Here is a 69,305-nt window from a genome sequence, read left to right as displayed (position 1 = left end):
AAGTAAAGTAAAATTAAACACACACAGAAACACCCTCTTTTGTCTGGGCACAGTGGCTCACGCCTGTAATCCTAGCATTTTGGGAGGCTGAGGCAGGTGAATCACTTGAGGTCAGGAGTTCGAGACCAGCCCGGCCAACATGGTGAAACCCCGTCTCTACTAAAAATACAAAAATTAGCTGAGTATGGTGGCGCACACCTGTAATTCCGGCTACTAGGGAAGCTGAGGCAGGAGAATCGCTTGAACCGAGGAGGCGGAAGTTGCAATGAGCCGAGATTGCGCCAGTATACTCCAGCCTGGGCGACAGAGTGAGATACTCAAAAAAAAAGAAAACACCCTCTTTTTATTGGGAAATACTGAAATCCTTTGGAGTTCTAAAATCCTGTAATTCTGTTAAAAGAGTTACCTAACTAATGTGCAAGGCCCATGTGGTGAAAAGAGTTCCTTGGAATGAAGTTCAAAATGGTAAAAGTCCTGTAGAACAGTGAATTCACTCTGCTGCTCGTTCACTCAGTGCACTCACCTTGTAGCTTTCCTGCCATCATGGCAAAATGCCAGGTGCTGAGGATTCTTTCAGTTGGCAAATATTAGTTGTGCTGTGATTGCCAGGTACTGGAGATGATTGAAACAGGACTTCTGCCACCAAAAAGTTCACAGCGTCATGATGTCACCCAGTAGGTGTTGAGTTGCCACTTGTTATTATCCTTGGAATTGGCTGCTTCAGAGCAGTCAGCTTTTTGTTGGAAGGCTAAGGCAGTGCCATGTTCACACCCTGAATCCTGAGATGCTGTTCTTCTGTCAGGTTCCAAACTTCCCTCATCTTTTTATACCATGAAGCCTGCGTGTGAGGAAGTGTTGCCCAGCCTTACTAGCTTTGGATTTGGGTTGCGAGGGAAATGTACGCTTATTATACAGCACTTGGTTTGGTTGGAGGAAATGTACACTGGTTATATGTATAATGGCTAGAGACTGCCTCCTTACTTTCACACTGTGTTGGACTTAGCAGCTGAACACGAGGACTGTCCTCTTTGCAGCTCTTTAGTTTTAGAATTGCTGGGTCAAGAGTTGTTAGGTGGTTCTTTATGTGAGTCTCAATATACCTTTCTAAGCAGCTTAGTGCTCCCACAACTTTATAGGCGTTAGGGTTTTTTTCAGTGGTCTGTTGTTCCCACATTCATGATTTTATTTGATCCTTGGAAGGGAATATCCTCATTTTGTAGCTGTGGACTTTGAAGTTCAGAGCAGTTCCCAGTGATGCACAGTGGCCTTGGCCTCCTTACGTCTTTGCTCTCCTTCCCACCCTGCTGTATTGTCTCCTGGGCAGTCTGTGCTCCCTTCTCTTAGGGTCATTGTGACTTGCAGGAAACATAATGTTTGGAACTAAACTAGGGATGATTCCCTGCCAAATGTTGTATCTTGAGTCATATCATCCTCTTCAGGAGAAGCTGACATGTGCCCTCTAGGCCTTTTGTGTCATCCCAGAATGTTTTGCTTCTGGTCTGGCTTCTCAGGCATTCCTGCAATAACGTGCCTTTTCCTTCAATAGGGAAGAACCTACGGCAGATGAGCAAGGACTACCAACAAGTGTTGCTGGACGTCCGACGGTCGCTGCGGCGGTTCCCTCCTGGTGAGAAGCTCTCCCGGTCCTGCCACATTTGGAAAGACTGTATCTGTTCCAGGTCCTACCATGTGACCTCATATGCTGGACCCTGCCTCCTCAGGGACCTTCAGAGCTCTCCTTTTGCTGAGTCATCCTTTTCTTGACTGGTCACTTTCAGACCCCCACTGTGAAAGCCTGAACCAAAAATAATTTCTCCCGGCCTAGAGGTGGTGAATGAGAGAAGAGGTTTTTGTTTTTCCTTGAAGCCACAAAAAGGAGTTAATAAGGATTGTTAGAGCCATCAGTCTGGCATTAAAGAGCAGATTGGTGTGGAATTGGGCACCAACAAGAATGAGTAATATCTTAATTAGGTTTAAAAACGATGATACCTTGCGCATACATATGTAAGATTCCTTAGAGGGAAGAGAGGCCATTCCCTGTTTGTGTAAGAGTATATTCCTTAATTTGTTCAGCAGCTGTAGATAAAAAATAAATAAAAACAAAACAAAACAAAAGAAAAGAATGTATTCCTAAAATTACCTCTTCGTTTCAGGAAGAGAGAAAAGAAGGACCGTTGTCTCAGTTTTCACAGTGAAGGGAACTGGGCAACAAACCTCACAGGGATGACCTAGTTTTCTTCCTCTGGCAACTCCACCTTGAGGTCATGAAGAGAGGAGAATTGCTAAAGGGAACAGGAGCCTCTAAGCTGGCTGCCTCCCTCTTCTGCACTGTGCTCTGGCCTGGCTTTTGTTGTTGAAGGGGCTGCTTTCCTGCTGGCATTCTTGCTCCCTGGACAGATTCTTGCAATCCCCAGGTAGCAGTAGCCTGCCAGCGTGGTTTTGATAAAAGCACATGCCCACGGTCCATTCCCTTTTCCTAGCCTGCTGGTTTGGATGAGATCATATAGGACAGATGCCTCCCTTTTTTTTTTTTTTTTTTTTTTTTTTTTAAAAGACAGAGTTTCACTCTTGTTGCCTAGGCTGGAGTGCAATGGCACTGTCTCAGCTCACTACAACCTCCGCCTCCCAGGTTCAGGCAGTTTTCCTGCCTCAGCCTCCCAAGTAGCTGGGATTACAGGTGCCCGCCACCACGCCCGGCTAATTTTGTGTGTGTGTGTTTTTAATAGAGATGGGGTTTCACCATGTTGGCCAGGCTGCTCTCGAACTCCTGACCTCAGGTGATGCACGTACCTCAGCCTCCCAAAGTGCTGGGATTACAGGCAAGAGCCACCGTGCCCAGCCCCCATTTTTTTCCTAGGTAAGCTGTTTTCCCTCTGAACCCTTTATTCCTCTTCCATTGATGTAATATCTGTGATACACTTTCTGTAGGCTGAACTTACAGTGTGGCTTCATATTCTTTTTCCATTCATGGTCTTCTGGGCTTGGCTCACTGCTTTTCTGCTGAAAATTCACACAGGGTTTAATTTTTACTCTCACTCCTTTCACTGCTTCACCTATCAGCAGCCCTGGGTTTGCTTCGTTTCCTTATTTATCTTTTAGGGTATGCTTTTTATTTGAGAAGGGGTGGGGTAAATATGGGCAAGAGGTGAGTTTTGCTCTTACCTGCAATCCTTTGTCCGGTTTAGTTTGGGCCCTTACATTAGCTGCTTTCTCTCTCTCAGTGTGTGTTTGTAACTAAAAGCTAATGGTGTGGAGAAGCTGTGCATGTGCCATTCTTCTAACCTGGCTCATAAGGCCAAGGCTTGGCATTTTTACTGCTGGCAGCACTAGCTCCAGCAGTAAAAGAACTCCCTGAAAGAACTCCTGAGACAGGCTTCCCTATTTCCAGCTATAATACATCTTTGGATCAAGAGGATCAGTTTTTCCTGTAATGTTTGCTTTGGTTTAAAGGGGACCGTGTAACTTTAAAATTTTTTTATTTTTATATAATTTCATACTTACTGAAAAGTTGTAAAAATAGGACAAAGAATTCCCCAGATACCTTTTACCCAGATTTCCTTTTGTTTTCACATTTTACTACATTTGCTTTTTTTTTTTTTTTGGAGACGGAGTCTTGCTCTCTCGCCCGGGCTGGAGTGCAGTGGCACGATCTCAGCTCACTGCAAGCTCTGGTTCCTGGGTTCATGCCATTCTCCTGCCTCAGCCTCCCAAGTAGCTGGGACTACAGGCGCCTGCCACCACGCCCAGCTAATTTTTTGTATTTTTTATTAGAGACGGGGTTTTTCACCATATTAGCCAGGATGGTCTCGATCTCCTGACCTCGTGATCCACCTGCCTCTGCCTCCCAAAGTGCTGGGATTACAGGCGTGAGCCACCGCGCCCGGCCTACATTTGCTTTTTTAGCTGCTTTCTGTCTTTCCTTCACTTTACACATAGACATAGACGTTTTCTCTGAACTATTTAAGAGTAAGTTGCAAACATGACATCTTTTTACCCCAAGTGTTTCAGGATATATTTCCTAAATATAAGGCTCTCATGTAATCACAGTACAGTGAGCAACATCAATAACAACACTGAAAAATAGTTAACTAATTAATCCACAGATTTTATTCACATTTCACCATTTCTTCGAGTAATGTGCTTCACTGGAAAAGGAAATATAGATTTATGCGTTTCTCATGCTGTTGTCATCTACCTTTAGCCATTTTTAATCTGGAACAGTTCCTTTGTATTGTATGAGAGTTAAATTTCTCTTCCTTTGGGGATATTGGGTATTTCTTCATTGTGAGATTGAGGTCTGTGCGCTGTTGATAGAAATCCTGCAGACACGATGCTGAGCTCTGTCAGTGCATCACCTCGGGAGGCAGAGGCCGTCTGTGGCTCCCATAGTTGAAATTCTGCAGTTAAATGCTGTGTCCCAGCAGTATTAACTGCAGCAACTTGGTTAGGGTGGTGTCTGCGGCTTGCCCCACTGGAAAGCTAGCGGCTGCCTTTTCCTGTATGCCAGGTGGTATCAACAGTGGATCTTGATATGCCTTGCCAAATTATTTGTAATTCATTTTCCTTTTTTCTCTGAAAATTCATTGCTGGCCTTCTTCGACCTCCTTGTTAACTAGGCTGCTTGGTATGTTCAAAGGCATCTCTGCTCCCGTCCCCAGGCATGCCAGAGGAACAGAGAGAAGGGCTGCAGGAAGAACTGATTGACATCATCCTCCTCATCTTGGAGCGCAACCCTCAGCTGCACTACTACCAGGGCTACCATGACATTGTGGTCACATTTCTGCTGGTGGTAGGCGAGAGGCTGGCAACATCCCTGGTAGAAAAATTATCTACCCACCACCTCAGGTACCAGTAGAGAGGAACACGAGACGACGGGCATCACTCCTCAGCCGTCCTGGGGATAACTCACTGGCCCGTTTTCCGGTCAGCTTTTTTAGGAGTTTGAGCCCTCGCCACCCTGAGCCCTGATCTAAGTGTTTGGTAACCAGGCTTATTGAATTGTCTCCCTCCAGGGATTTTATGGATCCAACAATGGACAACACCAAGCATATATTAAACTATCTGATGCCCATCATTGACCAGGTGAATCCAGAGCTCCATGACTTCATGCAGAGGTACATATGTGTCTGCATTTCTGTGTGCATGCATACACACGCCCACACCCCCCCACACCTGAAACACTCCTCACAAGCCGAGCGCAGTTTCCTCATTGTCTTGGGTGGATTTGTTAAGTTCTCCCCAGTTGTTCCAGTCACCAGCAATCTGGGTAATTCAGTTCTTGGAGCATTTTTGGGGACTGTGCTCTTTGGGGGACATAGCCCATCCCTTGAGTTTACATCTAGTGGGGAGAGGTGGATAAGGTATGTATGCCAAGGTAAGATGTTGAGGTTATTGCCACAAGAGAAACACAAAGTCCTGTGGGATCCAGCGGCGAGAAGGGGAAGGCCAACAATGGGTTGTTTTATTTCCCAAGTACCAAAGAGAAGACATATTTTTTTTGCAAATCCCATGTGATGTTTTGTTTCTTCTCTGTTTAGTTGGAAATGTGTTCTCGGCCAATGCCTCTTTTTTTTAAATTTTTTAAAAGGTAATGGCTATGCCTTCTTTTTTTTTGAGATGGAGTATTTTCTCTTGTTGCCCAGGCTGGAGTGCAATGGCATGATCTTGGCTCACTGCAACCTCTATCTTCCGGGTTCAAGCGATTCTTCTGCCTCAGCCTCAAGTAGCTGGGATTACAGGCATGCGCCACCACGCTCGGCTAATTTTGTATTTTTAGTAGAGACAGGGTTTCTCCATGTTGGTCAGGCTGGTCTCGAGCTCCCGATGTCAGGTGATCCGCCCGCTTTGGCCTCCCAAAGTGCTGAGATTATAGGCGTGACTCACCGTGTCTGGCAGCTACATCTTAAGATATTTCAGTTGTCTCATGTTAATTGAAAAATTAATGCAGTCATGTTTTCAGGCATGGGAATATGTACCTGTGCCCCCCAGAAGGGTAAGACTTAGTCAGAAGGAGAATCATGGCGTAGTTCTCTGAAAACAACTGCTTCTCGTTCCTGTAGTTGACATTTGTTGGCCATTAGGCGAGCACCCAGTGAGATAAAGCAGCCAGGACCCTGTTGTGGTGTTAGTGTTGTGGTACACCTTAAAGACTTTGTATTAAATATTTTGTAAGGAGAAGATGCTGAATTCCTAGGTAACTGAATTTTCCAGAAATCTTATTCCTAAATGCTTCCTTCTCACCAGCACTATAAGGCCCAGAGAGAGGGAAGGGATGGCCCACAGGACCTGACACCTGCCTTTCCTTTGTTTCTAGTGCTGAGGTAGGGACCATCTTTGCCCTCAGCTGGCTCATCACCTGGTTTGGGCATGTCCTGTCTGACTTCAGGCACGTCGTGCGGTTATATGACTTCTTCCTGGCCTGCCACCCACTGATGCCGATTTACTTTGCAGCCGTGGTAGGTACAGGCCACGAGCCAGCAGCTGGGTTCACCATCACCCATCCCACTGTGGTCATTTTCCCTGAAGGGAAACCTGGGGATTATGGAAAGATGCAAAAGACAGCACTTCCCAGGCTGGTGTCCCTGGACACCATTCTGTGCAATATTAATGGGGGTGTCACACACAAAAAATAGTAAGTTGGGAAATGCTGGGTGTAAACAAAATCAGATTTTTTTTTGCTGCATGACACTTCTGAACCTTTAAAATGCTAATCTGCATTGTGAATTGTCAGGGTTCCTGTTGACATTGTCTGGAATATATGTTCAGCTGATGAACACAATTAGGGAAATAGTAGTATAAGCTGTCAATTCCAGATTTAAGAAAAGAAGAGATCTGGTGTCATGACAGACAAGGGAGGCGGCTTGCGGTGGAGGGTAGGGGCTTCAGTTAGTAGAAGGGTCTTGAGGGATGGGGTGGAGATGGGAATTCAGGGAAGTCCTTCAATGACCACTGGTCCCTTGAGCATCTGTGGATTTGTGGACCAGCAGTCAGAAGGAAGATGCTTAAAGGGAGCAAGACTGTTCTTTCTACTGTTTTGAACCATTTCTTCTATGCTGGAGCTCCAGGAATCTCCCAGTAATTCTCCTTCTTTCTCCTAAAAGAATCTCCTTCATTTCTTTCAAGACTTAAAGGGACACCTGAGCAGCCCAGCATGCCCGAAGGACTTAGATTGTAACTGGTCAGCCTTTCATGTCATGTGGTGGAAGTTTGCAGGAAGGGCCAGAGAGTAGGAGTAGCACTGAGCGTATATATGTTATTACTTCCTTGATGGATACAAGAGTTTGCTGAACATTTGGGCTGAGTCCTGTCTGTTACCTGTTTAAATTCATCTGCAAGGATAATGGAGTGCAGGTGGCCCAGGCCCTGTGTGTCTGGCCTCTGACTGCAAGGCTTTACTACCTCCCCACAGATTGTGTTGTATCGCGAGCAGGAAGTCCTGGACTGTGACTGTGACATGGCCTCGGTCCACCACCTGTTGTCCCAGATCCCTCAGGACTTGCCCTATGAGACACTGATCAGCAGAGCAGGAGACCTTTTTGTTCAGTTTCCCCCATCCGAACTTGCTCGGGAGGCCACCGCCCAACAGCAAGCTGAGAGGTGAGCAAGGCTGGGACACTGGTTGAATGGGGGTGGCTGTAAATGAGCAGAAGCGAGGGAAGGTTTGTGTCTGGTGGGATAGGGTTGGGGCATGTTTCCAGAGATCTGAGCTTAGGCCAGTGGAATCCCCACTGTAGACATATGGGTCTTTATCATAAAGAGCTTTCCCAGCAATGAAAGGCTCTGCCCGCAGCCTGCGTGGTGGAGTTTTGCTTTCCTCCTCTTTCATACCGCTTCCTTCCTTCCGTCTCTTTCCCCTGCAGGACGGCAGCCTCTACTTTCAAAGACTTTGAGCTGGCATCAGCCCAGCAGAGGCCTGATATGGTGCTGCGGCAGCGGTTTCGGGGACTTCTGCGGCCTGAAGATCGAACAGAAGATGTCCTGACCAAGCCAAGGACCAACCGCTTTGTGAAATTGGCAGTGATGGGGCTGACAGTGGCACTTGGAGCGGCTGCACTGGCTGTGGTGAAAAGTGCCCTGGAATGGGCCCCTAAGTTTCAGCTGCAGCTGTTTCCCTGAAAGCCAGAGAAGACCTTCCTCTTACATCACATTAAGGTCTCACCCTTCCATGGAAGGATTGGGAGGGGTGGAATTTCCTTTATTAAAAGGGTTTCTGTCCAGAGTTTTTTATTCCTGCCACCCTGCCCTGCCCGTTTGTGTTTGCCTTTACTTCAGAGGCCAATAGCAGAGCCTACCTGACACAGAGGGGACTTGGGGGCCTGGCACAGAATCTTATGCCTCTCCCAGTGGGCTTTTGGATGGGCTCTCTGCCACCTCCCCGGTGTTGGAGGAAGTGGGTTTCTGAAGCTTGCAGCTGCCTTTGCAACCTGCTGGGCCTGGGCTGCCCTAGTTACCGGGAACCTCCTAGTCACCCCGTAGAAAGTGAACTGGAACATGGGATGCCCTCTTACTGCTCCTGCTTGCCTGCATCAGATGGACACAGAAGGAGGGGGCTGCTGCTGAAGGAGTCAGGCTTGGGATGGAGAGCAAGAGGCCAAAGGACTCGTCTGGGAGCATGATCGGCCCCTCTTACTAGCAGCTCCATCAGCTGATCAGAAATCAGAGACAGAAGGGAACTAGGTTACTCGTTAAATCCTACCTATTTTCAGCCTAGAAATCACTTGGGCATTTCCAGTCAAGTGGGAAGGAAAGCTCGTTTTTAGGGCCTAGACCTAGACTAGTTTTGCCTGCCTTTTTTTTCCTCCCTGTTTTCTTCTACAAGCCACACAACATTGCTTATAAAAGGTACTTTTATTACTATTTTTAGAATATATACACCCCATATGTAAATTACCCTCACTTTTAAAGTAATAATAGTTCCTTCACGGAAAAAAAAATAGTTCTCATCAGAAGGATGAGCTTCTAAGATCCTGAATTTTACTTTCTACTTGATTAACATTTTCGCTTTAGCCAGAGTTGCTATTTGCAAACAGCTTTCCACTTCCAAAGTGCCACTTTCTGACCGGTTTTTCTTCCTGTTTTCCTCAAATCATCCTACTCCCAAATAGGCACCCACTCACTACCTTGGCGTCATTTTTTGGGTCTGACTTGTCTCGTCAACTGCTGGTCTCTCCCACCTGGTTGGAAATGTCATTGGAACTTGCAAAGACTCTCCAGACCTTAGGGAACAAGAGGCATCACTCAGTCCTTCTGGGACAGCTTCCCTGTAAGCAAAGCCAGGTTTGTTTTAGATTCACTCTGGCCTGAGAAAAAAAAAGTGCCTTTTGCTGCTTTAAAGAATTAGGGTATATGGTATGAAGCAGCCATGTACTTGTATTTTCCTGGTCTTTCCTGGGCACTCTTCTCTCTTGGCAGATGTTTTCTTAAAGTGAACACACCAGAAGCACTCCACCCCACCATATCCAGTCCTCTTTGCATGCCTGTTGTGTGCAGGGTGGAGGGTGTCCCACATGCCAGGCAGCTGGGAGCCCTGTCCGCCGAGTTACACTAAGCACTTTATTTTTATTTATTTTATTATTATTTTCTTTTTTCTGAGATGGAGTCTCACTCTGTTGCCCAGGCTGGAGTGCAGTGGTGCAGTCTCAGCTCACTGCAACCTCCTCCTCCCAAGTTCAGGCAATTCTCGCTGCCTCAGCCTCCCGAGTAGCTGGGACTACAGGCACCTGCTACCATGTCTGGCTAATTTTTGTATTTTTAGTAGAGATGGGGTTTCGCCACGTTGGCCAGGCTGGTCTCGAACTCCTGACCTCAGGTGATCTGCCCGTCTCGTCCTCCCAAAGTGCTGGGATTACAGGCGTGAGCCACCATGCCCAGCCACCACTACGCACTTTAAAACCAAAAAAAGCTCAAAGGGATGGATCATTGTCCATGGCTCAGGAGCCCCACCGTGGGGTAAGTGTGATGTCGATGGATTAATTTAGACAGTGGTGTATTCATCAGGGCAAAGGCAATTCTTCCAGAGGTGATGATGTGGCAGATATTCCCAGTGCTCTCCCAAAGCAAGCTGGCCCTCTTGTCATCCTCTCAGTGGGCGGCACCAGCTGCCCCTCCTTCCACAAGTACTCAAGCCTGTTTGTAAATACTGAAGGGATTGATGGGGTTGAGGAAAGGAGGTGCACGTCACCAGGGTCCCAAGGCCACAGCTTTTCAGATCGTAGGAAGCAAGTGGCATTTGCTTGACTTGTGGCCTCGGAAGGAGAATGTTTATCTGTTTTCTAACTTTGCTGACACCAGGATTCTCCCTGTCATTGAGAAGAAAGCATTATCTAATTACCTTCAGGTGGTTTACTTATTCTGTAAAGAATATGTGTAAATATTTTGTACAGAGCCCTGTATCAAATAAACAGCCATATGTGGTTACTAATCACCTCTTCTGTCATTCCGTCCTTGGCCACCGCTCAGTGGGAATGGTCTCTGATCTGGATGCTCCCACCTTCCATGTCAGGCCCAGAACTGTGCCATGGTCTGTGGAGTCCTGGTCAGCCTTGACTGGCTAGGAGACCTAGGGCAGTACCTCCAGTCTTGCTGTTTCTGTTTCATCTGCAAGAATTATGACCCACACACTCCAGCTGCAGCCCAGGGCACTGTGATATTTTATACGTGTGTAGATGTTTTTGTCCACAGTTCCTGGTTCATCACTCCCATAACCCTTTGTTATAATGTTGGGACACTGCAGGCCTCAGAAAACGGAATCTCTGTCTGTGACCTTCTCCTGCCCCATTTCACTTGCTCAACACCAGACTTTAATCTGACTGTAGCTCATAAGACCCTCATTCCAGAGAGGGTGCTGCCCCATACCCGGAAGGAGGAACGCTGCAGAGAGAGGCCAAGAAGCATCTGGACAGACAGGCCTTGCTGGGTTTAGACCTTACGCTTTTTGTCCAGTTTCATCTCAACACAGTTGCCATGCTTCAGCCATGCCTATCCAATGACGTCTCCATAAAAGGCCCAGGAGCACGGGAGCTTCCGAAGAGCTGAACATGTGGAGGGAGAGGAACGAGAACTTGTCCACGTGCCAAGAGGGTGGCGCACCCGCACTCCATGGGGCCAGAAGCTCCAGCATTTGCCCAGGACCCGTCCAGACCTCACCCTGTGTGTATCTTCATCTGGCTGTTTACTTATTTGTATCCTTTTCTAATAACGTTTGTAATAAACTGGTAAACGTAAGTTTCCCTGAGTTCTGTGAGCCACTCTTGGCAAATCATGCCACCCAAAGAGGGTGGTCAGTCCAATGTTGTGGCAGAGGCGGCGGTCTTGTGGGACAGAGCCTTGAACCTGTGGATTCCATTTCCAGATACTATAGGTAGGGTGAGCACTGAATCGAATTGGAGGATACCCAGCTGATGTAGGCTGCAGAATTGCTTGCTTGCTTGGTGTCAGGGGAGAAATCCCCAACACATTTGGCCACAGATGTCTGTTGGTATTGAGAGAGCAGTGGAGGAAAACACAGTTTGAGTTCATGTTTTTTCCACTCTGGGTACTGTCACAGTCGACACAACTGGTGCGGGTCTGGGGTGCTCTTGGCTGCGTTTCACACCCTGGTCTGGGGATCCTAGGAGCTGGCATTTGGTTTTGGATCCTAACCAGAGCTTGATGTGCCGCTGCTCCACAGGCCCTTTCTGTCCACAGAGGAGCTGCTCAGCCTACTCTTGCCAAGCTTTCCAGTATCCTCCAGACACTGCTGGCTGCTGGGGAGCGCACGCGCAGAGCAGTGCCCGGTGCAGGGCCTCCACCCTGGGGATGGGGCCATCGGGGAGACACTGTTGTCTGTGTTGTTTGTTTCCTTGGCTCAGAGGGGAGATGCGCAGGTTCCCAGGGCCAAGCCAGTGGCACTCAGCTCCTGCCACTGTGGGCCAGGGTCACGTTGCCCTTTGATCTGACAGTCGTGGATTACGCAGGGCTGCCCAGGGCACTGCGCTGCCTCTGAAAGCTCACACCAGAGCTGCACTCCAGGAGCAATCTGTATCCTGCAGCAAATTCAGGGCACTTTCATAGAAGGTGAGGGTGGAATGTGAAGGATGAATATATTTATGATAATTGGAGAACTAAAGGAAGGGTATGTGTGGGATACTAAGAAATATTTGGTCTTCCTCCTGGGTTCCTAACACGGGGCTCCTACAACCCTTGGAATTTCGTGAGTGGTGAGTGTCTTTTGTTATTCATAACCCCTTTCCAGCCCATTTGAGTTCATGCTAATGAATTCGTTAGAGCAGGGCCCCTAGATTGCCTCGGGGTCGCTCCTGCACCAGAAAGACCAGGTGATTCGAGGGCGGACACTTTCAATCCCAAGCAGTGACTCCTGGGAGTCGGAGTGACAGAGGTGGAGCACTTTACAAACTTGAGATTCAGGGCTGGGCGCGGTGACTCACGCCTATAATTCCAGCACTTTGGGAGGCCAAGGCAGGTGGATCACCTGAGGTCAGGAGTTCGAGACCAGCCTGGCCAACATGGTGAAATCCCGTCTCTACTAAAATACAAAAATTAGCCGGGCATGATGGCGGGTGCCTGTAATCCCAGCTACTTGGGAGGCCGAGGCAGGAGAATTACTTGAACTTGGGAGGCGGAGGTTGCAGTGAGCCAAGACTGTACCACTGCACTCCAGCCTGGGCAACAGAGCAAAACTCCGTCTCAAAAAAAAAAAAAAAAATACCCAAAACTTGAGATTGCAGTGGCTGCCAGTCGCTCCCATCCCTTACCCTGTTCATCTCAAGCGTGGCTGTTCCTGCCCACACTGCATCCTTGAGGACACCACACCAGGAAGCGTCAGGGCAGGGTGATCTTCAGTTCTGAGTCACTCAGGCAAATTATTGAACCTGAGGGGGTGGAGTCATGGGAACCCCTGAATGTGTAGTTGGCCAGGAAGTGTGGGTAGCCTGGGCACCCCATCTGTGACTCCATCGGAAGTGTGGGACTGAACCCTTTAATCTGTGGAACCTGACACTAGCCCCAGTTGGTGTCAGAGAGCTGGAAAAGTGTCAGAGAGCTGGAAAAGTGGTGTCAGAAAACACCACACAGTACGCAAGGCTGAGGGGAAACGCCAGTGTAAAAATAACACGTAACAAGTGTAGGTGGTTTGGGGCCAACAAAGCCCAGGAGGGCTCGGGTTCAGGGTCTGTGGAGCACTGGGGCCGGGCAGGATGGGCTGTAGTGCTGTGGAGAGTTGAGGCTGCCTTAGGGATGATTTGGGGGTGAAGATAGGCCTTGACCTGAGCTGGGTTTGGAGGGAGAATTATTAGTGGCCTGATGGGGTCTTAGACTGAGGGTCGAGTGTGTCCCTTCCTTCCTGGCTGGGTGAGCATCTAAGTCACTGCCTCTCGGAGGCTCACGTCCATAACAGTAAAGCAGGGATGGTCTTGGCCCTCCTGGAGGGCTTCCTGCAAGGGTGTTGGTGAAATGTGTTTCTGTTTGTGAAGCTGTGCTAGTGCTGTTGCCATTTTCATGAGCAGTTACCAATCAACAAACACCTGTAGCCAGCCCTGCACCGGGCCCACGATCACCCAGGGATGAAGTGGTGACCGAAAGCAGGAACAGGCCGGAGCCTTCACCAGCTAAGAGGTGAGACCCTCAGCTGGGGCTGAGACCCAGCCTGGCTGTATCTTCCTCCCCCTGCCACTGTCCCCTCTGGTGTTCTGGTGGTGGCCCCTGCTGCCAATTCCTGCTCCTCATGAGGGCCCCTGCTCCCTGGTCTTTTCTCCAGACGTCCTCATGGTTGGCACTTGGGATCACCAGGCTGCGGGCTCACCTTCAGCTGCCTGCATTTGAGCAGATTCCATGCCAGCCCCAAGCACTAGAGGAAGACACCAGTGAGCGCCGGCATAGGCCGACGGGCTACCCTCAGTGGCAGCTGCTCTTTATCTGAGCAATGGGCTTCCACTCACCTTCCCCTGCCCCTGTCCTGCCCCGAGGAGAGAATGATCACTGTGTCACTCAAGTACCTTTGGGACCTCCTGCTGCTTCCTCTCGATGGTTTGAGTCCAAAGCCCTGGGGTTTGGTTTTCGTTCGGCCGTGGAGAGTTGGTGCTGGCCTCTCAAGTTCTGGGCCCCTGGCATGGGTGAGCCTCGGGAGGTGGAGGCACCTCCACCTGACCCTGCAGTAGAGGGTGCCCTGGGCCTGCTCGTCTTAAGACCTTTCACTTGCAGGTGCAAGGCGGGTGGAGCTGAGGCAGGAACCGGGGTTGGCTCTACACAGCTCCCTGCTCCTCCGCACCACTGCAGCATGGATGGGGCAGGCCGAGCAAAGCCACAGCCAGCACAGCCCTCTCTGCTGGTCTCGCCCTCACCTGTGATATGCCGTGTGTAGAGCCCCACTTCATCTTCCTCTTATGAGAAAAAGGATGGTGCAAGAGCACTGGAAAGGCCTCGGCGTGAGTCCTGGGGTGGTGAGAACTGTGGCAAACTGGAGCATGTACACCCCATGAAGAGATCTGACATCTCTGTGACTCCATTCCCCCCAGGTGGAAGTGAGGACCTGGCATTACCAAGCTTTGACATTTTCAAGAGAAGCGGGGCATCTAGATTTTAATGTGGTAAAAGAGGTTGCCAATTTAAAAAGATTGGCAACCGATTTAAATTTCTAAAACAACACTGGGTGGACTGGTTACAGCCTGTGGCACCACAAGAGAACAATCTCTGCTTTTGTCTCATGCCCAGGCTCCTGAGAGACACCAGGCCAGGCCCTGGCAAGAGAGGGGAGAGTGGGTATGAGACAGCGTCTGCCTGAGCTGGTCCCATCCACACGCCTGCAGCCTGGCTCTCCTCTGCTTTTTCTGTTTCCTCCCAGTCAGTGGTTCTGCCTGGGCCTTTCTGCCTCCAGGGCCGGGGAGGCTGCCTGAGTGTGCCCCTCATCCTCTGCGACGGTTGACTGCCCTGAGCCAATGCAGGCAGTGCCGAAGGACCCAGTCCACTCACACATTCTCAGACAGCTCTGCGCACAGTGACTGGGGCCAGCTCTTGAGTCCTGGCATCCAACGGCAGGTGGCAGTGCCTTTCCAGTTGCTAGAACAGGCCCTTCCCCACAAAATCACAGGCCTTCAGCAGCAGAGGCGCCCTCTGCCTGCTATGATGATGGTCACGTCACAGCGTGGACAATGTGTTGGGCATCAAATACCAGATCTCAAAAGGGGAAGGGGGGTGGGTCACAGAACGGAGGAAAGTCTTACAGAATGAACATCCCAGGACCCTGTCTTAGTAACCTCCGACCCGCACAGAGTGGGCTCTAGTAAATACTGCTGAATCGATACTTTGCCATCTTGCTTGAGATGAGAAAATTAGGATGGACAACCTCACCCCTTAACTGCAGCAGCTTCGTTCCTTCTTGAACTATCTACCTGCCAACCCTAGATGCCTGCTGAGAGGTCAAAAGGGAGCAGGAGTGGCAAGACTTCCCCTCCCGCCCTTAAGCCCATCCTTCTCTGCAGACTTGACACACTGCACACTCTACCTGTCCTGGCTGACGGTGACCCAAGAGCATCCTTGCCCCTGAGGCTGGGCATGGGGTCCACGTGTAGTAGAAAGGTCCCAGTGCTCAGTCACAGCCTCATTCTACCACAGATGGACTGACAAGTCAACTTTCTGATGCAGTTCCCAGAGACCTCAGGATCCTGCCTGTGCGTAGAGTCCCAGGCCAGGACATTGACTTCCTCTCAAGGACATCACACTCATCCCTTCCCAGAAAACCATTTTAATTATAATAGCTTACACAGGCTGCAGAGAGGGAGACGCAGAGCCGGACCTGACGGGCTGTGCTTTCAAAACTGTGCAGTCTCCTTCCTGGCTCTGAACAGGTTAGCAAGAGTTCTAAGAGGCCCCAGGCCTCCAACCACAAAGGCAGAGAAGTTAGCCCCAGAAAGCTGACAGCTGAAGGCGGGGAGGCTGGGAGTGCTTGGTGTTTGACAGATGAGTGTTGCAGTGGGAGGAGTATGGAGTCACAGAGGCTCCACCCAGCAAGGCCTCCGGCCAGGGGCTATGTTTAAGGCTGGGGTCAGGCAGAGGTGGGAGCTGCAGGGAAGAGAAGTCTGGCCGGCAAGCCCCAAGGGAAGGACAAAGGCACTGGGGCAGATGTGACCGTGGAGAACCGCAGTGCAGGCAGGGCCCCTACGACGCTACAGCAAGCAAGGCCATCCACGAAGCTCCCCGAGCTACATTCTAACTGAATGTGGATGTGGGGCTGGGTCAGCATGTGGCCCCACCATCTTTAGCTCAGTGGCAGTTCTGACAGCTTGGGTGGCAAGGAATCCCATTTACCCTGCAGCGGCAGCCCCCGCTGGTGTCTCCTGGGCCCTAGAGGATGGGAGGAAGGGAAGAGAATGTCAGCGTGGTGCAGAGACTGCCCCCACAGCCCAGCACTCTCCCACCCCAGGCCTCTGCCTCTGCCGGTCCTCCTGCAAGAATGGCCTGGTCAGCCTCAGCTACCTGATGGAGAGTCACTGAGGCCTTTTCTGGGCTCCCACAGCACTCAGTCTACCCACGCCTAGATCCGGGAACAGGCCAGGGAGAGGATCTGACCACTCTGCATATTCTAGACATGTCAGCATGCGAGAGGGCAGTTTCCTCTGCCTCCACCTGTCTGAAAGTCTACCTGAACGTAACAACAGGCCCCCAATTCCAGAGCACACCCCTAATAACGACAGCTACCATCTGCAAGGGTGCTCACCAAGTGACAGGCTCTCTAAGCACTTCTCTTGCAATTTTTCCACTTGATTCTGACAACAAGCCTGAGATAAGCCCAGCTATCATCTCCATTTCACAGAGGAAATGGGGCTGACAGAGGTGAGTGGCAGGCAGCCTAGTCACACAGTCAGTATGTGCCAGAGCCAGGGGCCAATCCACCTCTGACTCCAGATCGAACCTTTACTCGCTGTCCTCTAGGGCAGGGGTGGGCAAACCTTTTCTGCAAAGGGCCAGTCATTTTGGGCCGGGCAACCATACGGCCTCTGCCTCTGTAGTGTAAAAGCAACCACAGCCAACATGTGAATGAATGAACACGGCTGTGCTCCAAAGCACTTTACCTACGGACACCGAAACATGGATTTCATGTAATTTTCACGTCACAAAATAGTCATCTTTTGGTATTTTTTCAACCATTTAAAGATGTAAAGAACATTCTTGCAGCACAGTGGCTCACGCCTGTAATCCTAGCACTTTGGCAGGCCGAGGCAGGTGGATCACCTGCAGTCGGGAATTTGAGACCAGTCTGACCAACATGGAGAAACCCCGTGTCTCCTAAAAATACAAAATTAGCCAGGCGTGGTGGCGCATGCCTGTAATCCCAGCTACTTGGGAGGCTGAGGCAGGAGAATTGCTTGAACCCGGAAGGCAGAGGTTGCAGTGAGCTGAGATTGCGCTATTGCACTCCAGCCTAGGCAACAAGAGTGAAACTCCACTTCAAAAAAAAAAAAAAAAAAAAATTCTTACCTCGGGAGCTGTACAAATTCAGGTGCTGGGTTGGATATGGCCCATGGGCTGTAGTTTTCCCAGCCCTCCCCTAAGGCAAAGCCCACAAGGGCACCCTCTCCACACCACCACGAGCAAAGACTCACCCCAGGGCCCCAGCGTGGGCCCTTGGTGACCCAGCAGATCTCGGTGTGGCAGACGGTGCAGCGGATCCAGTCGCAGCCGTCCTTCTTCTGCACCACGATCTGGCACTGGGGGCAGCGCATGGCCTCGCCCTGCTGCAGCATCACCTGGAGTGGGGCAGGTGCTGGCCTTGGGGCGGGGCTGGGGCAGTCACCCAGCCTGGCCCCTCCCCATGGCAGGGAGAAGGTGGTGACCCTCTAGAGCTGTGGAGTCTCTCCTGTGTGGCTCTGCCAGGCCAGGCTCCATCCAGCAACCCCCTCTTCATTCCTGTGGTCTCCACCCTCCACCCAGACGCTCTTCCTGACATGACCATTCGGCCTAAGTCCCACCTCCGGATGGGAGTGACAGCCAGAAGGGAGGTCAGAGCCTCCAGGGATGTGTGAGCACAGCCCTTACTGAGAAGCTCCCAGCTCCCACCTGGATCCCAGAACTTAAAATCCCTAGGCCTCGGCCCTGTCCCAGCCTCACCTTCAGCATCTCTGTCGTCTGCCGGGCAGCCACATCGTTCTGAGCCCGCAGGGCCAGGTCCTCCTGATACTCCTTGCAGTTCATCTGCTCATGGATGGCCTGTAGCGGGTGAGGGACTCAAGGTAAGAAGCTTCCTCGGGGGGTTAAGAAGCTGGGAGAGGTGAGGTGCAGGGCAGGAGTCCACAAAGGCACTTAATGCCTCTAGCTGTAGTCACTGGCAGGACCTCACTTTGTAATGCATAAGCCATTTTACAGAAGAGGATACTGGCGCCAGGGAGGTGAAGTCAAGGTCATCACATATGCTAACAGCAAAATATACCTCAGCCTCCTGAGTAGCTGGGACCACTGACATGTGCTGCCACACCCAGCTTATTTAAGTTCTGATGGGCACAGAAATCCCTTATACCCCTAGGGTGAGACCCTGCATCCCTGCCAAGGGCCTGCCCGGGGTTACAGGCCCAATGACCCCAGACTGAGTTTGCTCAGGCTGAGTCTGAGACCAGGCTCCAGACCTGTTTACCGGCTCCTCACCTTCAACTTTTGAGATGAAGCGGCGGGGACAGGCCTGGGGGAAGGATCAGGTAGGGCTGTCTAGGTTTGGGGTCAGCACTCAGTTGAGGACACGGGTGGAGACGTGGTATAGGGCCAGGGTCCGGCCTTAGTCTGTCACAGATTCAGTCAGAAGCCAGGGTCAGAGCTCGGCTCAGGGTCTGAGCTGAATATGGGACCACCTTAAGTGACAAGTGCAGGGTCAGGTTTGGTCAGAGGCCAAGTCTATGGACTTGGATGGGATCAGGGCTCAATGTGGGACTGGGATTCAGTCTGTGACTGGGGTCAGACTGGCCCAGGGTCGGGGCTCCATTGTGAACCAGGGCTGCCTAGGTTTGAGGCTCCATCTGGGGCTGGGGCTGGGACTCCGTCTGTGGGGCCAGGGCTCGGTTCAGGCTCAAGCCACACTCTCCCACTGACATGTAGCTCTAAGTCATGACCAGCAGGCCAGTGTCACAGCTCCCTTCCCAGGAGAACAAGCACTGCAGTGTGGTGAGCTCCAGGCAAGATGACAGTGACTAGGTGGGGTGAGTCCCTGCCCCACCTTGCAGAGCAGGCAGTTGACGTGGAAACACACAGGGCAGGTGAACTCATTGACATCATCCTCAAAGAAGCACCATCCCTTGCAATCTGGGGTCTTGCAATGGTAGCTGAAGGCACTGCGGTTTTCAGCAATGGAGATGCCCAGGTCTAGAAATCGCTGGTAATCCTCAGGGGTCAGGAGCTGCCAACACACCATGTCCTTGCTGCTCAGGATTCAGAACACCTGACATATGACCCTTGACCACTAAATACCCTCCAGAAAGCCCCCAGCCCATAAACTCCAACCCAGCCCCAGGCTCTTTTCTTCATGTAATCCTCATAGTGTTGAAAAACTCCACTCAAAGAGTGGATTTTAGGCCAGGTGTGGTGGCTTACACCTGTAATCCCAGCACTTTGGGAGGTCAGTCAAGGCAGGAGGAGTCCTTGAGGCCAAGAGTTTCAGACCAGCCTGAGAAATACAGTGAGACCTCATCTCTACCAAAAAATTTTTTAAAAAATAAAATAACCAGGTGTGGTGCTCACACCTGTAGTCCCAGCTGCTTGGGAGGCTGGGTTGTGAGGATCGCGTGAGCCCAGAAGGTCAAGGCTGCAGTGAGCCATGACTGATGCACTGCACTCCAACCTGAGTGACAGAATGAAATCCTAGCTAAAAAAAAAAAAAAAAAAAAAAAGGAAAAGAAAAGTAAGAAGAAAGTGAAAGAAAGTGGGGGAATTTCTAAAAGTTCTGGAGGTGGATGGTGGTGATGGTTGCACAACAGTGTGAACGTACTTAATGCCACTGAACTGTACACTAAAAACTGGTTAAAATGGTAAATGTTATGTCTACTTTCTCACAATAAAGAAAAGAACATAAGTAATAAGCAATGTTGGGAAAGACATGATTAAACTAGTATCCTATAAAGAAAACGTGGCACATATATACAATGGAGTACTATTCGGCCACAAAAAAGAATGCAATCCTGCCATTTACAGCAACATGGAAGAACTGGAGGTCATTATGTTAAATGAAATAAGCCAGGCACAGACAGACAAACGTTACATGTTCTCACTTATTTGCAGGTGCTAAAAATCAAAACAACTGAACTAATGAGGACAGACAGTAAAAGGATGGTTACCAGAGGCTGCAAAGGGTAGTGGGGCGTGGCAGGGGAGTGGGGATGGTAAATTGGTACAAAAAAATAGAGTAAGACCTAGTATTTGATAGCACAACAGACTGTAGTCAATAATTTAATTGTACATTTTATAATAACTAAGAGAGGTTAACTGGATTGTCTGTAACACAAAGGATAAATGCTTGAGGGGATGGATTCCCCATTCTCCATGATGTGATTATTACGCATTGCATGCCTGTATCAAAGTATTTCATGTACCCCAGAAATATATACACCAACTATGTACCCGCAAAAATAAAAAATAAAAATTGAACAAACTAGTATGCTAGTACATAGCACTGAGAAAGCAATGTGGCAATAACGTTTCAACCATCCCAAACTTTTCTAACCCTTTGGTACCCATCCCACTTCTTTAAATTTATCCCAAGAAAATAATATATAAGATGCACCAGCCAGGAACGATGGATCACGCCTGTAATCTGAACACACTGGGAGGCCGAGGCGGGCGCATCACGAGGTCAGGAGTTCAAGACTAGCTTGGCCAACATAGTGAAACCCCATCTCTACTAAAAATACAAAAATTAGCTGGGCGTGGTGGCATCTGCCTGTAGTCCCAGCTACTCGGGAGGCTGAGGCAGGAGAATCGTTTGAACCTGGGAGGTGGAGGTTGCAGTGAGCCGAGATCACACCAATGTACTCCAGCTTAGGCAACAGAGTGAGACTTCGTCTCAAAAAAAAAAAAAAAAAAAAAAAAAAACAAAACTACACCATGCAAAACATTCCTTGAAGGAGTATTACAAACTGAGAAACTAGAACTAAGAGGTATAAACAGTATATGTGCTATTGAGATTTGTAATAATCTTTAGAAAAATTCTATAGCAAAATAACAAAAGCTAAAGCTATTGTATCCATGCTGGTTACAATGAGGCAGAAATCATGCCTATGTTATATGTAACAGTGGTTGGTGGTTATGAGAGTTACATTTGTTAAAATTTACCTGACTGCATACTTACAATGAGTACATTTTATTGTGTGCAAAGTATACTTAAGTAAAGTTGACTTAAAAAATCGTATCTGGCTGGGCACGGTGGCTCATGCCTGTAATCCTAGCACTTTGGGAGGCCGAGGTGGGTGGATCACCTGAGGTCAGGAGTTCAAGACCAGCCTGGCCAACATGGTGAAAACTCGTCTGTACTGAAAATACAAAAATTAGCTGGGCATGGCGGTGTGCGCCTGTGGTCCCAGCTACTTGGGAGGCTGAGGCAGGAGAATGGCGTGAACCCGGGAGGCGGAGCTTGCAGTGAGATGAGATCGCGCCACTGCACTCCAGCCTGGATGACAGAGCGAGACTCTGTCTCAAAAAGGAAAAAAAAAAAAAAAAAAAATTGCCCGGAGATACTGAAGGAAATAGGATAAAATGCAATTGGAGGATTTCCTGGGTTTGTGGGTGATTTTCTCTCTGATTTCTGCTCTGGTTCTATGTGGTGAGGCATATTTTTCTGTTTTTGTAAAAACAACCTCCACTACATTACTTGGCTGATCCCTGCCTCCTTCTCTCTGTCACACCTGACCATTTTCTGAGACTCACATCAACTCCAGTGGGCTCCAGGGAAGTTCATGCAGCCCTTTGGCATGAACCTGGCCCCAGCATAATGCCCCTTGGCTGGGGTGGACTGCACCGGGAAACCTCTAAGCAAATGGCTATGGGTGCTGGGGACATATGAAATGACTGGTCATGAGGTCTCTCCAGGCCAGAGCGAAGGAGCCTCAGCAACCACCAGAGACAACAGAGAAAAACGGGGCTGCTCCTGATATCAGAGCTGTGAACTCCCAAAGTTCTACCTCTTGTGCCTCCCCCCTTGCCCCAGGGGCAGAACCTCTTGGGCTCCATAAACACTTGGTGAAGTTGGGAGCATTCTCAGGAGAAATAGGGGCATAGGAGAGAGGCAGGGGGACAGAAACAAAGAGGGGGTCTGGTGTATGTGTTTTGTGGGGCTCTCCCATTTGGGCCTCGGCTGCCATGTCTTGGCCTGGGAACCCACACTGCCCAAGTCTGGGAAGGTCATTTCCCAGCAGTTTGAAAACCATGAATCAAGCCCAACTGTCCACTTTTCAGATGAGGAAATGGAGTCCCACAGAAGGGAAACAATTTGCTCGAGATCACCAGCAGCCAGGCAGAGAACCTGCTAACGAATTCACGAAGAGCGCCAGCGGCAAGCACACACGGACGCAGACACACATAACGCTGTGACAGACTGGCGGAGTGGGGACTCCAATTTGTTTCTGTCTCCCCGATTCCACACTTTTGGGTGGTCCCTTCCCAATGGACTCTGTGCTTGAGCACGGGACTTGCTTTGGCCAATGGGACAGTGTCAAGTGAGAAACGAGCAGACTTAGAAAGTACACATGCACTGGGGCTCCCGATGGCTGCTCTTGGAACCTCAAGACCACCATGACATGAGAAGGCCGGGCAGCCTGCTGGTGGGTGAGACACTGAAGTGGAAGGAGGCCCCAGTCATCCCAGTCATCACAGATGAGACCATTATAAACCAGGCCACCGCGGCTGACCCACCAGCCAGGCGCAGGTGAAATCAGCGAGGCCCCGCCCAGACCAGAAGAACCATCCGGGTAAGTCCAACCCAAATTATAGTCATCCCTCGGTATCCAGAGAGAATTGGTTCCAAGATCCCTGCAGATACCCAAATCCATGGATGCTCAAACCCCTTATATAAAATGGTGCAGTATTTGCATACAACGAACCAACATCCTCCCATACACTTTAAATCATCTGTAGATTATTTATAATACCTAATATAACATAAATGTTATACAAATAGTTTATGCTGTATTGTTTTTTAAATTTGTTTTTTATTGTAATTTTTTTGTTTTTTTAAGAATATGTTCTATCCACCGTTGCTGAATTCTCCAGTGTGGTACCCACAGATACAGAGGGCCAACTGTCCTAACTTGCAGATTTATGAGCTGAATAAATGACTGTTGTTTTGAGCCTGCAGTGATTTGTTACACAGTAAGCGCTAACAACAACAAAGGCTTACTATGTGACAAGCACTACTCTCAATATATAGATATATGTTTTCAGACGGAGTTTCGCTCTGGTTGCCCAGGCTGGAGTGCAATGGCACGATCTCAGTTCACCACAACCTCCGCCTCCCGGGTTCAAGCGATTCCCCTGCCTCAGCCTCCTGAGTAGCTGGGATTACAGGCATGCGCCACCACACCCAGCTAATTTATGTATTTTTAGTAGAGATAGGGTTTCTCCATGTTAGTCAGGCTGGTCTCAAATTCCCGACCTCAGGTGATCCACCCGCCTTGGCCTCCCAAAGCGCTGGGATTACAGGCATGAGCCACTGCACCTGGATGTAGTACTCTGAATTCTATACACATATCCTCTGCTGTAATCTTTGCAATCCTGGAAATAGAAGCTGTAACTCTGACTAACAGAGATGAGATGGAGGCATAGAGAGGTTCAATATCTGACTTGTGGTCACACACCCAGGCCACCAGGCTCCAGAGTTCCCTATTCTATACACATATCCTCTACTGTAATCTTTGCAATCCTGGAAATAGAAGCTGTAACTCTGACTCTAACAGAGATGAGATAGAGGCATAGAGAGGTTCAATATCTGACTTGTGGTCACACACCCAGGCCACCAGGCTCCAGAGTTTCCTAATTTTTTTTTTTCTTTTTTTGAGGCAAGGTCTCACTCTGTTGCCCAGGCTGGGGTGCAGTGGCACAATCACAGCTCACTGCAACCTTGACTTCCTAGGCTCAAGCAATCCTCCCACCTCAGCCCACTCATCCCAGACCCCACCCAAGTAGCTAGGACTACAGGCGCATGCCCCCACGCCTGGGTATTTTTTGAATATTTTTTGCCATGTTGCCCAGGTTGGTCTGGAACTCATGGGTTCAAGCAATCTGCCCACTTCATCCTCCCAAAGTGCTGGGATTACAGGTGTGAGCTGCCACACCCAGCGGAGTCCCTGACTCTTAACAACTCTGCTGTCCTTCCTTCATAGATGTGGTTTCTTGACTAGCTACTCCCCTCAATTCTTTTTCTGCTTGGGGTCTCAACACCCCACATGGACAAAGCTCTTGAAAAATGTCTGGGGGGCTGAGGATGAATGATCGCTTAAGCCCAGGAGTTTGAGACCAGCTTGGACAACATAGTGAGACCCCATCTCCAAAAAAAAAAAAAAAAGAAAAGAAAGATGTCTGCTGCCTGCTCAGGGCCCAGTTCCTTAGGACTTGGGGTATGTCTCCCACCCTGAGGCCTTACCGCCTTGATCTCCCTCTCCAGCAGCTTGCCCGAGCACGAGTAGGTGTTGTCAATGAAGGGGCAGGAGACCTCTGCCTCCTGGCTGTTGCGGATGGTGCCCTGCAGGCACTCCCTAGGGGAGGGGAGGGGAAAAGAGTTAGGATCATAGGAACCCCCTTCACTGGGGACTCCACCCCTCACATGGCAAGGCCTGACCCCAGGGGCCTCACTCAGTCACCCCAGGTGGACTTCTCCTCAATATCTCCTTCCTTCCCATCCCTCTCACCAACCCATCACCAAGGCCTCCACCCTGTCTCCATCCTGCCGCTCTGATTCTCTGGTCCAGGCCCCACATCCCCCACCTGGGTGACTCCAGGAGCCTCCTCGCTGGGCTCCCTGCATCCATCTGGCCCCTAAAGTCTATCTCAGAACAGCAGCCATGTCTCCCCAGTGACCCCCATCCCACCCAGAACAAATCCCAACTCCTCACTGCTGCTCACGTACCCAACACCTCTCTATCCTGCTCTGATTACCCCCTTCATCCCTCTGCTCCAGCCACCAAGAGACCTCCTCAGTCTCCTCCAACAGGCCAGGCCCACACCCCACACCTACAGCAGGCCTTCCGGTCCCTGCTCTGGGGCTACCTCCTTGGAAGCTTCCAGACCACCCTCTCTGGGAAGGACTCCTGTTGTCTCTTAATGTACTGTATGTAGCATTTACACAGTTCACAAGGACATCAACCAGCGATTATCCGATTCTCATCAGCCTCTCTGCTGGAATGTAAGCTGCAGGAGGCAGGCACGGAGCCTGTCACCCAGGGGCGGCTCCACAAGGGTCCGCTGTGGTGAGTGGGTCTGTGTTCCCCACATTCAGGGGTGGAAGGGCCATGACAGGAGACTCAGAAACTGGCAGATGCCCACAGCGAGGCTGAGAGCAGCGAGGCTGAGAGCAGCGTGGCTGCAGGAGCCCGGGCGGTGAAAGGTAGAGGGGAAGGGAGGCTCTGGAGTCTCCCCCCACGCCTGCGCTCACGTCTAGGCTGCTTCTCTTATGAGCCATGTGGCCTGGGGTAAGGTGCTGGGCCTCTCTTTCCCTCAGGTTCCTCGTCTGCAACATGGGGAGACGGAGCCTACCTCGTAGGTTTTCGCGGGCGTCCAATGAGGTATCAGAGCACAGGGCCCCACCCACGTCCAGCCCTGCGTAATTGGCGGCTTTGATAAAGCTGCATTGCCGGGGGTGGGACTGGGGGCCGCACCTGCAGAAGGTGTGCAGACACTCACGCAGCACCACGGCCTCGCCGGGCGCCAGCACCGAGTAGCACACGGGGCACTCGGCGGGCTCGGTGTTCAGCACCAGGTTCCTCTGGTCCAGCTGGACGTGCTGCAGGTAGTTCCCCTCCTGCTGCTGCTGCTTCCGCTGGGCACACGGGGCGGGGCCACGGGGCGGGTCAGGGCCTCGGGGGCGGGTCAGACCACGAAGGGGGAAGGGCCAGGGGGCGTGGTCAGGGCTGGGTCAGACCAGCAATAGGCAAAGCTGGGAGCCAGTAGGGATGGGGGATGGGGGTGGGGGATGGGGGATGGGGTGGGCAGGAGCAGGCACGTTGGGAGGGGCGGGGCTGGGAGTGAGGCCAGGTGGAGGTGGGGAAGCCAAGGGAGGGGAGGCCGGCCAGGTAGCCACGGAAGGCGCCAGGAGAGACAGCAATGGCAGCAAGGTAAGGAAGGGGGCCGGGGTCTGAGTGGTGAGTCAGGTAGCAGGGCAGGGCCCGGGCCAGGGCTGGTGGAGCCACCTCAAGTTCAGGGGTGGGGAAGTGACGAAGCCGGGGAGCTGAGACGGGAACAGGAGTGGGGTGGCCGGGGGCAGCACCGGGTCCAAGCGGAATGCAGGTGGGGCCAGGGGTGAGATCAGAATGGGGAGCACTCGGGGATCAATGTCTGTGTCATTAGTGCGTGTGTCACGATGGGGGCGGGGTAGGGCTAAGGCGTAGGACCGGGGTCGGGGGTCATCCCCCTAGGGGGCAGCGAGGGGCCAGGCCAGGCTCTCAGGAAGTCAGGGGTGGGCCCAGCCCGAGAGGGAAGAGGTCAGGAGTAGGAGAGTCCAGGGTGAGGTCACGGCGAGGTGGAGCAGGCTTAGGTCACAGACAGGTGGGGGTGAGGTCCGAGCTGAGGTGTGGTCATGGCTAGGGTGCTGGGGTCATGGCTAGGGTGCTGGGGTCATGGCTAGGGTGCTGGGGTCATGGCCAGCCATACTCGTGTGGTGTGTCAAAGCTGGGGATGGAGCCACAGCCCACGTGGGAGTGGGGCATGTGAACCTGGATGTGCGCCACAGCCAGGGAGCGGGTCTCAGCCACGGGGTGACCTTTGAGAGAGGGCAGGTCACAGCCAGGTGCAGGGTCACTGCCAGCAGCATGGTTGGGAGGGGCAAGGCAGTAACGGAGAGGAGCGGCAATGCGCAGGTGTCTCCCTTCCTGGCCTACACCTCCCCCGTGCGGTCTGCAGGTGTCTGTCCAGGGACTTTCCCGCCCACCTGCTGGTACTGACGCAGCGCCTCCTCCTCGCCAGCCAGGCGCGCTCGCTCCTCCTCGTCGGGCTGGTATGAGGCGGGGACCTGGTAGGCCTCGGGGCGCGCCCGGCAGCACATCTCACAGCCAGGCCGCGTGGGCTTGTTGATGAAGGTGCACCCGGGGCACTGCCAGCCCACCTGGGAGCAGAGGGTGCTGTGAGCCCGACTGGGCAGGGTGAGGCAAGGGAGGGGCACAGAAGAGGATACTGAGGCCAAGGACAGCTTACCGGTGGGGGCTCAGGCACTGCATCTGGCTGCCCCCGTCCGGGTTCCTGGGGGACCCCGGGCTTTGGGGGGCCTGGCTCCAGAGGGCCCCGCGGCTGCAGCGTGAGGTCCTTGAAGCCCAGATCTGTGGAGGAGGGTTAAAGGGTGGTGGTTCCACGCGGCCCACTTGGTCCACACCCATGGGGGTGGGTCTCCCTGAGCCAGCCAGGCAGACCCTCCCCCTATCCTCTCCCTCCTCCCTGGGGGTACCTCCAGCTTCCATCTGGCCAAGTGGGCATCCTGGCTCCCCCAGGGTCAGGGTCCCTATTCCACCGATAAATGCTTCTATGTCCTTTGAGCTTCAAAATCCAGCATAACACCAGCCCTTCTGTGCCTCCTGAAGGATGCACCAAGAGGGACCCAAGAGCACCGCTGAGGCAGTCCTGCCAAAACAGTGACTTGATCCATTCCGGAGGAAACATCAGCCCCCAACCCCCGCCAAAAAAAAGAAACTGGCCTGGACTCTTTGAAAGGGACTGAGACATGACAGCAGAATGCCAAGTCTTTTGCTATAAATGACAATAGTGGGACAACTGGTAAAATCTGAGTAAGATCTGTAGACTGGATACCAGTACTGTATCAGCGTTAGTTTCCTGAGTTGGATTGTTATACCTAGTAATGTAAGAAAATGACCTTTCTTTTCAAGGAAATGCACACTGAATTATTTAGGGGAAAGAGACATCATGTCTGCAACTTACTCTCAAAATGGTTCAGAAAAAAAATAATTTTATATAGAAAGAGAATGATAAAAGAAAGCAAATGTGGGTTGGGCGTGGTGGCTCACACCTGTAATCCCAGCACTTTGGGAGGCAGAGGCGGGCGGATCACAAAGTCAGGAGATCGAGACCATCCTGGCTAACACGGTGAAACCCCGTCTCTACTAAAAATATAAAAAATTAGTCGGGCGTGGTGGCGGGCGCCTGTAGTCCCAGCTACTCCGGAGGCTGAGGCAGGAGAATGGCGTGAACCCGGGAGTCGGAGCTTGCAGCGAGCCGAGATTGCGCCACTGCACTCCAGCCTGGGAGACAGAGCGAGACTCCATCTCAAAAAAAAAAAAAAAAAAGAAAGCACATGTGGTAAAACCCACATGAAAGGTACACGGGAATTCTTTATATACTACTTTGTAAAATTTAGCAACTTTTCTGTAGGTCTGAAACATTTCAGAAGTTAAAAATTAAGAATAAATACTAGTTATCACCATCACTGTCATACCCAATTTATGCTTTTAGCAAACTGGGCAGCAGATAGGAGCAACCTTGCCCAAGGTCACACAGCTGGGAATGCCCGAGCCTGGACAGAGTCCACCCCTCCCCATGCCAGCTGTTCTCATGATGGGTCCCTGAAATGCTCCCTCCCATGTGTCTTAGGTCCTCTCTTCCCCACTTGGATAGGGTCCTCTGGGTGAGTCCCTGACTAAAAACCCAGGGGCTCTGCCCCTGCTTGCCGTATGCCCTCAAGTGAGTCCAGGGCCCCCGCTGGGTCCGGCGGTGCTCAGGGCAGAGCCTCACCTTCCAGCATCCGCAGCTGCCGCTCCCGCTGCAGCTCCTGAGGGTTGAGGGAGGTGTTGCGGGCTGACAGCAGATAGAGGTAGGCACTGTCCCCATTCTGCCGCACCCCATGGGAGTGCAGGGTCTCCTGGTCTCGTGCCAGCCGCTGCCCAATCACCCACTGCTGCAAGACTGGTGGGAAGCCATAGTCCAGAAAAACCTGGTGGGGGCAAAGAGAGGGAGAGTGGGAAGGGAGGGCCAGAGGAGAGAGAGGAAGCAGGAGTGAAAGGGAGAGCCTTCACCCCAGTGTCACCCTCAGCCTCCTCACTCACCATGTCCTTGAGAGACGCCACTGTCATATCAGGGCGCACTGTGAGCCAGATGGTGACGGTGTGCATCTGAGCATCCTCCACGCTCACCCACAGCCTGCAGAGAACAGCAGGGGCTCAGCATGGGCTCTGGCCAGGGGTCCAGCCTCAGCCACCGGCTACAGACATGTACATATTTGCACACAGGCACATGGCCATGCACACACACACACACACACACAAACCCCAGTCTGGGGTAGGCCCCACCCATGCTTCTTCCTTTATTAGAACCCACCAGTTAGGCCCCTCCAATGGCTCCACGCTACTCTTAGAATCAACTCGTGGCAGCACACGAGGGCCTCCATGATCTGGCACCTCCCTGACCTCTCCAACCTCTTCTGTCTTCTCTCCCCTGCTCCTTAGTGAAACCACCAGAAGTTGTTGTTAACTACGTGCTAGGACTGTTTAATGCACTTCATGCGTGTTAACTCATTTAATCCTCTCAACGAGCCCATCAGACAGGTACTGCCGTATCCCTGTTTTACAGATAAAAATGTGAGGCACAGATAGATTCCAGTGACTCTGCCAAACTAAGCAACTAATAACTGTTAGAGGCAGGGTTCATTTGTATGTCTTGATTTAATTTTAAGACACAGGCTCTCTTTCGGTGGCCCAGGCTGGAGTGCAGTAGTGCTACCTTGGCTCACTGCAGTATCAACCTCCTGGGCTCAAGGGATCTTCCCAACTCAGCCTCCCAAGTAGCTGGGACCACAGGCTCATGCCACCATGCCTGGCTAATTTTTTAAGTTTTTGTAGAGACAGGGTCTCACTATGTTGCCAAAGCTGGTCTTGAACTCTTGGCCTCAAGTGATCCTCCTGCCTTGGCCTCCCGAAGTGGGATTACAGGAGTAAGCCACTGTGTTCAGCCAGAGGCAGGATTTAAATCTACATGGTATTATTCCAGAGAAAGTGGTTTTAACTTTCTTGAGGATCCTCCAACATGTTTGGGAAATCAAAAACATGAAAAGATGAAAAAACAGAACCGACCCCAAAGGAAACAGAGATCATTTAGGGTATGGAACAATAAGCAACAGTGAAGTCTAACTAGTACCTTCAGAGAGATTTGGGAAAACACTGCATTCAGAAAGCAAGAAAAGGCATGAAGCAACCAAAAAATGAGGAAGAGTTCCTGCACATTAAAAGTGACTGCTGAATCCCAGCACTTTGGGAGGCCGAGGTGGGTGGATCACGAGGTCAGGAGATCAAGACCATCCTGGCTAACACGGTGAAACCCCGTCTCTACTAAAAATACAAAAAAAAAATTAGCCAGGCACGGTGGCGGGCGCCTGTAGTCCCAGCTACTCAGGAGGTTGAGGCAGGAGAATGGTGTGAACCCGGGAGGCGGACCGTGCAGTGAGCCAAGATCGCACCACTGCACTCTAGCTGGGCAACAGAGTGAAACTCTGTCTCAAAAAAAAAAAAAAAAAAGTGACTGCTGACTAACTGAAACTTTCTCTCTAACTACCAGTTACAGGAAAAACGGGAGATAGCAAATGACACCATGATAGTCTGGGTATTTGTCCCTGCCCAAATCTTATCTTGAACTGTAATCCTCAGTGTTGAAGGTGAGGCCTGGTGGGAGGTGTTTGGGTCATAGGGGCGGCTCCCTCACAGCCTGGTGCTGCGCTCACTGTAGTGACTTCTCGCCACAGTGAGTCCTCGTGAGATCTGGCTGTTGTAAAGTGTGGCACCTCCCCACCAACTCTCTCTCTTGCTCCCTCTCTCACCATGTGAAGTGCCTGCTCCCGCTTCAGTAAAAGCTCACTGAGGCCTCCCCAGAAGCCAAGCAAATGTCAGGACCATGCTTCCTACACCACCTGCAGAACTGAGTCAATTAAACCTCTTTTCTTTACAAATTACCCAGTCTCAGATATTTCTTTGTAGCAATGCTAGAGTGGTCTAATACATACCATGAAGAGGTAATGGATAAATCCAGAATATGGGGAAAATTCTAGAGGTCAAAAGACCAGGTTTCTTAAAAAAAAAAAACTAGTGGCATAAAAATAGAGGAGAATAAAAGGGACTTAAGACATATTAAGAAATGCTATATGTAGATATTGTTTGGCTCCTGATTTGAAGAAACCAATTGTAAAAAGCACTAATGAAATAGGAAAATTTGAATATAAACAGGGCATTAGCGGATTTTAAGGAATTCTTATTCCTTTTCTAAGGTGTGATAATAGTATTGAGGGGTTTTGTTTGTTTTTGTTTTTTTTGAGACAGGGTCTCACTTCTGTCACCCAGGATGGAGTGTAGTGGCATGATCTTGGCTCACTGCAGCTTCAATCTCCTGGACTGAGGTGACCCTCCCACCTCAGCCTCCTGGGTAGCTGGGACTAGATGGGCGCACCACCATGCCTAGCTAATGTTTTGTAGAGACAAGGTTTCACTATGTTGCCCAGGCTGGTTTTGAACTCATGGGTTCAAGCAGTCCACCTGCCTCAGCCTCCCAAAGTGCTAGGATTACAAGCATCATCCATCGTGCCCCGCCAAGTCCTAATTTTTTGAAGACACATACTAAAGTATTTAAGGATAAAATAATATCTGAAATTTACTTAAAAGCAGTCCAGAAAATGCTCTCAAAATTCTTCAGGTAAACAATTTGAATACCCAGTCAACTATCAATGAATTGACAGAGCAAAATATAGAAATTTTTAAACATGCAAAGACTCTAAAAGTTTACCACATTTTCCACGTGAAAAGTTCTTGAAAAACAAAAATAGATGAGTCTGATACAGGAGAATAGAAGAAAAGTAAAAAATGAAAAGGACTGGATCTTAACCCCAAAATGTTCTTCCAGCAAGAAGGGTTTTGAAACATAAAAGTGCATATGGTTTCAACTGCACTAGTTATTCTATAGTGAATAATATTTCCATAATCAAAATACTATAAATCCTTTCTAGTAGTGTTACACTTTTAGAATCAACCTAGAGGCAAAGCATAAAGGCCTTAATTATGTTAGAAAACAAAATTTTTTAAAGCTATAATCTTAACACTATCAACAAAAAAAATACAGCTGGAGCTCTCTCATCCAATGTGACATCAGGATCGCTGGTGAACAGCAGAGAATCACAAAAACAGCTGCAGACAAAGCTTAAACACTTTTAACTTACATACTATAAATGCATATTCACTGGCCAGTCTCTAGGTGTACAGCCAATGGCTTTTCTCTCTTTCTTTCTTTGAGACAGGGTTTCACCTTGTCACTCAGGCATGATCATGGCTCACTGCAACCTCAACCACCTAGGGTCTAATAATCCTCTCGTCTCAGCCTCTCAAATAGCTGGGACTACAGGTGTGTGCCACCCAGCCTGGCTAATTTTTTTATTTTTTGCAGAGACAAGGTCTCACTATGTTGCCCAGGCTGGTCTTAAACTCGAGTTCAAGCCATTCTCCTGCCTGAGCCTCCCAAAGTGCTGAGCCGCCATGCCCAGCGTGAGTTTATACCTGCTCATTGGAGTTTCCCAGGGATTTTTCTTTTTTTTTTTTTGTATGAACCACATCGATATAATTTCTAGCAGCAGCTTCTTTAAAGCGAGCAAGAACTTAGACACACTCCTGAAGCATCAGAGCACAGAGCCCTTCTGGATTTTTACTGTATTTCCTTACTACTGTCTCACCCAAAAGTGTTAATCTTTTTTTTTTTTTTTTGGTGATTTGTCTCTTATCTTTTTAAAGCAATCAGCTTATTTTCACAGAAACAACTCTTTCAGCGCTCATGTTTTATTAATTAATGTAATAGCTAAGTAAACTATGTTATTACCAATAACACATACAACAGGTATCATTTGCTAGGAAGCATCGGGTCCATCGATGAGAACCCAACAGCAGGTCTGAGAGGTGCCGGTTGCCCAGAGCCTCTCAAAACTCAGGTTCTGACCCAGCAAGTCTGAGGTGGGACCTGAGATTCCCCCCATGTTGTGGTCCACAGGCCACACTTTAGTAGCAAGATGGTGGCTGACATTGTACATTTTACAAAGGAAACGCCAGTGCCAGTTAGTTAATTCAGGGGATCAAGTGGAAGTCAACTGGGAAAGTGTCCACAATGATACTTCAACAAAAAAAGTAAGGAAAAGGAAAGGTGGAAGATGAGTATGTTAACTTCCTCATTTTTCATAGCAAGGAGTACACAGGTACTGTCTCAAGCAATCATTTCAAGAAGTAGGTATCTCAATATTTTGTTTAAAATCAAGTGGCCAATGATCTACAGATTCAATGAAATCCCTACCAAAATCCCCAGTTGTTGTTTTTTTTTTTTGCAGAAACAGACAAGCTGATCGTAAAATTTATATGGAAATTCAAGAGACTTGCAATAACCAAAACAATATTGAAAAAGAACAAAAGTTGGAGAACTTGTATTTCCTGATTTCAAATACTATGAAGCTATAGTAATTAGTGTGGTACTGGCATAAGGGCAGACATATATTATAGTTCAATGGTATAGAAATGAGAGTCCAGAAATAAGCACTCACATTTATGGTCAATTAATTTCCAAAAAGGGTTAAGATGATTAAACAGAGGAAAACAGCCTTAACAAATAGTGCCGGCACAACTCAATATCCACGTGCAAAAGAATGAAGTTGGACCCTTACCTCACACCTTGTATAAAAATTAAATCAAAATGGACCAAAGACCTAAATGTAAGAGCTAAAACCATAAAATCTTTAGAAGAAAATATAGAGGTAAATCTTCATGACCTTGGATGAGGCAACGATTTCTTAGATATGACACCAAAAGCACAAACAACAAAATAAAACATAGACTAACTGGACATCATCAAAATTTAGAACTTTTGTGCTTCAAAGGATACCATCAACAAAGTGAGAAGACAATCCACAGAATGAGAGAAAATTTTTGCAAATCATGTAGCTGATAAGGCACTTCTATCTAAAATGAATAAAGTACTCCTACAACTCAATATAAAAACATAAACCCAGCCGGGTGCAGTGGCTCATGCCTGTAATCCCAACACTTTTGAAAGGCCAAGGTGGGTGGATCACCTGAGGTCAGGAGTTCAAGACCAGCCTGGCCAACATGGTAAGACCCGTCTCTACTAAAAATACAAAAATTAGCCAGTGTAGTGGTGGGCACCTGTAATCCAGCTACTCAGGAGGCTGGGGCAGGAGAATCACTTGAACCTGGGAGGTGGAGGTTGCAGTGAGCCGAGATTGCACCATTGCACTCCTGCTTGGGTGACAGAGTGAGACTCCATCTCAAAAAAAAAAAAAAAGATAAACCCAATTTTAAAATGGGCAAAAGACCTGAATAGGCAAACCTCCAAAGAAAATATGTGCATGAAAAGATGCTTAACATCATTTGTCATCAAATGATTAGGAAACTGCAAATCAAAACCACAGTGAGATACCTCTTCAAACTTACTAGGATGGCTATAATCAAAAAGATAAACAACAACAAGTATTAGAGACAATGTGGAGAAACTAGAACCCTCATATATGCTGGTGGGAATGTAAAATGGTGCAGCCACTTTGGAAAACTGTCTGGCATTTCTTCAAAAGGTTAAACATAGAGTTACCGTATGACCCAGCAATTCCACTGCTAGTGTGTATCCAAGAGAAATGAAAACGTGTCCACACAAAAAGTTGGACACAAATGTTCACGGCAGCATTGTTTATAATAGCCAAAAAATAGAAACACCCAAATGTCCATCAACTGATTTAATGAGTAAAGATAATGAGATATGTCCATACAATAGATTATTATTTGGCAATAAAAAGGAATAAAGTTCTGGTTGGGCATGGTGGCTCACACCTGTAATCCCAGCACTTTGAGAGGCTGAGGTGGGAAGACTGCTTAAGCCAGAAGTTCAAGACCAGCCCAGACAACAAAGCAAGACCTTATGTCTACAGATTTTCTAAAAATTAGCCAGGTGTGGCTGGGTGCGGTGGCTCACGCCTGTAATCCCAGCACATTGGGAGGCAGAGGCGGGCAGATCATGAGGTCAGGAGATGGAGACCATCCTGGTTAACATGGTGAAACCCCGTCTCTACTAAAAATACAAAAAATTAGCTGGGCGCGGTGGCGGGAGCCTCTAGTCCCAGCTACTCGGGAGGCTGAGGCAGGAGAATGGCATGAACCTGGGAGGTGGAGCTTGCAGTGAGCTGAGATCGCGCCACTGCACTCCAGCCTGGGGGACAGAGTGAGACTCCCATCTCAAAGAAAAAAAAAATTAGCCGGGTGTGGTGGTACATGCCAGTAGTCCCAGCTACCTGGGAGGCCAAGGCAGGAGGACTGCTTGAATCCAGGAAGTTGAGGCTGTAGTGAGCGATGATGGCACCACTGCACTTCAACCTAGACAAGAGACCCTATGTCAAAAAAAAAAGGGGGGAATGAAGTTGTTAGACATGCTACAACATGGATGAATCTAGAAAACATGATCCTAAGTGAAAGAAGCCAGATACAAAAGGCCACATATTGCATGATTCAACTTATATGAAATTTCCAGAAGGTAGATCCCTAGAGATAAAAAGTAGATTAGTGGTTGCCTAAGGTTGGGGAGTTAGGGAAAAGGTAGAGAGATGGGGACTGACTGCTAATGAGTACCAGGTTTCTTTACAGGATGATGAAAATGTTCTAAAATTGATTGTGGCAATGGTTGCACAACCTTGAATATACTAAAAGCCATTGAACTGTATACTTTAAATGGTCGAACTGTAAGGATAAATAAATAAAACTGTTTTAAGAAAAACCAAATGGGACCCACCAAGAGCCAAAAATCAGAAACCATAAAACTACTGCCTTACTATCCAGTAATGAAAAAGCAGTCAAAAAAGAACAATAGACACTAATGTTTATTGAGTGCATAACACGCCAGGCATTGTGCAAAGTGTTTCAGCATTGAGTTTAAGTCTCCTGGAGCACAGACCGACAGTATCCATTCTCTTCCCTTCCCTTACCAAGCGAACCCCTGAATTCTAGCTGAATATCTTGGCTATACAGTCTCCCCTCAAGCTGAACTGTAGCTGTGGGAATCAGTTCTGGTCCATAGGAATTAACGGAAGAAGTGTGTACAATTTTTGAGCTATGCTCTTTAGAAGAGTGTGGAGGGGTGTCTTTCTTCCCTTCCTCCTGTGATGTGATGGCTGGATGGAGCTGGAATGGCCATTTTGCACCATGAGGAGTCTGGGAATGAATGGCAGAATAGTGAGAGAAGCAATATGAGCCTCTGAGGACTGTCGGGAGCAGAACCTCCCTATCTGGACTCCCTGCCATCAAATTTGTTTACGTCACTGTTCCGTTTTCTTCTGTTGTAGAAGGCCTAACATCCTAATACGGTACACCTCCTAACAACCCTATGAGATAGCTACTGTTACGGTCTGATTTTTAAAATGAGGACACACTGAGAGGTGAAGTGACCTGCTCTGTATTTCACAGTTGATTAATGACATAACTAGGGTTAGAAGCCAGGCCTCCTGAAGCCAGAACGTGCCATTAGGAAGAACTGTTCTACAGGCAAGAATATCCCGTCCTGCTGTCCCTTGGGTTCAGGCCAGCCATGCACTCCTCACCTGATGTCCTGCGTTGGGGAGACCTCAGGCTTCAGTTGCACACTCAGGGGCACCCGTTGCTCTGCCAGCCAGATGGCACACTTCATTGCCACCTGTTCATCCCCGCCCGCCACTGCTCGGGTGAGGCTCAGGGCCATTTCCTCTGCTGAAAGCCAGTACAGCAGGAGCCAGTTAGCACAGGGTTTATTTTCAGGAGCTGGGAGTAATGGGGTAGGAAAGGAGGCGATCCTTTGTGTGTGCTGCTTTCTGTCTTCCTGGTGAACTCCTACGTATCCTTCAGCACCCAGACTAAAAGTCCCTTTCTCCGGGAGGGGTTAATATTCCCCACTCCTCCTCATACTAGGCTCATTTGGTTGTTTGTCCTTCCCATTCCCAGGGTCCCTCATATTTCTATTCATTTATCCAACAAGCAGTTATTGAGCTCCTACTGTGTGCCACCCACTGTCCCAGGAACTGGAATCCCACAGAGATTTATAAACAGGGCCCCTCTCCTTATGGATCTCCCTGCCCAGTGGGGAGACAATGAACAAGTTTAACAAGAAAAAAAAAAAAAAGTCAGATTGCGATCCTTGCTGGCAGGGAAATAAACAGGTTAAGGAGACCAGGGGAGGCCTCCGGGAGGGGGTAACACTGAAGCTAAGACCTGAAGGAGGAGAAGCTGCACGTGTCAAGCTCCAGTGGGGAAGAGTGGTCCAAGTGGAAGGAAGAGTAAGGGCCTTGGCCAAAAAATGGTTGGATGAGAACCCAAGGAAGCCAGTGGGGCTCCAGTAGAGTGAGCATGGCGGGGTGACTGAGGACAGATATCCTGTGGGCCACCCAGGGGCTCTGGGTTTTGTTTGGAGAACACAGAGGGGCATGGGAGGGTTTCCAGCAAGGCAGTGACTGACTTCCGTTCTACAACCCTAGGTGCAGGGGACAAGAGAAGAGGCAAGTACCCCTGCTTCTCAGGTCAACTGACATCTGTCTCCCACCAGCCCAGGAGGTCTCCAAGTTCAATGCCCTGTGTCCTCTGCGAGTCCCCTAGCCCCATCTCAGCACAGAGCCAGCCCAAGGAGTTCTCAGGGCCCCAAGATGGCTCTGGAAGCCAGCAGGTACCAAAGGAGGAAACTGATGGGGAGGAGGGTAGAGGGAGGGCAGGCTAAAGCCCCCTCTCCAAGGCCCTTCTGGGCAGAGGCAAGGCCAGGTCCTGCGGGGCCCACTTCCCACCGGAAGTTCCCCAGCCACCTCCAGCCTGTGCCCACCTTTCTTGGTCTTCTCGTCCATCTGGCGTGGCTGTGCCCATCCCCCTGGGGGGGACCGTGCCTCCTGGGAAATGCTACCTCCGGGTCGCCTGGGAGAGGCGGGAGACCAGGAGCAACTCAGCCAGGCCGTGTGTCCTCCGGCGCGGCCCAAGCCCTGTGTGTGCCTCGCTGTCCCCGCGGCAGTCGGGAAGCATCACACTGCCCGGTGACCAGGCCGGGATCCTGCGTGGGGCGGTGAGAGGGCAGCGGGCGCCGAGACAGGTCCGCACTGGGCGCAGGAGGAAACGGGACCAGCCGAGGTGGGAAGAAGCGGGGAAAGGACGCCCGGACACCACCCAGCCGGGGCGTTCCAAGTCCCGGAGGACCCCCACTTGCGGGAGCGCCCCTGGCGTCCCGGGTTTCAAGGCAAAGCCCTCTCTCCTCCCGGGAGGCCCCAGTTCTTCGCAAGGGGAGCGGCTTCGGCGGAAGAGAAAGTGAAAGTGGCGGCCCCGGAAGTGGGGCGGGACTGGGAGGGGGGGCCGGAAAAATTGTCGCCTCATCCGGGACCTCCACTGCCCGGCTACCCGGCGGCGGCGGACGCCGAGTGCGGGGTCCCAGCGGTCCCGGCGCTCCTGTTTGGGGCGACCCCACCCCGTCCTCCGGGGCTGATCGCGGGTCCCCGGACTCCCGCCCGGGTCACCCTGCGGGCCGCATCGCAGAGCCGCGGGAAGGAGCTGGGCCGCGAGGCGGGGTGGGCGGGGCCGGGGGCCGCGAGGCGGGGTGGGCGGGGCCGGGGGCCGGGGCCGGGGCCGGGGGCCGCGAGGCGGGGTGGGCGGGGCCCGGGGCCGCGAGGCGGGGTGGGCGGGGCCGGGGGCCGAGAGGCGGGGTGGGCGGGGCCGGGGGCCGCGAGGCGGGGTGGGCGGGGCCCGGGGCCGCGAGGCGGGGTGGGTGGGGCCGGGGGCGGGGCCTGGGCGGGGCCGGGGGCAGGAGCAGGAGCCTGAGCAGGAGTCGGCGCCGGAGCCGGGGCTGGAGGGCGGCGGGATCCACAGCGTCGAGCCGCTGGGGACGGGTTAGGAGCGCGCCCTGCGAGCCCGGCGCCTGCTCACCCAAGCCTCAGGCATACCGCGGGGCAGGCCCGGTCCTTGGCTCCGTTTGCACGTGAATAAACGAAGGCTCTGTTTGTTGATGACCTGTCCAAGGCCACTCAGCCGAGGTTTGAATCCAGGCCTGGCAGGCTCAGGAACCCGCCCTTACCCAGATCCGACGCTGCCTCTCAGCGGTCACCGTCTGTCTTTTCGTTGAGTTATTGGTGAAGTTTGCATTCGTCTACCTCATGCGCCGCTTTAATTTTTCTCCCGTTCCTCGTCCCATCGATCAGCAGATCCTGCGGGCTCCACTTGCGGAATCTCATCCCTCACCTCCTCCGGCCCCATCCCGCTCCAGCTCCATCAGTGCTCCATCATCTCAGGGGTCTTGAACCAGCCTCCTCCTGGGCCTCCTTGCTTCTCTTTTTGCCCCCTACCGTCCATTTCCACCTAGCTGCCGGAGAGTCCTGTTAAAATGTAAATCAAACCCATGCCACTCCCCGACCCAAGTACTCCCATCTCACTTAAAGCAAAATCCGAGATCTTCCCCAGGGCTTGCAAATTGCCTCCCGATCTGATCTCTGTCTTCGTAGCTGACTGCCCTGCCCCTGCCTCATTCCACTCAAGTCCCATTGACCTGCTGGGTCCTGGAGTAAGTCAGACACACTCCCGCCTTAGGGCCTTTGCACCTGCCATAACCCAAACGTCTGCATGGCTCCCTCCTTCCCTTTATTTTGGTCTTTACCCAAAAATCTTCCCTAGCTACTCCATCTGAAATTTCACAGACACACGTATCCAGCATTTCACATCCGCTTTCCTGGCTTCATTTTTTTCTTCTCAGCATCTATTACTGTCTAACGGAGCATGTTTTACTTATTTATGTTATTCTGGGTCTGTTTTCCTCTCCTAGAGGGCAGGGACTTTGGTTTGTTTTGCTCACTGCTGTGTTCCTGGTGTCTAGAACAGTTCCAAACACATAATGGAGGCTCCATATGTTGAATGAAGGAATGAACCTCAGACCTTCATCTGGGATAATTTTTCTTTTGCCGGAAACACATCCCTTTAGACAATGTTTCTTAACTTTGGCTGTACATTTGAATGGCCTGGGGAAGCCTTTTTTTGTTTGTTTTTTTGTTTTTTTTTTTGAGATGGAGTTTCATTCTTGTTGCCCAGGCTGGAGTGCAGTGGCGTGATCATGGCTCACTACAGCCTCCAACTCCTGGGCTCAGCTTCCCGAGTAGCTGCAAACCACGGGCACGTGCCACCACACCTGGCTAATTTTTGTAGAGACAGGGTTTGGTCATGTTGCCCAGGCTGGTCTTGAACTCCTGGGCTCAAATGATCGGCCCACCTCGGCCTCCCAAAATGCTGGGAAATGGTTGCTGTTGAGATATCATCACCTGTCAATCTAACTGCTGTTCTTTTTATAAACAGCTTTATTGAGATATCATCACCTGTCAATCTAACTGCTGTTCTTTTTATAAACAGCTTTATTGAGATATAATTTATATGCCATAAAATCCACCCACCTAAAATATACAATTCAATAGTTTTTAGTAACATTTACAGAATTGTACACCCGTCATCACAATCAAATTTTAGGACATTTTTGGCTGAGCATGGTGGCTCACACCTACAATCCCAGCACTTTGAGAGGCCGAGGTGGGCGGATCACTTGAGGTCAGGAGTTCGAGACCAGCCTGGCCAACATGGTGAAACCCTGTCTCTACTAAAAATACAAAAATTAGCCAGGTGTGGTGGCAGACATCTGTAATCCTAGCTACTGCAGAGCCTGAGGCATGAGAATGGCTTGAACCTGGGAGGCAGAGGTTGCAGTGAGCTGAGATCGCACCGTTGTACTCCAGCCTGCGTGATAGAGCGAGACTCTGTCTCAGACAAAAAAAAAAAAAAAAAAAAGAACATTTTCATCACCCCAAAATAGACCTGTACTCATTAGCAGACATTCCCTGTTTCCCATCCTCCATCTGACAGCACTAATACACTTTATGTCTCTATAGACTTTCATCTTCTTGATATTTTATAGAAATTAGATCTTACTGATGGGCCACAGTGGCTCATGCCAGTAATCCCAGCACTTGGGGAGGCCAAGCCAGGTGGATCGCTTGAGCCCAGGAATTCAAGACCAGCCTGGGCAACATGGTGAAACCCCATCTCTACAAAAAATACAAAAATTAGCCGAGTGTGATGGTGTGCACCTGTAGAGCAGTGATCGTCCCACTGCACTCCAGCCTGGGTGACAGAGTGAGACCCTGTCTCAAAAAGAAAATTAGGTTTTGACAATATGTGAACCTTTGTGACTGGCTTCTTTCACTTGGCATAACTTTGGGGTTTTTCTTGACATAACGTATTTGAGGTTTATCCATGTTGTAGTACTGGTTTTTTGTTTGTTTTTTGTTGTTGTTGTTTTGGGGTTTTTTTGTTTTGTTTTGTTTTTTGTTTTTAGAATCTCTGATTCTTTTCCTCTGAGTGCTTTTAAGAATTTTTTTAAAAAAATCTTTGGCTTTTTGCATTTTTACTATGATGTGTCTATGTGTAAAATTTATGGAGTTTCTTGAATCTGTGATTGGTGTCTGATTTCTGTCTCACTAATTCCCTCTTTAGCCATATCTAATTTGCTGTTTAGCCCATCTTTTAAATTTAATTTGTGTGTGTGTGTGTGTGTGTGACAGAGTTTCACTCTTGTTGCCCAGGCTGGAGTGCAAATGGCACGATCTTAGCTCACTGCAACCTCTGCCTCCTGGGTTCAGGTGATTCTCCTATCTCAGCCTCCTGAGTAGCTGGGATTACAGGCGTCTGCCACCACTCCTGGCTAATTTTTTGTATTTTTAGTAGAGACAGGGTTTCACCATGTTGGCCAGGCTGGTCTCGAACTCCTGACCTCAAGTGATCCACCCACTTCGGCTTCCCAAAGTGCTGGGATTACAGGTGTGAGCCACTGTGCCTGGCCTAAAAATTTTGATTATTGTATTATTTTATTTTAGAAGTTCTGTTAGGTTATTTTAAAATTTGTTGTCATGTGATATAATTTTCTATACTTTGGCAATGTTTCTAGGTTATTTATTTATTTAAACACAGTAAACTTTTTTTTTTTTTTTTTTTTTTTTTTTAGACAGAGTTTCGCTCTTGTTGCCCAGGCTGGAGTACGATGGTGCGATCTCAGCTCACTGCAACCTCTCCCTCCCGGGTACAAGCGATTCTCCTACCTCAGCCTCCTGAAGTACCTGGGATTACAGGAGCCCGCCACCAGGCCCAGCTAATTTTTTTGTATTTTTATTTGAGACGGGGTTTCCCCATGTTGGTCAGGCTGGTCTTGAACTCCTGACCTCAGGTGATCCATGTGCCTTGGCCTCCCAAAGTGCTGGGATTACAGGCATGAGCCCCCATGCCCGGCCAACATTTTGTTTTATAATCTGCGTCTGATAATACTGATATACAAACTCTGGGCATATTTGTTTCTATCTGTTTTTGCTCCTGTTGTCTTGTTTTCTCCTGATGACCCTGCTGATTTATTATGGTCATGTACCATCAGCCCTGAGTTACCTGCATGTATTTATATTGGGTGCAGCTATATTGTTTCAGGTTTTCTGGTCTCAGCCTTGGCCCTTCAGGGGAAGAGCTGGCATTCAACTTGAACACCTTCACCTCAGTGGGTAGACTCTAGTCATTCAAACTTGGGTTCCAATCTCAGTGCTACAGTTCACTATCTGTGTGACCCTGGACAAAGATTCCCCCTATCTGGGCCTCAGTTTCTTTCTCTGTTCAATGGTAATTATGATGGCTCCTCCCACATAGGCTGTTGTGAGAATCTGTACAAGTTATTAATTATTGATATGTACCAAATTTCCCCAAATTAATTGCTTAAGACAGCAATCAACATGTATGCTATCACACAGTTTCTGTGGGTTAGGAACTGGGGAGCAGCTACATAGATGGTTCTGGCTCAGGGTCACTCATGAGGCTGTAGTTAAGATGTCGGCTGGGGCTGCAGTCATCTGAAGGCTTGACTGGGGCTGGAGGATTGACTCAAGAAAGCTCTTTTATGTGCCTGGGTGGTGCTGGTTATTTGCAGAATGCCTACGATCCTCACCACATGTAAGTTTCCACAGGGGTAACTGAGTGTCCTCGCAACGTGGCAGCTGGCTATCCCCAGAGCAGATGATCCAGAAGAGCAAGGCAGAAGCCATAACATATTTTATGACCTAATCTTAAAAGTCATACTTTCTCATTTCACAATATTGTATTCATTACACTGGTCAGCCCAGCTTAGGATGGGAGGAAACTGTACAAAGGCGTGAATACCAGCTGGCGAAGGTCACTGGGGACCATTTGGCTGTCACATATAAAGTGAGATGATGCAGGTAAAGCACTCAAAGCCATGTCTGGCATGTGCTATGTGTTCATCCCAATCAGTGTCCTGGCTTTGCTCTAGGCAGGTGGAATGTGTACAGGAACAGCTTTTATTCAGTCATTCCACAAACATTTATTGAGCACTCCTGTGTACCAGGCACTGTTCTAGGAACTGGGTGAACAGTTATAAACAAAACATAGTCCCTGGCGTTATAAAGCTCAAAAAAAAACATAAAATACACTGCCTGGTGGTGCTCAGTGCTATGAAGAACCATAAAGCCAGGTAAGAGAAGAGAGAACGATGAGGAAATGAGGCCTGGGAGTCTTTCTCCTTGGATCTAGTACAACTGTAGTGGTGGCTTAGATTCTGACCTCTGATAAAGCCCTCCCTCCCCTGTGAGTGCATCCTGGCGTCACAGGCGTGTAAAATGTATACCCATTTTACACCAAGGCTAAAGTCGAACTAGTCCAGAGAAGAGCTGAAATAAGATTTGAGTCCCCAAGGAGTCCGGATTTCTTCAAACACAGAGGTTCTCCAACTTGGAGGCCCAGCAGCATCACCCAGGGAGCTTGTTAAGATGCAGAAGCCCAGATGTTCTGACTCTCTAGGTTGGGGGAGGATCCAGGGCTCTGCATTTTAAACAAGCACCCCAGGAATGGATGCAGGAGATCAACCAATCACATTTCAGAAATGTTCTGGTTGTGGGTAGTGGTCATGCCTGTAACCCCAGTGCTTTGGGAGGCCAAGGCAGGAGGATCATTTGAGGCCAGGCATTCAAGACCAGCCTGGGCAAAATAGTGAGGCCCCTGTCTCTACAAAACAATTTTTTAAAAAACTAGCTAGGCGTGGTGGCACTCCCAGCTACTCAGGAAGCTGAGGTTGGGGGACAGCTTGAGCCCAGGTGTTCAAGGCTGCAGCGAGCCATGATCACACCACTGTACTCCAGCCTGGGTGACAGAGTGAGACCCTGTCTTTTTTTTTTTTTTTTTTTTTGAGATGGAGTTTCACTCTTGTCACCCAGGCTGGAGTGCAATGGTGCGACCTTGGCTCATTGCAACCTCCACCTCCCGACCCTGTCTTTTTTAAAAAAGAAACCCTGTTCTGAGGGCTTAGTGGCCAGGCAGGGCTCTAGGTCCAGCCCCAAGTGACGGACAGGGCTTAGCCATGCAGAGAGAAGGGGAACAGCTGGAGATCCAGAGACACCAAGCAATTTACTCAGGGGCATACAACCTGTAGGGACAGTTTTAGGTGCACCTCATCTTATTTGATCAAATATATCTCATGTTGTACAGTAGTTCCCCACCCCCACCCCCATGATCTCTGGTTTTGCTTTCTGCAATGTCAGTTACCTGCAGCCAACCACATGATGAAATCTCATGCAATCCTGCACTATTCCACGTAGGATGTGAATCATCCCTTTTGCACTGTATCCATATTGTAGACATTACCCACGGTTAATCATTAACATCATCTGCTCCTGACATCCAACCATGGACATTGTCACGGCCTCATGATCCTGGATCACCCAAAGGAGATGATTCTCCTTCTGACGTATCGTCAGGTCAGTAGTAGTCTAACGCTAGATCACAATGCCCATGTCATTCATTTACCTTCATCTCATCATGTAGGCATTTTATTATCTCCCATCATCACAAGAAGGGTGAGTACAGTACAATAGGACATTTTGAGGGAGAGACCACATTCACATAACTTTTATTACAACATACTGTTATAACTGTTCTATTTATTGTTAACTCTTTTTTTTTTTTTTTTTTTGAGGTGGAGTCTCGCTCTGTCACCAGGCTGGAGTGCAGTGGCGCGATCTCAGTTCACTGCAACCTCTGCCTCCCGGGTTCAAATGATTCTCCTGCCTCAGCCTCCCAAGTAGCTGGGATTACAGGCATGCGCCACTACACCCAGATAATTTTTGTATTTTTAGTAGAGACGGAGTTTCACCATGTTGGTCATGATGGTCTCGATCTCTTGACCTCGTGATCCGCCCACCTCGGCCTCCCAAAGTGCTGGGATTACAGGCGTGAGCCACTGTGCCCAGCTGTTGTTAACTCTTAATTTGTAAGAGTTTCATTTACAAATTAAACCTTATCGTAGGTATGTATGTATAGTAAAAAACATGGTATATACAGAATTCTGTACTATCTGTGGTTTCAGGCATCCACTGGGGGTCTTGGAATGTATCCCCCCTGGATAAATGGGACCACTGTACATTGAAAAACAAGACCACACATTATTTTCAGCTCTTCCCATCAAGAGAAAGAATCAATTTGCCTGCATCCTGAATTTGATGTGGAATTTGACATGCTATTTGATATGCTTTGACACTAGTGCAGCTTGAACACTGGAATTTGTCCTCTCTTGCTTTCTGAAACCCCGAGACCACCATAGGAAGGAGTAGGCTCTGCCTATTGGAGTATGAGGCCATGTGGAGCAGAGAAGAGCCTTCCTGGCAAGGTAGACATTCGAGCTGCCTGCTGCCTGCAGCTGCAGGAGTGACCCAGCTGAATTCAGCCCAAATTGCCAGCCCAGAGGACCATAAACTCCTGTTTGGGGTTTGTAATGCAGCAGACTGACATGGCCTTGTTACTGGTGGAGAATAGTTTTCCTCCCTTCACTAATGGCAAATTTTCCTTAGTCATGGTAATTAACACTATCTACCAGACAAACTCCAAATCTGAAAGACTTAACACAAGAAGCTTTATTTCTTGCTCAGTGAAATCTAAGGTGGATCTGGTGGTTCTCCTCCAGCTTGTAGCTAAGGGAACTCGTGGGCGCAAGGTGGCTGTGGCAGGGGAAGAGAGGGATGAGGCTCACCAGCTCTCCCTTGCTTCAGCCTGCCACTCCTACACACACCCCACTGGTCAGAACTAGTCATGTGACTGTAAGGAAGGCTAGAAAACGTGGGGGAGCTCCTGAAATATTGAGATGCCTGTCCTTGCCACAACGAACTTCCCCAGATGTAATTAGCTATGCCATCTGTACGGTTATCTGTTTAACATCTCTCTCCTCTATTACACTGTGAACCCTTGAGGGTGGGAGCACATCTGTCTTGCATGGCACCTGGCCTATAGTAGGCATTCAGCGATGGTTGTTGAATTGCTAAGTGCGTGAATAATCTGGCAGGTCACAATAGGATCTTTTGTGTTCAGCCCCCAGTGGCAGACATTCCTCAAGTAAATTTCTAACAGTCCTTCCCTTTCAGTAATATACATGTACTAATTTGATATTGTAAAACTCTTATACAATGATGATTAAATGAAGACAAGTAGAACATGAAAGTCCTCACTAATTAGGGTCAGGGGTGTGGTGACATCCACTATTTGATAAGAGTGAATATTACATTTTATTGTTATTTTGAGACAGAGTCTCGCTCTGTCGCTCAGGCTGGAGTGCAGTGGTGCAATCTTGGCTCACTGCAATCTCTGCCTCCTGGGTTCAAGTGATTCTCCTCCCTCAGCTTCCCAAGTAGCTGGGATTACAGGCAAGCCCCACCACGCCTGGCTATTTTTTGTATTTTTAGTAGACACGGGGTTTCACCATGTTGGCCAGGCTGGTCTTGAACTCCTGACCTCAAGTGATCTGCCTGCCTCAGCCTCCCAAAGTGCTGGGATTACAGGCGTGAGCCCCTGCTCCAGGCCGATATTACATTTTTAATGGGCGGTTTTCATGTGGCTGCATCTGTGCAGCCTTGTCAAAAGCTCCAAGGCAAAAACCAGAGGAGTCTTTTTCTCTGTTGTGAGGTGTTGGATGAGTCTTCTGCTCTCTCTAAAGCTCATTTGTCTTATCTGTAAAGTGACAGGAACATCTGCCTCACTGGATTGTCATGAGGAGTAAATGAGTCTCTTTGTGTAATGGAGTAAAGTGTTGGCACGGTACCTGCCCTTGGCAGCCCTCCTGTTCCCCTTGCTCCACTGGTAGGTATCAGGCCAACACTCAGCTTGGAGGGAGCTGGGACAGGGTCTGCTGGAAGCTGGGAGGGGCAAGATAGAGGTCAGGGGCTGCCCCATGAGACCCTAGACACAACTAGGCCCTGTTCTGGGCAATGCTGGGTGCACAGAGATGAGACTGACTTGTCCCTGTCTGCATCAGTTAGCTTTTGCTGTAAAACAAAATAGCCTCAAACTTAGTGACTTAAAACCACAATGATTGGCCGGGCGCGGTGGCTCACGCTTGTAATACCAGCACTTTGGGTGGCCGAGGTGGGCCTAACACCTGAGGTCAGGAGTTGGAGACCAGCCTGGCCAACATGGCGAAACCCCCGTCTCTACTAAAAATATAAAAATTAGCCGGGTGTAGTGGCGCGTGCCTGTAATCCCAGCTACTCGGGAGGCTGAGGCAGAAGAATCGTTTGAAAACCCGGGAGGCAGAGGTTGCAGTGAGCCAAGATCGCACCACTGCACTCCAGCCTGGGTGACAGAGTGAGACTCTGTCTCAAAAAACAAAACAACAAAAACAAAACAAACAAACAAAAAAACACAATGATTTTATTTAGCTCAATTAGCTCATGACCTTGCGGGTCACTGGGCAATTCTAGTGTGGGCCAGCCTGGGTCAGATGATCTAGGGTGGCCGCTCTCGAGTATCTGCAGTTAGCAGGCTGTTGGCTGGGCCTCCGCACTTCCGCACATTCTTTTCCCTACGATCCCCTCCCCCTTTGAACCTGGTTTTGCTCAGGAGTCACTCCCCCTCCATATGACGCATGAGCTCCACTTAACAGCTCGAGGAGTGCCATGGTTAGTGTAAGCACGTGCCCCATGAATGTAAGCTGGTGATTGGTCAGAAACGGCAAGTGATGCAGTTCTGACCAATGAGATGTGTGGGAAAGTCGGTCAGGAGCGCTTCTGGGAAAGCTTCCTCCATCCCAAGAAAGAAATGTGGGAGCACCATTTTTTTTTTTTTTTTTTGAGACGGAGTCTCGCTCTATTGCCCAGGCTGAGTGCAGTGGCGCGATCTTGGCTCACTGCAACCTCCACCTCCCGGGTTCAAGCAATTCTCCTGCCTCAGCCTCCCGAGTAACTGGGACTACAGGCACGCACCACCACGCCCCGTCTCTACTAAAAATTTTTGTATTTTTAGTAGAGATGGGGTTTCACCATGTTGGTCAGGTTGGTCTTGATCTCCTGACCTTGTGATCTGCCCACCTTGGCCTCCCAAAGTGCTGGGATTACAGGCGTGAGCCACCGTGCCCAGCCGGGAGTAACTTTTACTGTGGGCTTATTATGCCAGGCGCTGCTTGTTCTAATTGCTTTACACAAAATAAGTCATTTAGTTCTCATAAGTTAGGTACTATCATTGTCCCCCATTTCACAGATGAAGAATCTGAGGCATAGAGTGGTTAAGAAACTTGCCAAGGGTCAAACAGCTATTGAATGCTGGAGCCAGGATTTAATTCCAGGCAGCCTGACTCCAGAGTTCTGAGTTCTCAGGTACTACGATGACTCCTGGCTTCTTCCTCTGGCCATGGACCTCTTTAATGTGACACCTGCTGTAGCCATTGGGCCAGCAGTCTCGAGACAATACAGCCAAGAGACAGAAGGAGCCTGGAGAGCCGGGGTCCCTGTGCGCAGCTTTGGGAGTTGAATGGACCAGCACTGAAGCCCACCTTATCTGCTGACTTCTTGTTTTGTGTGAAACATATTTCCATCTTGTTGAAGCCATTTTGACTCAGAAAGTACCCTAATAGAGACACTGCTGCTGCCAGAAGAAACAGAAGGAGTGCAGGAAGACCCACTGGGCTCCAGGTAATCTGTTCTCACAAACCACTCAGCCCAGGTTAAGACACAACTCTACGGCCTTTCACCATGGGGGCCAGTTTTGAAGGCAGGAAAAACTGGTAAGAGATGGTTGGAAAGGATGGAAGAAATTGCATAGAAAAATAAAATTATTTCATAATTCTCCTTTATTAGGCACAGGTAAAAATACATACTCATGGTATCCAAAACCTAGAGTATGGACCTGGGATTGTGGACCCCAAGTGTCCCCAGAAGAGTCCCACCTGGGACTTTCCAGGTGGCCACAGGACAGACCCTGCCTAATCCCGTCCCTCAACCTTGGTGCTCAGGTCAGAAGCCCCATGGTTGACAGGCCTGGACCCTCATTCCAGAACAGTCTTGAGTTAGACAAGAACTAGCCTCATAGTTTGGATTCTTATCTCTGGCCCAAATCCCAGGCTTAGGCCTGGAAGGAGAATCTCTCAATCAAGAGGACAGAGATGCTGGGAACACAGTTCCCAGAGTGAGCTGCGCTTGGGTCCTGAGTTGCAGGGGAGAGGCCTGGAGCCTTTGCCACAGGGATACCTCCCTTTCTCTGAAAAGGTACAAGACACAAAGGCAGCTGGTTTGCTTGTGAAAGGGATTGTCCTTGGACAGAGGTGCCTGAGCACCAGCATCAGTGGAGGCCGACACTGGTACAAAGTGTACCCAGTGTAGACAGTGACCTATGGTCATGGAAAAGTGTTGTCAGCTCAAGAATGCCAGTTTGTCATCTCTGTGAGCAGGGAATCTTGTCTCCTTTGCTCACTGCTGTACTCCCAGCACCTAGAACAGGGCTTGGCACCTGATAAGCACCCAAGCAGGAATTGCATGTGTGTGGAACAAAGCAGATGTGTACACAGCACACTCCACACAGGCTTCTGCCTTTCTCCCTTCTGGAAGGCACTGAAGGTTTGGCTCAGTTCAGAGGCAGGAGAAGGCTTGGAGCTACCCCAAACTCAATCCACTGTTGGCAGCTGAGCATGTACTAGGGTGGTCCTAGCCATACAGAACCACTTCTCTGTCTCCCTCCTCTTCCCTGGCTTCGTCCAGCCCCAGTCCATCAGGGACCACCTGGGCAGCCTCCCAGAGATGGGATCGGGTTGGGGCTAAGGGGATCGGCTCCTCTCGCAGCCAGGGGTGCAGGAGGATGCCTGTGGCTGTGAGCCGTTCAGCTGGCTCCCGACGAAGGAGGCAGCGAACCAGACAGCGGGCAGGGGCTGAGAGGCCTGCAGGCAAGGCGTAGGCCCCGCGGCGGATCTTGCCAAAGAGCAGGACAGGCTCCGAGTCCTGGAAGGGATAGTGGCCGGCCAGCATGGTGAAGAGCGCCACGCCCAGGCTCCAGACATCTGCTGCCTTGCCCGAGTATGATGCCCGTGAGCTGAGTATCTCAGGTCCCACGTAGGCCGGGCATGCGTGCTTGTCCCACAGGGAATCATCTGGCCCAGTCAGCACACAGGAGTCCTCCAGGTTCTCCAGCACCAGCTTCTTCCTGGGACATGGGGAGAAACAGAAGGGTCAGGTCCTACCCAGGACCCCCATGCCACCACCCCATGCTATCACCCTCGTGGCACCCACTTTCCAAGTGCCTGCTGGCCTTTGACAGACACAAGCCAGTCCTGTGATGTCTGATCCTGTTTTACAGATACCCAAGCCCAGGCTCAGAGAGGTTAAGTCATTTAAGGCCACAGAGCAATTAAATTTAAAATTCTGAAAGGAATACATTTTTCAACAGTCCCTTGGGGAGGGGGCTGATGGGGCCGAGAGGGTTAAGCCTCTCTTAAACCAGATACAAACTTAGGGTCCAGGCAGGTAATAAGATGAGAGAAACAGGAAGTGTGCCTGACATCTCAGCACAAGCCTACCTAAAAAGGGTACCACTAAACAACGCATTCCAGGGGGTATCAAGTGTCTGCTGTGTTCCTGGCCCTTGGCCCAGCTCATTACCTGGCTCATCTCATTCTATCTAGGCCACAGCCTGCAAGGAAGACACCATTTTACAGCTGTAGAGCATTGGCCTGGGATGGGAACCCTGGCTGGCAGATACTCAGAGCCAGTGCTGTGACCCACTCTCGCAGTTCCCAAGATGGCCCCACATTCCCATTGTTTTCCTCAAGAGAAGGCAGGAATTGTATTTTAATGAAAAGGTCCCCATTTAAAAAATATTGGCAACCAGTTTATATAAAAAACACAAACAGGTAAGCAGGGCGAAAAAAAAAAGTGTGTAAGGCTGGGCGCGGTGGCTCATGCCGGTAATCCTAGCACTTTGGGAGGCCGAGGTAGGGGGATCACTTGAGTTCAGGAGTTCAAGACCAGCCTGGGCAACACGGTAAAAACCTATCTCTACAAAAAATACGAAAATTAGCAGGCATGGTGATTCGCACCTGTAGTCCCAGCTACTTGGGAGGCTGAGGCAGAAGGATATGACTTGAGCCCAGGAGGTGGAGGTTGCAGTGAGCTGAGATCGCGCCACTGCACTCCGGCCTGGGTGACAGAGTGAGACCCTGTCTCAAAAAAAAAAAAAAAAAAAGTGTGTCCTGCCATTTGCAATTTCTACTTTAAACAACTTCCACTGAGCACTCTAAGATGACTTTAATAGTAATCATTGTATTACCACCGCTATTAGTTTCTTCTTTATGGCATTACTTCCTGGGTGTCCAGTGGCATTTCACAAATACTGACCAACCCTATGAATCACAGTATTGGGGGACAAGGGTTGTCAGCATTATTAGCCCATTTTACAGATGAAGAAACAAAGGCTCAGGCAGGTGAAGTCATTTGCTCAGGGCCAAAAAGCAGGTAAGAAGCAGAACCCAGGATTTAAACACAAGTCTATCTAACTCACGGTCCCTCTTCTACCAATGACTCTCGTGTGATTTTTCTTCTTCTTTTTTTTTTCTTTTTTTTCTTTAGAGATAGGGTCTCACTCTGCCACCCAGGCTGGAGTGCAGTGGTGCAATCCTAGCTCACTGCAGCCTCAAACTTCTGGGCTCAAGCAATCCTCCTGCCTCAGCCTCCCAAGCAGCTGGGATCACAGGTGTGCATCACCACACCTGGCTAATTTTTATAAATTTTTTGTACAGATGGGGTTTTCTGTGTTGCCTAGGCTGGCCTCGAACTCCTGGGCTCAAGCAATCCTCCTACTTTGGCCTCCCGAAGCACTGGGATGACAGGTGTGGGCCACCAAGTGACTTCTTGAAAAGAGCAGGAAGCACTCCTTCAGGAGGTCCGGGGTAGTTGGATCTACCCTAAGCCTAAAATGTGTTTGAAGTTACGTACTAGCTTAAAAATCATTATAAATGTTACTTCTTTAAAAAAGGCATGCTTGTTCTAATATAAAATGTAGAAGGAAATATTAACAGAAAATCAGCCTTGGGGGCTGGGCGCAGCGGCCCATGCCTATAATCCCAGCACTTTGGGAGGCCAAGGCAGGCGGATTTCCAGACCAGCCTGGCCAACATGGCAAAACCCCATCTCTACTAAAAATACAAAAATTAGCCAAGTGTGGTGGTGCGTGCCTGTAATCCCAGCTGCTCAAGAGGCTGAGGCACGAGAATCACTTGAACCCGGGAGGTGGAGGTTGCAGTGAGCCGAGATCGTGCCACTGCACTCCAGCCTGGGCAACAGAGCGAGACTCTGTCTCAAAAAAAAAAAAAAAAAAGAAATAAAAAAAAGAAAAAGAAAATTAGACTTAGGCGAGCACCACAATAATAACTGCTATAGGCAAGATGGATGGCTGCTAAAATTAGTGGGTGAAAGTTGAGGAAAAACAGAGTATTTATATGCTTAGCTTACCTCCCCCAAGGTATTTGTCAATTACAAAGGGTAAATTAGGACCTTACAGTAGAGAAACCTGGTAGGTCCTGCCCTAACCGAGTGATCAAGGTCATGACACAGATTCCTGACTATCAGCTCAAGTATCTCTTGATATGATGTGGAGAGGGGCCTATCGATTCTGTGTTGTTCTTGCCAAAAATATATAACTGCAATCTAACTGAGAAAACATCAATCAAATCCAAATTGAGGGACATACAAAGTAACTGATCAGTACTCTTCAAAAGTCTCAAGGTTATGGCCAGGAGCAGTGGCTCACGCCTATAATCCCAGGATTTTGGGAGGCTGAGGCAGGCAGATTGCTTGAGCTCAGGAGTCTGAGACCAGCCTGGGCAACATAGCAAGACCCCATCTCAATTAGCCAGGTGGGGTGGCACACACCTGTAGAACCAACTACTCAGGAGGCTGAGGTGGGAGGATCACTTGAGCCCAGGAGGTCGAGGCTGCAGTGAGCTGTGATCACACCGCTGCACTCCAGCCTGGGTGACAGAGTGAGACCCTGTCTCAAAAAAAAAAAGTGTCAAGGTCATGGGCCTTCAAAGACAGGGAGAAACTGAGGAACTGTCTCCGATTGGAAGAGACCAAGGAAACCACTGATGACTACATTGGGATCCTCACTGGATCCTGCACAGCAAGGGGTGTTAGTAGGAAACTCGGGAAGCTGGAATCAATCTGTGGCTTAGTTGATAGTACTCTACCAAGGTTGATTTCTTAGTTTGGGTAATTGTACCATAGCTATGTCAGGTGTTAACATTGGAGGACACTGGTTAAAGGATATATAGAAACTCTTGTAACTATTTTTGTAGGTTTTCTAAAAGTCTAAAATTATTTCAAGATAAAAAGTTTTTTAAAATGCAATGGGGTCACACTCCTTTCTCCACAGAAAACTCCTGTGTAACTGGCAGCTTAGTGCACTCCCTGACACATCTTGACTGCCCCCAGGAATCTGGAGAGGGAACAGGAGGCGAGTCTCTCTGCCCTTCTCCCCAGAATTATCTTTTAAAAATTTTTCTTAGCATCTAGGCTGGGTGCAGTACCTCACACCTGTAATCCCAGCACTTTGGGAGGCCGAGGCAGGCGGATCACCTAAGGTCAAGAGTTCAAGACCAGCCTGGCCAACATGGCAAAACCCCGTTTCTACTAAACATAGAAAAAATGAGCCAGGCCTGGTGGCGCATGCCTGTGGTCCCAGCTATTCGGGAGGCTGAGGCAGGTGTATCACTTGAACCCAGGCAGCAGAGGTTGCAGTGAGCCAAGATCGCGCCATTGCATTCCAGCCTGGGTAACAGAGTAAGACTCTGTCTCAATTAAAAAAAAAAAAAAAATTCTTAGCATCCAACCTAGAGAAGGAAGATTCTTTTAACCAAAAAGTGCTAATTCTCAGTTTCACAGAAAACGTTCCCGTGTGGGGAAGCTCAGACCCTGTTTTGGCTGTGGTCTTGGAATCCTGAAAACACCCTAACAATCCAGCCCTTTTCCTTACCAACGGAGAAACTGAGGCTCAGAGACACTAGGTCACCCAAAGTCAGTTGGTAAGCCCAGCCAGGCCCCTGCCTCTCAAGCTCAGATTGAATTAAGACCCAGGCTCTGGAGTCAGATCTAGGTTCAAATCCCAGCTCTACCATTTATTCTGCTGTGGGATCTTGGGCAAGTTACTTGAGCTCTCTGGGCCTCAGTTTCCTTGATCATAGGGGGATATTAACAGTACCTGCCTCGTGTTTGTAAGGATGGAAGACCACGTTAGATAATGTGGCGATGCTTTCGTCACTGTCAGCTACTATGACTTTCACATCTCAGTGCTCCATCCCAGAATCCCATCCCAGAATCCCAAGGGGCTCCCAAGAGGACTGAGTCAACTCTTTTTTTTTTTTTTTTTTTTTTTTGAGATGGAATCTCACTCTGTTGCCGAGGCTGGAGTGCAGTGGTGTGATCTTGGCTCACTGCAACTTCCGCCTCCCAGGTTCAAGCAGTTCTCCTGCCTCAGCCTTCAGAGTAGCTGGGATTACAGGTGTGCGCCACCACACTAGGCTAATTTTTGTATTTTTAGTAGAGACGGAGTTTCACCATGTTGGCCAGGCTGGTCTCGAACTCCTGACTTCAAGTGATTCACCCACCTCGGCCTCCCAAAGTGCTGGGATTAAAGGCATGAGCCACTGCACCTGGCCTGAGTCAACTCTTCTCAGGGAACTAGACAGGGGCTGCTGGTTACTTCAGTTTCTCCCACTTCTTGCCTAAGTTACTTTGCCTTCCTGGGCCTCGGTTTCTCTCCATCATGGCCCACCCCCGGGTGTGTCTGTGGCTGGGGTCTCTGAGACCACACTCACCTCTCACGGTCAGTGAAGACAAAGCGACACAGCTTGAGATCACGCAGGACCAGACCGTGCTGGTGACAGTGCGCCAGGGCGCTGGCCATCTGGCGGAAGAGCGCAGCAGCCTCAGGCTCAGGGATGCGGCGGCGGCTTCGCACCAGGCTGTGCATGTCCCCGCGGGTCCGAGTGAAAAAGGCATAGAGGAGCTGGGTACCAGCCAGGACCTCAGTGGGCCGAGCCACATGCTTGTGTGGGGGCAGCCGCGCGTAGGGCTCCAGCACGGCCAGGGCTTCCTGCACGGGGTACACCTGTGGGCAGAGCATGGTGTTAGCACAGCTGGGGACTCCCGGGAGCTGAGGCTGGCATTGCAAACAGTCACAGCTGACCTATTAGACACCACCATGTGCTAGGCATCGCACTAAGCGCTTCACTGACCGAGTCACTCAGCCCTGACCACGGCCCTATAAGGTAGGATGACTTGCTCCATTTTACAGTTAAGGAAGCTGAGAGGCCACACAGCCAGCAAACAGCACGGCTGAGATTTGCACGTATGCACTCCACTGTCTGTGCTTTTTTTTTTTTTTTTTTTTTTGAGACGGAGTCCCGTTCTGTCACCCAGGCTGCAGCACACTGGCGCAATCTCAGCTCACTGAAAACTCCGCCTCCTGGATTCAAGTGATTCTCCCGCTTCAGCCCCCAGTGTAGCTGGGATTACAGGCATGTGCCACCGCACCTAGCTAATTTTTGTATTTTTAGTAGAGATGGGGTTTCATCATGTTGGCTAAGCTGGTCTCGAACTCCTGACCTCAGGTGATCCTCCCGCCTCAGCCTTCCAAAGGGCTGGGATTACAGGTGTGAGCCACTGCACCCGGCCTTTTGTCTGTGCTCTTAACTGCTATGCTATATGGCCTCAAACATCAGATAACTGAAAAGTAACAGGTCACCCAAACAGAAAAATAACCCACAAAGCAGGAGGAATCCGGAAGGGTGGATGATGCAGAAGGCACCTGATGCTCATCACCGTCACAGCTCCCGTCCTCTTTGCCCACCCACGCTTTCATTCATTCAGTATGCTGGCCCTGGGCCTGCACGGGCCAGCCACATGTCCAGCTAGACTGACAGCCATGGGCTCTGCTCTCCGGTGCCCACTGGGAGGCCATGCAAACATGCCCAGAAACCAAATATTGACAAATGCTGATAAGCATTGCAAAGGAACCAAGAAAGATGCTGGAATAAGGGTTTTCCTGTTTGTTTTTTGTTTTTTTGAGACAGAGTTTTGCTCTTGTGGCTCAGGCTGGAGTGCAGTGGTGTGATCTCGGCTCACTGCAACCTCCACCTCCCAGGTTCAAGAGATTCTCCTGCCTCAGCCTCTCGAGTAGCTGGGATTACAGGCCCCTGCCACCATGCCTGGCTAATTTTTTGTATTTTTAATAGGAACAAGGTTTCACCATGCTGGCCAGGATAGTCTCGAACTCCTGACTTCAGGTGATCTGCCTGCCTCGGCCTCCCAAAGTGCTGGGATTACAGGTGTGAGCCACCGCGCCCGGCCACCTGACACGTATTTTACTTATTCACTTGTTTAGTGTCTGTATCTCCCACTAGAACGTCAGCTTGATGAGAACAGACCTTGTTTTTTAACCACAGCATGGTACATGGCAAATACGGGTGCTCAATGAAGTTGTGTTGAATTAATGAATAAGTTGATCATTTACAAAGACAAGATTTTGATCTTTCTACACACTGACCAGAAAAGCTGAGGAAGTGTGGAAATGACCATTCAGCACCCATGGTGCACATTGGCATAGGGGTGAGTATGTTCCAGTGGATTTTCCCAAATGTTTCTTGAGAATCAGGGCCCTGTGAATGCATGGCGCTTCTCTCCTGAGCCTGCTTGGGTTATTCCTCTCATCATGGACTCACCTCCCCAGCGGGAGTGGAAAAGAGCCTGTGATGCTGCAGGAAGGGGACCCAGAGTTCTGGGCTCCTTAGGGCACCTGGTAAGGGCGCTGGAGATCTGTGCATAAGAGGCCAGGTGAAGCTAGGGGCTGGACCCTGTCTGGATCTGCCCCGCTGCTCACTGCATCTCCGTCAACAGAGCAAAGCTCTGCTGCTGCCCCAGGAGGAGGCTTAAGTCCTTCTGCTTCTCTGTGCATTCCCAAGGGACCCAGGCCCCTGCTACTCTCCCTTGGGTTTCCAGGTCCCCCTTATCTTCCTTATGCTTGCCTGCCAGGGCAGCCTGCCCTGATTGTGTGAAACGCTTGTCCTAGCACGGGCACAGGACTCTCTGGGCTCAGCCTCCTGGGCCCAATCCCAGCTCTGATACCACCTGGCTCTGTCATGTGGCAAGTAACCATGGCTTTCTGAGTCTCAGTGTCCTCTATCTATAAAAGGGGCACAATGATAGAAACCACCTCATTGGTTGTGTCAAGATTAAAAGAGATTGCACACACTAAGCAATCATCATAGTACCTGGTGCACAGTGAATACCTATTGTTACACTTTTTATTCTCATCTCTGTCTTCTTGGACTGTCACTTGTCAGTGTCCTGCATGGGCTGACCCTCAGGGGCCTTGACCCTGTCCATTTCCTGGTTTCTGCCAGGAATCCTCAGACTTTTCTACCCCTTAGTTTACCCCAGGAGCCAGGCCCAGTGCTATGTGACTTCACGCATGGCCCTTCTCCTGTCTTCATCTCAGTCTTCCTATCTGTAAAATGGCCACAGGTTAGGCTCAATCACCTCCGAGGTCCCAGGAGTTTTGATGTCTACCATGCCCTACCCTTCTCTTGTGCAGACTTCTTCAGTAGCTCTGCACAGCCCAGTGGAGGCCCCTTGTTAACACCTTCATGACCAGCTGCTGCCAACCTTCATCTCCTGCCCCTTTCTGCACACCTCTCCACTCTGGCCACAGAGAAGTCCTTTTCATTCTCTAAAGTGCTATCCCCTCACTTTTCTAGGCCTTTGAACAGCTGTTCCCCCTGCCTGCAACTCCCATCTCCCACTTCTACCTGGCTAACTTCTGCTCAGGCTTTTCTGTGCCCGTGATCCCTAAGCTCTACCCCTGCAGCATTTATCACACTGTAGGGCCTAAGCTGTGAACTCCCCCAGGACTGGGACGACCCCTGGTTTACCTCTCTAGTATCAGTCCAGCAGGGGCTCACTGGATGCTTCCCCACTAAACAAACACAAGAATGAATGAACATAAGGACCCCTCTGCACCCTGGCAATCCTTTGGAGGCCTCCTTCCCAGGCCTCCTGTGATGCTGGGGGACAGCCGCCCATGGGCACGTACCTTGCAGGTATACTCAGTGCCTGTAGGGCAGTGCAGGGCCCGGTAGGCCCGCCCGCCCTCCTCGGGCTCCAGGAGGACATAGGGCCCAAGACGGGAGGCAGTGGCCACAGCAGTTGCACGATCTGGAGCAGTAGGTGGGCTCAGGGGCAACAGGCAGGGGGGCAGTCTGGGCTGGGGCGCACTTCGATCTGGAGCAGTAGGTGGGCTCAGGGGCAACAGGCAGGGGGGCAGTCTGGGCTGGGGCGCACTTCGATCTGGAGCAGTAGGTGGGCTCAGGGGCAACAGGCAGTGGGGCAGTCTGGGCTGGGGCGCACTTCGATCTGGAGCAGTAGGTGGGCTCAGGGGCAACAGGCAGGGGGGCAGTCTGGGCTGGGGCGCACTTCGATCTGGAGCAGTAGGTGGGCTCAGGGGCAACAGGCAGGGGGGCAGTCTGGGCTGGGGCGCACTTCGAGCTCGTTTCTGGACGGGACGCTCGGTGTCTAACTTGTCATCCAACTCCAACCGCTTCTTCCTGGACAGGGAACCCGCAGGAGCAGCCAGAGGGGTGGCTCGCATCTGGCAAAAAGGAGAGAAAAGCACTAAAGTGAGACTGCTTGGTGGCCCCTCCTTTCCCCTGCTGGTGGGAGGATACGTGGCACAACATTTATAGGGGGTGATCTGGCAGCGTGTGTTAAAATGACAAAGTCACATGTCCTTAACTGGGTGACCCACTTCTGGGAATTTATCTTCCAGTTAAACTTCTCACAAAAAAATTAAATATAGTAAAGGCTGTTCATCAGAGCCTTGTGTCCAATAGCAAAAGCAGGAAATATCCCAAATGTCAGGCAGTAGAAAGCTAGTGAAAACATCATGGTATAGCCATACAGCAGAATACTACACAGCCCTGAAAAAGGACAAGGAAGCTCTCTATATACTGATGCGTACTGATCTCCAAGATGTATTAAGAGAAGAAAGACAAACACAGAATTACGTGTTATAGAATGCTTTTATGGTGGGTTTTTTTTTTTTTCCCCAAGAGATGTTGCCCACGCTGGTCTCAAACTCGTGGCCTCAAGTGAACCTCCCACCTCAGCTTCCTAAGTAGCTGGGACTCTAGGAGTGAACCACCACACCTGGCTATACTTTTATGTTAAAAAGAATATATATAAATATGTTATATATATGTATGTATTTGTTTGAATATCTATCATCTCTCTCTCTGAAAGGATGCACAAGATTAGGAGGAGACTCTTACTATTACAGTTCACTTGCAGCCTTGACCTCAGGATTCAGGTGATTCTTCCACCTCAGCCTCCCAAGTAGCTGGGACTACAGGTGTGCACTATGATGCCTGACTAATTTTTTTTTATTCTTTGTAGAGATGGGGGTCTCCCTACATTGCCTAGGCTGGTCTCACCTGAGCTCAAGCAATCCTCCTGCCTCAGCCTCCCAAAGTGTTAGGATTACAGATGTGAGTCACCATGTTTGGCCGACTTTTATAGTTTTGAATTTGAGCCATGTAAATGTATTTCCTGGCCAGGCGCGGTGGCTCACGCCTGTAATCCTAGCACTTTGGGAGGCCAAGGTGGGCGAATCATGAGGCTGGGAGTTCAAGACCAGCCTGGCCAACATGGTGAAACCCTGTCTCTACTAAAAAATACAAAAATTAGGCCAGGCGCAGTGGCTTATGCCTGTAATCCCAGGTAGCAGCACGTGACCAAGGCAATGCCAAAGTGCAGCCCACGGCAGCACTTTGGGAGGCCAAGGTGGTGGATCATGAGGTCAGGAGTTTGAGACCAGCCTGGCCAACATGGTGAAACCCCATCTCTACTAAAAATAGAAAAATTAGTCAGGCGTAGTGGCGTGGGCCTGTAATCCCAGCTACTTAGGAGGCTGAGACAGGAGAATCACTTGAACCCGGGAGGTGGAGGTTGCAGTGAGCTGAGATCGCACCACTGCACTTCAGCCTCGCCAACAGAGCAAGACTCCGTCATGCGAGAAAAAAAAAAATTAACCGGGTGTGGTGGTGCATACCTGTAATCCCAGCTACTGGGAAGGCTGAGGCAGGAGAATCGCTTGAACCCAGGAGGCAGAGGTTGTAATGAGCCGAGATTGTGCCACTACACTCCAGCCTGGGTGACAGAGCAAGACTCTGTCTCAAAAAAAGTATTTCGTAATCAGAAATGTACATTTAAGGAAATAAATACCTGCTTAAAAACACAGCTTGTTTCTAAAAATTATAGTTAAGAAAATCAACTAATCTCATAATCCATGGCTCTAGTACATTCACAGATGAGAGATATGATCTTGTTCATTCACTTAACACTGGGTGCTAGGAAGAGAAGTAGGTTAGACAGCAGTCTTGCCATCAGGATCTTCCAGTCAATTTGGAGGGCAGATGAGTAATAAAATCACGTCCAAGGCTAGGTGCAGTGGCCCACACCTGTAATCCTAGCACTTTGGAAGGCCGTGGTGGGAAGATTGCTCAAACCCGAAAGTTCAAGACCAGCTTGGGCAACATAGTGAGACCCTGTCTCTACAAAAAAAATGTTTTTTTAATTAGCTGGGTGTGGTGGTGGATGCCTGTAGTCCCAGCTACTTGGGAGGCTGAGGCGGGAAGATTGCTTGAGCCTGGGAGGTTGAGGCTTCAGTGAGCCACGTTTGTGCCACTGCACTCCAGCCTGGGTGACAGAGTAAAGACTCTGTCTCAAAAAAAAAAAAAAAAAAATCACATACAGTGTGATCAGCCCTATTATACAGAGAAGCGTGGGCCTCTAGGAACCCAGAGAGGCCTCTCTCCTGGGCTGGTGGGTCAAGAGAGGTCTTCCTAGAAGAGGTGGTGTCTACACTGAGACCTGAAAGTGAGGCAGAGTTAGCCAGGTGACATGGAGAGTCATACTGCGGTTCAGTGGTTCTCAAACCTGAGCAAGCATTGAGATCATCTGGAGGCCTGTTTCAACATACATTGCTGGGCCCTACTCCCAAAGTAGCTCATTCAGAAGGTCTGAATCTGCATTTCTATCCAGTTCCCAGGTGAAGTTGATGCCGCTGTCCAGTAACCCCTGTTCTGGGGTGAGGGAAGAGGCAAAAGAACATGGTGGAGAATAAGCGTGACTGCAAAAAAAAGTGAAAAGTTAAAAAAAAAAAAAAAATAGGCCGGGCGCGGTGGCTCACGCCTGTAATCCCAGCACTTTGAGAGGCCGAGGCAGGCAGGTCACCTGAGGTCAGGAGTTTGAGACCAGCCTGACCAACATGGTGAAACCCCGTCTCTACTAAAACTACAAAAATTAGCTGGGCGTGGTGGCGCACGCCTGTAATCTCAGCTACTCAGGAGTCTGAGGCAGGAGAGTTGCTTGAACCCAGGAGGCAAAGGTTGCAGTGAGCTGAGATAGTGTCATTGCACTCTGGCCTGGGCGACAAAAGTGAAACTCCATCTCAAAAATAAATACATAAATAAAAATAAGGTGAGGTTAGTAGAGGCCCTATTGTGAAGGGCTCTACAAGCACCTCATGGCAGAGGTGGTTAGTGGTCCCCAGTTTCGGGTCTCCCCTCCTTACATAGGATTAGAACCTGAGATTTTCAGCTGAGCACAAGGACACCTAGAATAAACTACATTTCCTGTCTCCCTTGTATCCTTGTATCAGCATATGGCTAGTAGGACACAAGTGGAAGTGTTGTGTACAATGCCCAGGACAGCGTTCTTAAAGGGAGGGCCTAACTTCCTCATTTCCTCCTTTCCTGTACGCTGGAATGTGGACCTAACTGCTGGAGCTCCAGCATCTACCTTGGCTTCAGAAGCACCACATACAGTAGAGCAAGAGAGGAGCCTGGGTCCCTGACACATGGAGTTGTCAGGCCAGACCTCCAGGTTTTCTACACAGGAGAGAAATAAACATCTATTGAAGGCTGGGCGCAGTGGCTCACGCCTGTAATCCCAGCACTTTGGGAGGCCGAGGCAGGCAGATCACAAGGTCAGGAGATCGAGACCATCTTGGCCAACATGGTGAAACCCCATCTCTACTAAACATACAAAAATTAGGTGGGCATGGTGGTGCGTGCCTGTAGTCCCAGCTACTCGGGAGGCTGAGGCAGGAGAATCACTTGAGCCTGGGAGGCAGAGGTTGTAGTGAGCTGAGATCTCGCCACTGCACTCCAGCCTGGGGACAGAGCAAGACTCTGTGTCAAAAAAAGAGAAAAAGAAAGAAAGAAACGTCTATTTCATTTTAGCTATTAAGTGGCTGTTTCTATATTACAGCTGAGCCTAATCCTAATTAACATACAATAGGATTTGGAATTATCCAAAGGCAGTGGGGAGTCACTGAAGGATTTCAGCAGGGGAACATCATGCTTTTAGGGTGGATTTGAAAGTACAAGACAGGGGCAGTGAGACTAGCTAGGAGGCCCACACAAGCACGAGTCCAGGCAGGAGAAGGTGACCTGGACTAGGGGGGTGCTAGATGGAGATGTGAAGTTAAGGGCTCATAGGAGGAAGATCAAGAGGACTCAGTGGCAGACTGGATGGACTGGATGGATTGGATGTGAGGGGTGAGGGAGAGGGTGGAATGGAGGTGAGGTCCAGCCTTTGGCTCCTGCAATGAGGAGGGATGATGGCTTCATGTCCTGAGCTGGGGGAGAAGCCTGTATTTTGGGGACTGTGGAAGAAAACTGTTAAGTTTAATTTCAGACCCTTATGTCTTGGCAGTGTCATGAAAAGTGGGTTTATACTGTGGAATAGTGGCAGTGCAGCCACTAACAATGAAGACAGTGCTAGTGGGAGGATAAAAGGTACAACCTTTGAGGAGTGCATTTTGACAATATCAAAATGAAAAACAGGCTGGGTGCAGTGCTTCATGCCTGTAATCCCAGTACTTTGGGAGGCTGAAGCAGGAAGATCACTTGAGCCCAAGAGTTCAAGACCAGCCTAGGCAACGTAGCGAGACCCTGTCCCTAAGAAAAAAAAAATTATCTGGTCATGATGGCACACAGCTGTAGTCCCAGCCACGCAGGAGGCTGAAGTAGGGGAATCACTTGAGCCCAGAAGGTAAAGGCTTCAGTGAGCCATGGTCAGGAACTCCAGCCTGTGCAACAAAGTGAGACTGTCTCAAAACAAAGCAAAACAAAACAAAACAAAAACAACGATGAAAAGCGTGTGAGCTTTGATTCAGCAATTAATCCCATTGCTAAGAATTTATTCTGTAGAGGTGTGTGTGTGTAAGCATGCAAATACACAGTTATTCCTGCAGCCCTTTTGACAGAAATAATTGGCTGTCTATAATTACAGGGCTGGTTACATAAATTATACTTCATCCACACAACGGAACAATGTGCAGCCATTTAAAAGGTTGAGGACGCTCTTTATAGGGTAATTGGAAGGATCTCCAGAGTGAACTGTTAAGTGAAAAGAAAGCCACCATTCACGCAGCTGTGTGACTGTGTGTGTGGTGGCTGAAGGAGAGGGCGGTAGCGCATGGTCAGGGCAGACGGGTTCTCTCTAGAACCCGTCTGCCCACCCACTTAAACTCCATTCCAAGGAGGTGCATGCCCAGGTATGGGCATTGGTGCGAGAGACCTCAGCCTGGTTAAAGACCTTCCCAACAGTTCAAGGCAGGATTAACAAGGAAACATGAGTCAGTTACCAGACAGAGGCCCACCTCTCCAAGTACGCTGCTCCCAAATGGAAGAGCTGCCTTGGAAGGGAAGGCCTCCCCACATGAGTGAAAAGTCATGACTTTGGCTTGGTAAGAATGCAGTAAGGAGTGGCTGTAGTCAGATATTCCTGGGTTCTAATCCTGTCTCAAACCCTTTCTAGCTGGGGGGTACCCCTGGTCAAGTTCCTCAAGCTTTCTGAGCCTCAGTTCCTGTAAAGTGGGAACAGGATGCAAAGCTTACAGGTTTTTCGTGACGATGAAATGAAAACACAAATGAAGCATGTAGAGCTTATGGACCTGTTGCCAGGTAGGTGTCAGGAAGTGGTCATTATTAGCACTCATCCTGTTATTCTTCACAGCAAGATGCATAAGTACCATCCTTGGGAGTCTTAGAAAGCTCCCCAGGTTCGAGGCTGGGATGACACTCCTTACATCTCAAGGCTGTTCTGAGTCACGCAGGATGACACCTGGCTGTGCACATGCTTTGTGCCCTGTGCAGCAGGAGACTGCCTGGAGTCCCTCTGGCCTGTGCCACATCAGTAGTCCAGGCTGCCTTGGCCCCGGCCATCCCTCAGAGCCTGTTGGGGCCTGGGATAAGCTCCACCCAGATGGGGACAGATGCGGTAACTGAGTCTATACATCTTGGGCAAGGCATTTTGCAGACCACACTGCAGAATACAATCTGTGATGTGGAATGAAAGCAGCCCCTAATATCTACCTCTTGCTGTTCCCTGCCACACTCGGGACCCAGGGAAATGAGGGCGGGTTACATCAAGCCCAAGCGCGCGCGCGCGCACACACACATACACACACCCAGGGCTGACAGGTGTACACACACCCCTGAGACACTGTGTCTAAGCCAGCCAGCGACAAACACATCCAGGGCAGACAGACATTAAGTGACACACCCTTGCCCTCCACGGGTAAGCGTGAGCGCGCGCGCACACACACACACAGCCCTCCCAGCTATCACACCCATGGTCTACCCAAGCAAGGCCACACCCCGCCCCCCCCCCGCCCCCCGCAGCCAGGCCCCTCCCGTGGGAGCCAAAGCGAAAGGCGGCGGGTGTCCGAGTCAGAAGTTTCAGCGGAAATTGAAGCGCGGCCCTGGGACAGGAGGGGGGTGAGGCAGAGGGAAGGAGGTGGCTGTCGTCCCCCGCCCTCCCCGGTCTGCAGGCACAGCACACACCGCATACACGCGCGCACCGTCCACCTGCAAACCCGGAGCCACGCATTGGGGAGAACCAGCGGCCCTGCCCGGCCAGAGATCGCGCGCTGCGCCCTCGCTCCCACTCCCTCGGCTCCCGCACCCCTCGCTCGGTCCGCGGCCCGCTCCCAGGGCACCCCAGCCCTGTCCCGGCGGTGTCCCCTGCACCGCCAACCCCTGCCATCAAGTGCCCAGCCCTCCAGACAGCTCTCACCATCTCCTGAGACACAGGTCCCCGGGACCCACCCTCACCCAGAACTCTCCCCTACGGGTTCACGAGGACCCCCTCAGATCCGCCGCCACCCCCACAGAGTCCTCCAGTGCCCCCCACAAGCCCCTCACCACACGACTCCCCTATCCCACACTCACGCAAAACAGACCCCGCACACCCTCCTCTAGGGGTGACAGCCGGACACCTCCGTCCCTGGCTTCCCCAGCCCAACTCGGGCGACCCCACGCTCTGCGGGGCCACCTGAAGCCCGGGGGGAGCACTCAGCCCAGGCCCAGATCAAAAGGGATCCGATCTGGCCGTGCCCCGACGGCAGGGTCTGTTAAAAGGTGTGTAAGGTGTGTGCGTGCGTGTAACACGCAGCAACACGCAGACGCCCAGAGGCTTCCGGCGCCCCCTTCCCTGGCCGCCCCCTCCCACCCCCCAGCCTCCGGGCGAGTCCACAGTCCGCGCCCCGCCGAGTACCTTGCCCCGTCGTTCCGCGTGGGTCCTGGCGCCGCCGGTGCTCAGAGCCTCCAGGGCACCAGCAGGTGGGCCGGCCCGCTGCGCTGCTGCCGAGCTCGGGATCCCAGCCCAGCTCCAGCCCTGCCCGGGTCCTGGCAGCGGACGCGTGCGGAGCCGCCTCCACTTCCGCTGCGAGTCTCGTGCGCGCCCGGCCCCCGGTCCGGGTGATGTAAACCTGCGCTAATCAGCCGCCGTCTGATGCCCTCAGGCCCGGGATTGCACCATCCCCCGCGCCCCGCCTCTCCGGGTCGCCGCCAGGGCGCGCCCCGCCCGAGCCTCCCTCCTCCGCATCCGCTGCACCTGGGGACCCCGCCCTCGCTGGCCCACTAGGGGCGTCCGGTCAGTGCAGACATCAGCCACGGACTCTCCCTGTCACCTTGGAAAAAAAAATTTGCTCTTCTGAGCCTCAGTTTCCCCACCTATGAAATGGGAAGAACATTCCTCCTTCTCAGGATGGTGCTGAAAAGAGCAAACAGTGACTGTTGTCGGGGTGCTTCCCCGTTTATAAAGCACATTCCCAGCACTGCCTTATAAAACCTTTAGGAGAAGTGGACATGCGGGAATCTCCATTCTCCACATTCTACTGAGAGCCAGCCTGAGGCCCAGCTATGGGCAAGTGGTTCAGAAGCTTCAGGAAGGCCTATGGACTTAAGAGCTGACTCTGGGGTCAAAGGAACCACTGTGGCGCCCTTGGGAGGCCTAAGGTCTGGTGAGCTTCCCCGCGTCCCTTTGCTAGAGGCAGTGCGGCCTAGTGGTGAAGAGCCCCTAGAGCCAGCTGGCCTAAGAGTGCACTCCACCTCCGCTCCAACCCACAGTGCTACCCCAGAAAAGCTACCTAAAACCCTGCCTCAACTTCCTGCTCCATAAAATGGGCTCATCATTGCGCTCACTTCATAAAGTTGTTGTGAGGATTAAATAATTTAATTTAATATGTGTAAGACGCTTAGAACAGTGCTCAATGGAGTGTAAACAATGGAGACAGAGAGGGAAAGAGGCCTTTAATATGCTTGCACCCTAGGCCTGGGAGGGCTTGGTGCTACTTGCTTTGGGGTGAAACACCCCTCTGCGTCCTAGGGGGCCAGCACCTTTCTTTTTTTTTCTTTTTTTGAGGCGGAGTTTCACTCGTTGCCCAGGATTGAGTGCGATGGCACGATCTCGGCTCACTGCAACCTCCACCTCCTGGGTTCAAGCGATTCTCCTGCATCAGCCTCCCAAGTAGCTGGGATTACAGGCATGCGCTACTATGCCTGGCTAATTTTGTATTTGTAGTAGAGACAGGGTTTCTCCATGTTGGTCAGGCTGGTCTCGAACTCCTGACCTCAGATAATCCACCTGCCTCGGCCTCCCAGAGTGCTGGGATTACAGGCATGAGCCACCGCGCCCGGCCTGGGTCCAGCACCTTTTTTAGAAATCCCTTTTGATCTGAATTCACCAGTGTCAAAAAATAACTCCTCAGCTGGGTGAGCTGGCTCATGTCTGTAATCCTAGCACTTTGGGAGGCCAAGACGGGAGGATTGCTTGAGGCCAGGAGTTTGAGAACAGCCTGGATGACATAGTAAGACCCTGTCTTTACAAAGAGAAAAAGATAGCGGGCATGGTGGTACGAGCTTGTGGTCCCAGCTACTTAGGAAGCTGAGGTAGGAGGATCACTTGAGTCCAGGAGTTCAGGTTACAGTGAAACGTGATTGTGCCGCTGAACTCCAGGTTGGGTGACAGAGTGAGATCCTGTGTAATAAATAAATAAATAAATAAATAAATAAATAAATAAGTAAAATAACTCCTCTAGAGGCTGGGCGTGGTGGCTTATGCCTGTAATCCCAGCACTTTGGGAGGCTGAGGCAGGCGGATCACGAGGTCAGGAGATCAAGACCATCCTGGCTAACACGGTGAAACCCGTTTCTACTAAAAGTACAAAAAATTACTAAAAATACAAAAAACACACCTGTAGTCCCAGCTACTCGGTAGGCTGAGGCAGGAGAATCGCTTGAACCCAGGAGGCAGGAGTTGCAATGAGCTGAGATTGCGCCATTGCACTCCAGCCTGGGCGACAGAGCAAGACTCCGTCTCAAAAAAAAAAAAAAAGTAAAATAAAATAAAATAACTTCTCTAGGCAGAGGCTGGATGGGAGTCAGGGTGGAGTCATATTTGTTTTCCTGTTTCCAAATCCCTGGGGACCAGCTCACCTGTGTCCCAGAGCCTTCAGGGTATACCAGGGCATTCTGGGATCTCATCTCATCCTGGCAACTCCCCTGCTGGGGAGGGGTGAATAAACTCATCCTCTATCCTGGGACACCGAAATGGTTCGGAAGATCCCACAGCTGTAAGGGGTGAAGAAAGGTGGGGGGGCTGTTTCCTGAGCACCCCTCTGAAGGTGTGCTGGGTTTGCTTGTACGTTCCCAACTGACGTTGTTTTGTGCTGTGTCGGCCCCTGTTCTAAATGCTGGGGACTCAGCAGGGACCAGAATGATCCACCCCTGCTCTTACAAATCTTATAAATCAATGGAGAGATAGACCATTATCAGGAAAATAAAATTAAAACCATGATCATTTAAAATAGATTGCATCATGCATTTTCTTGAATAAAATAGGAAAGACTTGTTCTCCATCATGACTGAGGGTGGCCATTTTCAGCAGGGCTTATCAGAAAGGTGATGTTTAAACTAAAAGCTGAGGGAAGAGAAGGGGTGAAGAGTGCAAAGATGTGAAAGGGAGACAGAGAAAAACAGTAAGTCACCTCCATTCTGCAGACAAGAAGAGTTAAGGTAAGGGACCTACCCAAGACCACCCAGCTGGTCGTATAAGACTGATTTCAGGCCGGGCGCGGTGGCTCACACCTGTAATCCCAACACTTTGGGAGGCTGAGGCAGGCGGATCACCTGAAGTCAGGAGATGGAGACCAGCCTGGCTAAGGTGGTGAAACCCGGTTTCTGCTAAGAATACAAAAATTTAGCCGGGCGTGATGGCATGTACCTGTAATCCCAGCTACTCGGGAGGCTGAGACAGGAGAATCGCTTGAACCCAGGAGGCGGAGGTTCTGCATTGCGCCACTGCATTCTAGCTTGGGCAACAAGAGTGAAACTGCATC

At 50.2% G+C, this 69,305-nt stretch overlaps 3 protein-coding genes and 1 long non-coding RNA gene across 13 annotated transcripts in view; 2 read left to right on the top strand and 2 right to left on the bottom strand.

The window, feature by feature from the left end:
* TBC1D20 (TBC1 domain family member 20) overlaps nucleotides 1-10,420 on the top strand; it is a 26,193-nt gene extending 15,773 nt beyond the window's left edge. The window contains exons 3-8 of the mRNA XM_003316796.7: nucleotides 1,547-1,627; nucleotides 4,659-4,845; nucleotides 5,013-5,114; nucleotides 6,314-6,455; nucleotides 7,409-7,596; nucleotides 7,860-10,420. Coding sequence (XP_003316844.2) covers nucleotides 1,547-1,627; nucleotides 4,659-4,845; nucleotides 5,013-5,114; nucleotides 6,314-6,455; nucleotides 7,409-7,596; nucleotides 7,860-8,115 — 956 coding nt within the window. The 3' untranslated portion in view covers nucleotides 8,116-10,420. The remainder of the gene's footprint in view (nucleotides 1-1,546; nucleotides 1,628-4,658; nucleotides 4,846-5,012; nucleotides 5,115-6,313; nucleotides 6,456-7,408; nucleotides 7,597-7,859) is intronic.
* A 5,300-nt stretch (nucleotides 10,421-15,720) lies between these two features.
* On the bottom strand, nucleotides 15,721-38,776 carry RBCK1 (RANBP2-type and C3HC4-type zinc finger containing 1). 9 transcript variants are annotated; one of them, XR_010154124.1, is made up of 13 exons: nucleotides 38,023-38,563; nucleotides 36,782-36,977; nucleotides 29,220-29,313; nucleotides 28,909-29,107; nucleotides 27,364-27,485; nucleotides 27,101-27,274; nucleotides 25,833-25,993; nucleotides 24,602-24,713; nucleotides 19,193-19,372; nucleotides 18,631-18,762; nucleotides 18,100-18,198; nucleotides 17,595-17,738; nucleotides 15,721-16,335 (listed from the first exon to the last, which is right to left on the bottom strand). XR_010154124.1 is itself a non-coding variant. In XM_001152050.8 (12 exons), the coding sequence occupies exons 1-12, from the start codon at nucleotides 38,042-38,044 to the stop codon at nucleotides 16,255-16,257; spliced, it is 1,533 nt and encodes a 510-aa protein (XP_001152050.1). In that variant the 5' UTR covers nucleotides 38,045-38,776; the 3' UTR covers nucleotides 15,721-16,254. The 9 variants fall into 9 exon arrangements, 7 of the variants coding, with proteins under 7 accessions (XP_001152050.1, XP_009434922.1, XP_063658722.1 ...); XR_010154125.1 differs by having other exon boundaries at nucleotides 36,782-36,926; XM_001152050.8 differs by lacking the exon at nucleotides 18,631-18,762 and having other exon boundaries at nucleotides 36,782-36,926; nucleotides 38,023-38,776.
* On the top strand, nucleotides 26,189-28,050 carry LOC107969894 (uncharacterized). Its single transcript, XR_001712026.3, has 2 exons — nucleotides 26,189-26,288; nucleotides 27,744-28,050. It is a non-coding gene; the product is annotated as an uncharacterized LOC107969894 (long non-coding RNA).
* A 10,574-nt stretch (nucleotides 38,777-49,350) lies between the features above and the next one.
* On the bottom strand, nucleotides 49,351-66,473 carry TRIB3 (tribbles pseudokinase 3). 2 transcript variants are annotated; one of them, XM_016937250.4, is made up of 4 exons: nucleotides 66,182-66,473; nucleotides 58,653-59,207; nucleotides 55,378-55,670; nucleotides 49,351-50,711 (listed from the first exon to the last, which is right to left on the bottom strand). In XM_016937250.4, exons 2-4 carry the CDS (start codon nucleotides 59,205-59,207, stop codon nucleotides 50,219-50,221), a joined length of 1,341 nt encoding a protein of 446 aa, XP_016792739.3. In that variant the 5' UTR covers nucleotides 66,182-66,473; the 3' UTR covers nucleotides 49,351-50,218. The 2 variants fall into 2 exon arrangements, with proteins under 2 accessions (XP_016792739.3, XP_016792740.3); XM_016937251.4 differs by lacking the exon at nucleotides 66,182-66,473 and adding an exon at nucleotides 64,578-64,684.
* Nucleotides 66,474-69,305: the final 2,832 nt, after the last annotated feature.

The sequence above is a fragment of the Pan troglodytes genome, chromosome 21 (assembly GCF_028858775.2).
Source record: "Pan troglodytes isolate AG18354 chromosome 21, NHGRI_mPanTro3-v2.0_pri, whole genome shotgun sequence".
NCBI classification, from domain to species: Eukaryota; Metazoa; Chordata; class Mammalia; order Primates; family Hominidae; genus Pan; species Pan troglodytes.
Note: the sequence above shows the minus strand (reverse complement) of the source record. Positions and strands in the feature narration are given on the sequence as shown.

Coding starts and splice junctions, on each gene's coding strand:
- RBCK1 (XM_009436647.5), bottom strand. CDS start 38,044: ATGGACGAGAAGACCAAGAAAG. Junction 24,714..25,832: donor TGTCTGCACACCTTCTGCAG/GTGCGGCCCCCA, acceptor CCCCTCCCCTAG/GGAGTGCCTGCAGGGCACCA. Junction 18,199..19,192: donor TCAACTGCCTGCTCTGCAAG/GTGGGGCAGGGA, acceptor CACCCGCTACAG/GCCATCCATGAGCAGATGAA.
- TRIB3 (XM_016937251.4), bottom strand. CDS start 64,658: ATGGTACTTATGCATCTTGCTGTGAAGAATAACAGGATGAGTGCTAAT. Junction 55,671..58,652: donor GCACTGAGTATACCTGCAAG/GTACGTGCCCAT, acceptor CTCTGCCCACAG/GTGTACCCCGTGCAGGAAGC. Junction 50,712..55,377: donor GTCTTCACTGACCGTGAGAG/GTGAGTGTGGTC, acceptor CCCATGTCCCAG/GAAGAAGCTGGTGCTGGAGA.